We start from the raw sequence: 65,161 nt of genomic DNA, 5'->3' as shown, positions 1-65,161 counted from the left end.
GCCAAGCACTGCTCTATCACTTTACATCCACTGACTCATTTATTCATTCAACACCCCTCCAAGTGATATACCATTACATCATCCTTACTTTAAAGATGACGACATTCACAAAAGTTAAGTAAAAAATCTCCACAGTATTACATATTTTTGCCTAGATTCCCCCAGAAAGGAAAACCAGAGGGAAAGGAAGTGAGGAGAGAAGAACGGAGGGTGTAATTATCACCAAGCTGGTTATGACTAAATGCAGCTGACTGCTTGACCCCATCAGACAGTCCCACAAGAAGCTTTATAAGATGCGACTCATGACTATGCATCTGGTGGCAGGAGGATACGTATGCATAACTGTTGGGTAGAGTCCAGGGAAGCCCCAGGGCTAAAAGACAAGGAGAATCCAAAGTGAATATAAGGTGAGGCATTGTCAGGTGTTGACTGGATGAGGTCAATGGCATCTGTGCACAGTGGACGTTGGAACAAGAGGTAGATGAATTTAGAAAAGCCTGAAGTGGTGCATGGTTGGCTATACTACAAATCTAGGAAGTTGTGGGGCTGGTTAAAATCCACTCTGTGTGAAAGACATGGTTACCACTCCTCATTCGCCATGGGGTAGGAGTAGGAGGGGCATGCATTATAACTTAGTTGTTTTTTCAGTGGAATAGGTTGACACAGATTGATACACATGTTCTCTTCCAGTCCATGATTAATTCCTGTGTTTAAGGATTGGCTCACCCAAGTCAGAGATACAGGTGTTAACCATACACAGCGAAACCAAAACCTTCTGCTCAGGACAGCCATCATGTGGAACCTCCAGGTCCAGTGTCAGTGTGAGGCTTCCTTGAGGAACCATAGCTGGCTCAATGACTGGAGATGTCAATGCGCCCAATTGCACCACCATGGAAGAATAATTCTGCTGCCCCCAACTGGCCCATGGCCTTAGAGGAGCTTCAGGCCACACTTGTGTTTCCAAATCTGGCAAGGAAAAAAACAACAACAAAAAAAACCCTACATACTTTTGTTCTTTAATTATAAAGGCAAAAGTAATACTTGTCCATTAAAAACAAATAAGTGAAAGAGTAACATGCTTATTGTGGAAAATTTGGAGGGATGAATACACTGAGAAGTTTAAGAGGAAAACAATTGTCAACTAAGGTCTTTTTTTCTTATTATTTGTTAAATGCTTATTTCTTTTTGAGAGAGAGGGACAGAGCATGAGCAGGGTGAGAGGGAGATACAGAATCCGAAGCAGGCTCCAGGCTCTGAGCTGTCAGCACAAAGCCTGACGCGGGGCTTGAATTCATGAACCATGAGATCATGACCTGAGCCAAAGTCGGACACTCAACCGGCTGAGCCACCCAGGTACCCCACCTAAGGTCTTTTTTTTTTTCCTCCTCAAGACAACCATCGTTAACATTTTGGTGTATTCCTTTTGGTGGTCATATAAATATAAACTGTATTTTTAAATAAAGTTGAATCAGATGTTATAAGTGTTTTATTACTCTGCTTTGTTCTCTTAACATTTTATGGTAAATATTTTATTGCTGTTAAATACTCTTTAAAAACACCATGTTTATAGCTGAATAATATTTTAGACATTCAGGGTGTTTATAATTTTTAACTATTATATATAGAACTATGATGAACGTCCTTACACACAAGTTTTTGATCACATTTCTGGTTATTTTCTTTAGGAGATACTTAAAAGTGGGATTGTTGTGATGAAGGACATAAATATATTTACAAAACGTCTCACTGCCAAATTGTTTCCAAAAATGTTGTACCAATTTATAGTCCTATCAGCAACATGTTAACACAAAAGCACAGCAAAAACAAGTCAATATTTTTTCATGTTTTTTCCAGATTAATAGGAGGAAATGGTATCTCATTATTTTGATTCATATTTCTTTGATTAATGTTTCTATTGACCAATTCTTAGTTTTGTTGACCATTTGGATTTCTTCTACAAATTGCTTGTTCATTTTCTTTGGTCATTTTTCAGTTGGGTATTTGCATCTTTTTATTGACTTGATAAAGCTGTTTATTCTTTGTCATATTCATTGCAAATACTTCTGCCATTTTCTTCATTTCACTTTTAATTTTTATTATAGAGGGATTTTTTTGAATATGGACAGTTTTGGGTTTTTGTTTGTCTTATGTAGTTAAATCTAACAACCATTTTCTTTGTGATTTATCCCATGCTTATAAAGCTCCGCCATTCCAACACCAGTTGCGATGTTTTCCTTTATTTTCTTTTAGGTAATTAAGAAGATTCATAAAATATATAAAATCACAACATATAAGAATTGGAAACACTGTCAGTGTCCTTCATTTTATAAATGAGAAAATTTGAGCCTAGGAGGTAAAGTAACTCAAATACCAGAGCACACAATAGGTGGCAAAGACTTTATTTTTGATTAAAGTGTAATTAACACACAACTAAATCCATAAATTTAAAGTATTCAATTTGATAAGTTTTGACAGTTGTATGTACTCTTGTAACCACCACCCAAATCAAGATACAGAATCTTTCTACCTCCATCAACAACCACGATCTGATTATCTTTTACTACAGATCATACTTGCCTATATTTGGATTTTATTAAAATGGAATCATAGAGTAAGTACTTTTTAGTAGCTCTCTTTGTTCACTCAGCATAAATTATTTGAGATTCAACCATAATGTTGAGTCTATAAGTAGTTCATTCTTTTTTATTGCTGAGTATGAATATAATACAGTATGTTAATCCATTCTCCTGTTTGTGGGCATTTGGGCTGTTTCCAGTTTGGGGCTATTATGAAAAAGGCTGATATGAATATTCTTGTAGAAGGACTTGTTTAGACATATGATTTCATTTCACTTGGGAATAGAATTGCTGGGTCATTAGATGGATGCATGTTTAAAGCTAGGGTTTACAATCTGACTCTGAAATGCCCTGAGCCATTGGACCACATGGTCCATTGCAGATCCAAGCATTAGGAGGTCAAGCTCAACTTCTAGCTCTTTCATTTCCTTGCTGTGAAAACTTGGGCAAGTTACTTCACCTCTCAGGGTTTGTTTCCTCATCTGCACAAAACCCTCAGGGTGCTGTGAAAATTAAATGAGTTAAAACAAATTAAGTACTTATGATAGGGGCGCGGCACATGGTTAGTTTTTATTACTGTTATCTTAAAGAATGTGTCTACATTTAGTCTGTCAGGTACTAGCTTAGAAAATGGTTCTCTTGAAACCAGCTTGGAAAGTCCTCCCTGTGAAGGTAGGGCCACACTGTAAAGATTATTTATGGAAGAAGACAGTCCCTTCCTACAAATTCAGCTGGGCCTGCCACCAAAATGCCTATGTCCAGACCAGCTAGCTTTGAGCATCCCTGCTGGGTGTGAGTCTCCCACCCTCCATTTCTTGCACCTGCCCTTGTTGGGTTCAGTAAACACAGTTCTCCTGCTCAATGTCCAGCCCCAACCAGGCCCTGAGGACTCACAGCTCTTAAGTCCTCTTTAACATCTGAGCAGGATCCCACACCCAGCTCTACCTCTCCTTCTTGGGCTGCAACCATATTGCCCAAGACTCCATTAGCTTTGGCTCATTACGATGTCCCAGCCTATAGCCAGTATGGTGGTAAGTCTTCAGGAGCAACACATTAGTGGTCTGAGGTAGTAGTGTTGGAAATGAACTGAGGAACACCTTTCCTATCTTGAGTACTTCCTAATTCCTTCTAGAACATCTTCTAATTCTGCCTTTCCTCCATGCCAGTACCTCCTACCAAATGGTAAGCTCCTAAGGGCAGAATCTAGACTATTTCATGCACAATGGCATACTGAGTGCCCAGCAGAGATCCTGGCACATAGTTAGCAAGGCACCCAATAAATATGTTGATGTATTGGGGAAAACATATTTTTCACACAAGTATTCAATGCCTCTTTTCTCCTCTTACCTGCTGAGAAGATTTCTACCTTCCCTCATAGTTCAACTTCTGGGCTTTTATTGTAAAGATCAGAAAAGAGTCGAACAGGAAAGCAGAGCCCAGAGAGGTTTCTTAGAGTTTTTCAAAAAATAGAAGCAAATTATTCATCCATCAATAAGAGCATTTATCAATAAACTATGGCCACACATCTAATACATAGTTTAAATGCACAGTCTAATGTATACTAATCCATAGACTTCATTCATGTACTTATCAACATGGATAATAGTAAAATGTTCAGTTTCTAAAATTTGGAGAATGATATATACATACATGATACGTTTGAGGCCATTTAAATAAAACTTTAAAATACAAAATTATGCTATTATTGTTATGATGGATGGCTATGGATATGTACTATGTAGAAATAGTCCAAAAACATATATAGAGAAGAGTATTAGAGTGGTATACACCCAACTAGCTTAGGGTCACCTAATTTGGAACCAAACTACATGGTATAGAAAAATGCAATTTATCTGTAAAGAATAACTGAAAGTTTTGGAGCTGCAACTGCCATGATCAGAGCTGCAGTTTAAGACGTGACTCTTAACAAGGGAAGGAGGGAAAGATTTAATCACTCAGCATCCATCAAGACACTGTTACAGGCATTTGGAATATATATTAGTGACATCCCCGCTGTCACTTGCATCCTTGTTGTTTTCTAGGCCTGAGGTACAAAAGCCTATCTCATGGCCATCCACATGACAGCTAATGAGGGACTGGAGGTGGAGGGAGACGATGAAAGGGCAAGATGGGAAGTGAGAAGTCACCAGGAAGAATGCATAGCCAGGTTCAGTGTGCAAGGTCCTGGGAGAAGATGGGTGTGTCAAGCATGGAAGGGTGACACGAAGGATGAGGTGTCCCTGAGAGAAGCAGGGAACACAGGACAAGAAAGAATGGGCTCCTGCTCTAGGCCTATCCCTGAGGCAGAGTCAGGTTCTACAGAGATGGATGGCATGTTGCCTGCTCCCAGGGAACTCACAGATTCGTTGTGACAACGATTCATTCAGCAAATACTCTCTGATCAAGTGTGCTGAAATCTACCCTATGTAACTTGTCATCCTAGTAACCTGGCAAGAACTTGATCTACAGCCCCTGAAGCTACAGTTCTGGGGGCTTCATGCAGAGATAAGAGAAACCTGGCTCTGGCCAGGAGTGAACAGGAGAGAGTTACAACGTGCACTTGCCTCTCAACCAACTCAAGTACCTGCACCTCACCTCCCTAAACACTGTTAATTCCCAACATCCCAGTCTCTGGCTGGCTCAGTCCCCAGAAGCAGTGGGCCGTGACCATAAACTTTCCAAACTCAAAACATCCACTCAGGGAAGATAATTTCTGGTTCCAGGAAGACTGTCCAGAAAGGGCTGTTAGAAAGGCACACCCAGGACACTGACTGCTCCAGTGGGCCAAGCATCAGTCACTTGCATGGTGACCTTATGCAATGGCTTAATCTGTCTGGGCTTCAGTTTCTTCATTGTCATGAAAACTTGCTTAGATGTCCTGGGGCCACTCCAGCTAACACAAATGTTATCAGTTTCCCAGGGCTGCCACAGCAAAGTACCACAAACTGGGCAGCTTAAAACAAGAGAAACTGATTGTCTGGAAGTTCTGGAGCCTGGAAGTCCAAGATCAAGGTGTCACAGAGTTGGTTCCCTCTGAAAATATAGGGAAAATCTGTTCCAGGCCTCTCCCTGGCTTCTGGAGTTTGGCTGGCAATCTTTGAGTTTCCTTGACTTGTATACACATCGCCCCAATCTCTGTCTCCATGTTCCATGATGTTCTCCCCATGTGCATGTCGGTCTTTTCACATGGTTTTTATAGGACACCAGTCATATTGAGTTAGGGGCCCGCCCTACTTCAGTATGACCTCATCACACTGGCATTGTACTGACCCCATTTCCAAATAAGTTCACTTTCTGGGGTACTGGAAGTGAGGAGTTCAACATAAATTTTTCAGAGACACAATTCAACCCTTAACAACAATCCTGAATGTCTGATTCTTCCTCCCATGGGCCTCTAGGGTGACCATGAAACTATCATTCAGATCAGAAATTCTGAGAATGAAAAGGATACTAAAACAATTATGACAGACAATGGTGTATCAGGACTGACCAGGCAACCTGGGTCATATGGTCCCCAAAGGGCTTGTAAGATCCAACAGAGGTACCTGACAAAAGGCTGAGAAGCAGGGCTCTGGATGCTGTTTCTGCCTCCTACTGGTCACTCTGTGCCCAGGATGAAAATCCAATCCTATCTCAAAATGAGAAATGGACAGAGAGGGAGAGTGGGAAAAGAAATGAAGAGGTACCTGGGTACCTGAGTACAGAGAGGCTGGGAGAGGCTGGTGCTGGGAATGTTGGTACATGTGGGTGACTGCAAAATGTTATCCCAGTTTCAAAGAGGAGCTCTTTACTGAGATCCAAAAATGGACGCAAGCCCAGGTCAGAACTATAGCGTACATGTGGAGCCACGTGATGTATGTAACACACACCCTCAAAGAGTTTCCAATCCATCCATCCTGGGTGACACTGTTTCACATGAATAGTTAAAGGGAATCTCCATGCTGTGTGAGATGCTATCTATGCTTGGTACTTGTTAGTGCAGCCACGGTTCCAAAAAGGAGTCAGTACAGTCCTCTAAAAAAATTGGAGATTTAGAGGAATGGGAAGGTCACTTGAGAGCAGCAGAGGAAAGGCCAAAAGGTATAAGGGACAGTGGCTAGAACCGCCTAAGTAAAAATGGCTTCAAAAAATGAATTGAGAAGTGTCCCTCCTCCTCTATTTTCCAGATGTGTGTAAGATTCGTATAATTTCTTCCCTAAAGATTTGATAGAATTCTCTGGCAAAGCCACCTGGGCCTGGAGCAGTCATTGTGGGAAGGTTTTAAATGATGAATTCAATTTCTTTCATTACTTTGAGTCTACTTAGGTTTTATTCTCTTCTGAGTCAATTTTGGGTATTGGTGATTTTTATTGCACTGTCCCTTCCATCTAGGATGTCAAAGTTGTTGGCATAAAGTTTTAAAAATAATATCCTTTTATGATGAGTTCAATGCATGTGGCATCTTAGTCTTCTCTTGCATTCTAGATATTGGCAATTTCTGTCTTCTTTCTTTTTTCCTTACCAATCCGGCTGGAGGTCTATCCATTTTATTCCATGCAGAGATCCAGGTTGGAATTCATTCATATTTCACTTTTTTTGTTCTTTCTTTTTCATCAGCTTAGGTTCTTTGCTTTGTTATTTCCTTTTGCTACTTATTTGGGGGCTAATTTGCTCCTCTTTTTCTACATTCTTTTTTCTATTTATTTATTTTCCTCTCTCCTGTCAGGAGCAATCACTTTTGTTTAGTTTAAAGGGTAAGGAAAAGAGATGGAGGCAGAGGGTTGGTGAGATGTATTTCTTGGAAGAGGATTGGTAGCTTATTAAAGTAGATATGGATGTTCTCTGTCCTTCTCCCCATCTCAAGCAAAGGAACACTGGTTGGGACCAGAGCAGAGGTGGGTAGGAAAGTTCTTAGGGGAGAATAAAAAGTGTCCCCTGGAGCTGGAGGTCCAGGATCATGTGTCTGACTCTCAACAGAAGACCTCTGAAGGTAGAAGGTGGGTAGTTATAAGGAAAGGCAGCATTATGAGAAGCTGCACTGGGAGTGGCTTTCTAGGGCCTAACAGGGCCAGACTGTTGGGTTTTTCCACTGGGCCAGAAATGGTGGCTGGGCTGAATCCATCTAAAGAGTATAGTCATGAAAACTCCCTCCAGGGCTCTGACAGACAGCTGTGGGTTGTATTTCTAGAAGTAGGAACTGAGGGGGTTATCATTTAAAGGATAAGGTGCTCCATGGGTAGGAAGAAAGGATTTCCAATAATTCATGAAAAGTCCCCATGAGAGAAAGATCCTAGCACTGAACACGAGTCAAAATAGAGGACATCTATTCCAGACAACTACACATTTGCCAAAGATAATAACTTCACCCATACTTGTCCTCCTTAATCCCACCTGCCACTCCCCAATAACCAAGAAAACTGGTGGGGGAGGAGGCAGGACAAGATGAAGAAGAGACCACCTATCCTTTCTTCGTGGCAAATGTGGGGGGATGGAGGAGGAGGAGTTTCACTTGAATAGGAACTTTAAGCTTTGTAGATGAGTCTGGATTATTTGGTACACGAGAATAAGACTGATCCTTAGTACCAGCAAGGGGACCATAAAGCCATGGTGTCTACATGAGTTCTCAGGATATGGATCCAACTGAACAGGTAGGAAAGGCAATAGTTGGGAAATATAGCATTATTGCATTATTTCAGGCCAAGTCCAGCTCATTCAGTAAACCAGTTACAAATCCTACATATGTGAAAATAGGTTATAGGAAAAGATATGGGACTCCAGAGGTCAGAGACAAAGACCAGGCTGTGGCCAGGTCTCTCCTAAGTCCATATCAGTGGTCTTGCAGTGATAGGACTTGGGGCCAGATCCTCCTCGTTACCTGTGAGTGTGAACCCGCTGGGACGGGGCCCAAAATATCAGCCCCTGCTCTCACAGACACCTTAGACTCGTGTCCCTGCCCCACTATGTGGGACTCCAACAGCACAATGCAGACAGGACATATGCTCTCTGTGCTCTACTGAGAGTGAAGAAAGATTAGTTTCAGACAACAGGCCTCAGAAAAGAGCGTGAGGTGGGAACATGTGCTACCAAGGAAAAATGGAACATTTTTTAGGAAGAATGGCAGGGAGATGCTAAGGTGGATGCTATTCAAACTATGTCATGAAAGACTAGCTGTTTCTTCTTTCTAGGCTGTCATGGAACTACATTGATCCTGACAAATGATCAGGAAAAATTGAATAAAAACAAAGCATGCAAGATACAAGCTCAAAATTTGCATTGGATTCGACAGACACAAAGCTACTCCAATCGATTGCAGTTTCTGCACTCATTTCATTGCGTGTAAGTGGCAGCCAGGCCACGGATGGTGCTGCGTGACACCAGCTGGGCTCAGTTAAATGGGAGCCATTGTGCTTCTATGTAGGTCAGTCCTTAAAACTTGCAGGATTTTGATAGACCCAGGCCAAGAGACCTTTAGTCTCTCCCTGCTGGTCTCTCAGGCTCCCTGGGCCAACTTCTGATGGGGTGAATCTCCAAGCATCAACCTTCTGGGTCCTCCAGCATCAGCTCCATGCCTTAATTCTCTCTCTCAAACATCATGCTACTCCCTCGGCCTGACATACCCTCTTCCTGACTTGGCATGTCCAGCCCTCACTACTCTGTGGGGCCCAGCTTCAGGGCCACCTGCCCCACTTTTCAGATCCTCCTGGATAGCATTGCCCTGAGGTTTCTCAAGGGGGCTGAGCCATACTTGTCTCAAGCATAGTTTATGTCCTGCCAGCACTGTGGTGATTTATGTTCCTATGTTACCTTCCCTAGGAGACTGTAAGATACCTGGGGACAGGACTCATTTCTGCTTTACCTTTGCAAACTTCCTAATAGCCAGGACGGTGGCTACCTAATAAAGTTGGGCTTTTGTCAATGGTTGAAAACAAGACAACCTTCTCCCTCACTCCCGATGGAGCTGGCTGGGCAGAGATAAATAGCCGTTTGTCTGCTCTTCTTACCTCGAGTGCCAGGAAGTTCCAGGCCCTGATGGACCCCAGCCAGAGAACTCCCAACAGCACTGAGGAAAATGGCTGGTTGCTAAGTGGACCCTTTTGAAGGGCTCCGTGCCTCTCTAAGCTCTTCAGAAAATGAGGACACCAGCTGTCCCCTGTCTCAGTCAAGCAGGCGCTTCTTTTCATCTCTCCTAGGCCTCTTATTGCCCAGCGGGGTGTCAGAGCCCAATGGCAGTTGTCCCAAGATGGGGAAGCAGACTTGACAGATGGAAGATAGGTTAGCGTTGTGTGAAGGGAAACCACTTTTGTTTAGACTCCCGTGTGCATGACAGGCACAAGGCTTGATTACAGGGTGATGGGCTGTGGAAGGAATGTGCCGCCCAGCTGGAAAACAATCGTGGGCTGTTTTTGTTCCTGCATCCAAGGGTGCACCGGGACGGATGGCAGCATGCAAGCTCAACGTGCCACATTTCATACCTGTAGGAACCAAACCCACGTCCCTCCAGCCCCTTGGGGAGGCTGTGGTGCCTGCAATTCCCCCACATTGGCCCTGCCATAAATCAGGCGTGGCTACCCCCAAGTCACAGGCAGTCTGGACAAGGCAACTGAGAGATGTGAGGAGCAGGGACAGCCTCCAGACTGGCTTAGTCTGAGCGAAGGAGGCTGCCCAAACTTCTATGGCAGGGACAGGTTCCCTGCCAGGGTCCCTGAGCTAGGCCCTGCTGTGCCACCCCTCCAACAAGAGTGTCTGTGTGGAGAATCATTATCTGGCTGTGAAAGAGAGCTGAGGAAGAGAGAAAGAAGGGGGTAGCTAGGAAAGCAGGTAGGGAGGTTGCAGGGGGCTAGGGCTGGGAGGAACCAGAGGGGAAGATATGAAGAAAGATTTTCTTTAAAAAAAAATGGAAAAGAGAAAAGACAGAAAAGGTGAGCAGGGGAAAAAAAGGAAAATAAGGAAATCTTAAAAGCTAGGGAGAAGAGATGGTAAATAAACATTAGTGGTACAGTTTGGGGGAGCCTAGTAGACTGGTATAAATGTTTCTTGAATGTATTTCCCCTCCAAGGTGGAGTCCTTGATCCCACCAGCAAGGAGCAGGGCTCCCCAGGGAAAGCTATGAGTCTCTCCATGAAGCCTGGAGAAGTCCCTTCCTCTTGCTCCTTGGCCGCCCAACTCCTGGGAGGCCCTGCAAGGTGAGTTTAGGGCTCCACCCCAGCGCAGCACAGAGACCAGAAAACCGTTTCATTTCACGGAAGATGTCTGCTGAGGTGGCTAGAAAAGCCCATGCGTGTATGTGTGTGTGCGCATGTGGGTATACGTGCGTGTGCATGTGCATATGTGTGTATATGTGTATGTATGTGTGTGTGCATATATGGGTATATGGGTATTGCGTGTATGTGTTCATGTGCCTGTATGTGTGTGTGTGTGTGTGTGTATCTGCATGTGTGTGCGCATGTGAATGTGTGTGTGTGTTGAGGGACTGAGGAACTCTCCTGCCAGGGTTGGAAAATCTTGCCGCTGCAAGAGTTCTGATCACCTTTGATTTGGGTGTAGCTGTTTTCCTCTTGTAATCCCCAGTGTGGTGAGCAGAGGAGGTGGAAAAAACACTCCGCCAAGTTTTTTTTCCATTAGGAGGCCACTAAACCGCGTAATTCCAAAATAAGGGTCTGCTGCATATATAGCTGCCAATTTATATATTCCTGGACTTTGGAGAGTTTCTTTTGTCCCAGAATTCCCAAGAGAGAAGGGACAATATTTTTTTAAATTATTTTTGTGATAAATACACATCACAGTTTGCCATACTTACCATTTTCTTAAGTGTACAGTTCAACTGTGTTAAGTATATTCACATTGTTGTGCAACCAGTCTACAGAACTTCTTTCATTGTACAAGCTTGAAACTCTGTACCTATTAATCGAGACCCCAGTCCTGCCCCCCCCCCACCCCAGCCCTTGGCAACCACCAGTCTACTTTCCGTCCCTACAAAGCTGACTGCTCTGGGCACCTCATAGAAGTGGAATCTTCCAGTATTTGTCTTCGTGTGACTGGCTTATTTGACTTCACATAACATCTTCCAGGTTCATTCATGATGCAGCATGTGTTAGAATTTCTTTCCTTTTTAAGACAGAATAATATTCCACTGTGTGTATATCACAACATTTTATTTATCCACTTATCTACATTTCAGCCATTACGAATAATGTTGTTATGAACACAAGTGTACAAACATCTCTTCAAGACCCTGACTTCAGTGCTTTTCAGTATATACCCAGCGGTGGAATTTCTTGATCATATTGGTAATGCTGTATTTTTTTAAGTTTATTTATTTTGAAAGAGAGAGAGAGAATGAGTGTGCAAGGGGCAAAGAGAGAGAGGGGGACAGAAGATCTGAAGTGTGTTCTGTGCTGTCAGCCCAGAGCCCAATGCAGGGCTCGAACTCACAAACTGTGAGATCATGACCTGAGCTGAAGTTGAGCCACCCAGGTACCCCAGTAACTCTCTTTATAATTTTTGAGGAATTACCATATTATTTCCCATAGTGGCCATACTATTTTACATCCCCATGAACAGTGCGCAAGGGTTCCAATTTCTCCACAACCTTGCCAACACTTGTTGTTTTCTGGGATTTAAAAAAAAATTATTTTAGAGAAAGAGAGTGTGAATGGGGGAGATGGGTGAGGGGGGCAGAGAGAGAGAAAGAGAGAGAGAGAGAGAGAGAGAGAGAGAGAGACAGAATCCCAAACAGGCTCCACACTCAGCATAGAGCTCGATGCAGGGCTCTATCCCATGACCCAGGGATCATGACCTGAGCTGAAATCAAGAGTCGGATGCTCAACTGATGAGCCACCCAGGTGCCCCTCTTGAGTTTTTTTGATAGAAGTCATGCTAATGTGTGTGAGATGGTATCTCTTTGTGATTTTGATTTGCATTTTCCTGATGATTAGTGATATTGAGCATCTTATCATGAGCTTATTGGCCATTTGTATGTCTTCTTTGGAGAAATGTCTATTCAGGTCCTTTGTCCAGTTTTTATTCAGGTTGGTTTTTTTTTGTCTGTCTGTCTGTTTTTGACTTGTAGGGATTCTTAATATATTCTGGACATTATATTATCACATATATGATTTACAAATTCTTCCATTCCATGGATTGCCTTTGCCTTTTCACAGTTGACTGTGTCCTTTGATGCACAGAATTTTTGAATTTGGAAGTCATCCAATTTAATCTCTTTTTTTTCTTTTCTTGCCTGGAAGGAACCATATTTTAAGCCAACTTCAATATTACGGCTCTTCTCAAGATGCTGTTAAGTAAAAGAACAAGATAGAACCCCGTCCCAGTGAATGCAAGTGTATGCGCCCCAGTAGCTCAGGCCAGCCCCAGGGAGCAGGCATGGACCAGGTTAGGAGCTAACTTTTCCTTTCTGTTTCTTTTCGTGTCAGAGTTTGTAAATGAGCCTATCAGAAATTCTTTCTTTGGGGCGCCTGAGTGGCTCAGTCAGTCAAGCATTGACTTCAGCTCAGGTCATGAACTCACAGCTCATGAATTCGAGCTTCATATCGGGTGAGCTCGAGCCTTGCTCTGGGCTCTGCACTCTTCCTCCCTCTCTCTCTGCACCTCGTGGGATTTTCTGTCTCTGCCCGTCACTCGCTCGCGTTCTCTCTCTCAAATATAAAGAAGAAAGAAAGAAGAGAAGAAAGAAAGAAAGAAAGAAAGAAAGAAAGAAAGAAAGAAAGAAAGAAAGAAATTTTTTTTTTTTTTAAAAAGAAAGTCTTACTTTGCACACCTATGCTAATTTTAGGGTTTTGTTTTTGGCTTGTGGTTTTTTTTGCTGCTGGTTGGGTCCTACAGCAAGGAATCTTGAACTGTCCACAAAAGATCCAAAATGAACCCCTTATTTAGGAGAAAAGGTCCCAGGTTTTCTGGCCAGCTCAGATCTTCAATATTTGCAGCAGAAGGGAGTAATCCTAAAAAGTCAATAAATGGTCCCAAAGGAAGTGAGCCAACTGCAGACATTTAACTGTTCAGAAAGATAAGGAGTGGAAAGCATCTTATAAGAGGGTGCTCAGCACTCAGGGTCCTGCCTCTATGCTTTATGAGCCCTAATTCAGATCCAGTGTCAGTTCTTGGGTCCTCTGCCAAAGAAATACTGGAAAACCAGCTTTTCCCTAATTTCATTGATTATGTCAGCAACTGATGGACACCATCTGTGAACCCAGACCAACCTTCACACATTCAAATCTGCTGGCATGAGTTCACCATTCTTCTCTCATAATGGGGGTGGGTGGAGCCAGTTTATTGAAGACACTTTCAATCCAATAGTGCCAACAGGGGACAAGAAAAGCCTTCGCGTGCAGAGACAGCAAAGCTGTTGGAATGCTGCCAAGCTCTTCACCCCTTTAGCATAAAGTTCCTTTCTCCTGGAATGCCCAGCATAGGCCACAATCTGCAATGCTGTGATAATCCAGTTGTCTGCATCCATCCCTCTTCCTTCTTAACCATCCAGTCCAAGTGACTTGAGTGCAAGCCTCAACACAGTGCTGAGGGCAAGGGCAGTGATGAAGGGCAGCAAAGAACTGAATTACACATGTATAATACTAGTATAATGCATTGTAATATATAACATGGATTCTAGTAGACTTCAGTATTAATATTAGACTTCATGGTGCCTACAGACAGGTCGAAGTGATTAAAAGATATCCCTGAGGGGTGCTTGGGTGGCTCAGTCGGTTAAGCACCCAACTCTGGATTTTGGCCCAGGTCATGATCTCACAGTTTGTGAGTTTGAGCCATGCATCCGGCTCTGCACTGATGGTGCGAAGCCTGCTTATGATTCTCTCTCTCTCTCTCTCTCTCTCTCTCTCTCCCTCTCTCTCTGCCCTTTCAGTGCTGTCTCTCTCTCTCTCTCTCTCAAAATAAATAAACTTAAAAAAAACATACTTCATAAAAAAAAAGAAAAAAGATGTCCCCAAAACCAGAGTGATCAGTATGAAATGGACTTGGTATCACACAGTTGAACATTCCACAGGACAGCAAGTATGGTGAGTATCACAGAGGAGGGGTCTGTGAGGAAAGGAAATCCCAGTGGCCTCATATTGAAGCCACACACCCCACAGACACCTACAGAAAAGCAAGCACACGTATCCCGAAACCATCACCCATGAGCTCTGACCCTGACAGACACCCACACCCACACACAGATGCCCATCCGTACATATCCACACCTCGAAAGAGATGTGCTCTTCACACACAAGTTCAAGGGTAAATTATTTTTCAGTTCCTCATGAAAGAACTGGGAAATGGACAAATGCCCAGGGCTCCTTAGCGAGGTTTGGTGACCCAAGACAGCACTCACGATTGAACTTATATGTCATCACCCCTTGGCTCCATTCCAAACAGGTTTCGTGTGCACCCCAAAAGAAAATGCACCGTAAGTTCCTGGAAGCATTGGGTCTTTTGAAAGAGTGAATTAGTGTTCGTGGGAGGGGGTTGCTGAAACTTCAGATGAAGAGAAATGGCAAGCATGGACTGTTTATTCCAGAATTCCAAATGTTCTCCATGGACATGCATTTATTTGTGTAAACAGATAATGGTCTTTTAATGTACTCTGGCTCATTTTCAGCACAGGTCAAGTTCAAATGCTTTGTGCTGCCTGGACAGTAACTGGGCCTTGAGGAGATCCAGGTGGTTCTGACCAGATGAGAAGCACGTGACTTGTCCAGTAGAGGACCCACTCAGTTCCAGAGGTCTGTGTTCCTGGACTCCCAGCCACGTTTCATCCCTAGTGGAAGGTTGCATCCTGGTTCAAAGACGAAACCTTTGATTCCTTCCTCCCACCTACCATATTCACAAAAAGTCCTAAGGCGCGAGGGGGAAGCTGGCTTGGACTAGAAGCCCTAGAAGTTTGTTTGAACATCACAGCCCCTTTGTAAATCAACATTTGAATGAGTTAAGTGCACGTGAGTGAGTCTGAAACACAAGGGTCACATTCCCTCTAAAATACTTGGGGTGCAAAATGCACTCCAAATTTAGCCTAATCCCAAATTAGGAGGCAGACCTTGTCAAGTCTCCCTTGCCCTGAAGTTTGGCCCATCAACCAGGAACCCCAGCTGGAAAGGACAGAGCTGGAGTTCCCGGGCCTGAATTCCTGTGGTTGGCTTGTGACAGCCGCCTGACGGCCTTCCCCAGGAGCGGGGCGGGGGGGGGGGGGGGGGGGGGTGGATCCTGCACCCGGACTCCATAATCTGTACCAACAATACCAAAGGCACTGTGATGGGTCTTCCCCAGCAGGCAGAATGTGAGGCAAGCGATAATAAGAACAATGAAAGGGTCTGACATGGAAATTTCAGTAGGAAACAAGCAATTACATGAGAACAAACATTCCCAACGCCACTCACAATCATCAGAACACATAACAGTGATTATAAAAATGATAGCAACAAATTCAGACCCGGAGCAGTTTGTGCTTTAGAAAAGAGAGTCCTCCTGGGGCGGAGCTGTGACCTTCCCTGGCACATGTGGACAGTGTGTGTGTGTGTGTGTGTGTGTGTGTGTGTATGCCTTTTAGAACACATGAATTTCATTTGACTTGATTTAAAGCTGGATCTCTTTCCCCTGCAGTTGAAACCACTTCTCTTGAGCAAACACATTTCCATCCACCAGGCAGGGAGGAAATTGTGAGTCAGAAAAGAGGCCAGGATTTTCTCTGGACCTGCTCTATGTTCAGTCTGAGGATTGCTGGAAAATGTTCAGACTTGGAGAAAAGAACGTTCCCCCACTGTAGAGCTGTGCTCTCCAATCCAGGACTAGAGGTAGGATCACAGTGAGGAGGGTCTAGGATAGAGATATCTTGCTAGGATCCAAACGGACTAGGCCACATCAGCTGTCCTTTTTCAATCACGATTCATGGTGCCATGGATCCAGTGTCTAAGGTTTTAAGGTATGTTCTTTCCTTCCATTGAATGGAAAGCAATGCAAGTCTATAGTTTCTGGCACATATCTAAACTGTCCTGGCTTAGCCTCCATTATGGGATGCCTCTATCACCCATATCTGGCCTCCATATCATAAACAGTCATTGGTCCTGGTATTGCAAAGACGAGGCATCCAAACATAAGGAGGCAGCTTGAGAAAATTACCAGAATATGCTAATGGTTTACTCGTGGTGGCAGTTGGCAAGTTGGGGGCAGACCTAGGAAGGCTTCATGCTGACATTAATTGCAGTTTATGGCTGGTGCTTATTTTTCTTTCTAGCCAACTACAAGCTGCCTCCTCATCCCCTCCCACCCCTGGGGGGGGGGGGGCCCTTGGGGCCTCCTCCAGGCCTGGCCCAGGTCAGGCCCTGATTTACCGTGCTGGAAGGCTATACCACAGAAGTCACCAAGTCACCTGCCAAGCACAGCAGCCAAATTTCGATTCCTGGTAGCCTCGGCTGCCAGCCTTGGGAGGGAGCGCTGACCCCAGAGGAATCCAGTTAATTCTGTGCAACCCACCCTGGCTGTTGTGGGCCACGTTGTGAAATAGGCACTTGGGTTTTGGCATGTGTCGCCTTTATTCCTTCAGATTATAGGCTTAATCTTCTAGGCAAAGAGGCACAACTACTCAGATCTGCATAAACTCTCCAGAGAACTAGATAGCAAAACTGAAAACTAAGGTCCTTACCCCAGCCCCCACCCCCACTCACTCATTCCTGGTACAAATAGTGACAGTGGATGCTGGTGTGAGTTATCAAAATGTGCAAGAAATGAGTTTATGTACAAAGCACTTCAACAGGGGCTCTTCTCTGTACTTCCCTTTTTTGAAAGGAAATCTAAGTTCTGGGTTTTGATTGCTTTATTAATCTTTAAGCTCTGACATCTAAGGAATTGAGATGCTCTGGCCAGGGATCCCACCTGGCTAGCCAATGAACAGGCTTCCTGGGCGTACATGGTTCTAGGGCCCAGGACTCAGGTACTCTGGGGAAGGGGTTGATGTAAAACTGGGTCTCTTTCCCTGTAGTTGAAATTTTGCTAGGATCCAAACTGACTGGGACCCACCCATAATCCTTTTTTTTTTTTTCTTCAAGATTCACAACACCATCAATCCAGTTTTCTAAGTAAGAATTTTTCCTTGGAGCTCACACTGCCCATGGCAGAGCTTAGGTGAAATCCTGAGGACGGGACCATGAGAATTCCAAAGCCTTCACCCCAGTCCCCATCCACCACTTCTGGCACTCAGGTGATGGGAAGGTCATCCTAATTAAAACCACGTGGTTGGGTTTCAGCTGTGGAAAATTGCTGGATCCTTTCTCCTTCCTCCCACCTCCTCTTTCTCTCCTTAAACACACACATGCAACTTTCCCTCCCTTTATTTAAGCAAACAATTCTCTCCATGATTAAATACAGCTCCTTCTTATCTAAATAGTCCACAGATGTATAAAGACACAGGAGCTTTCTGCTCCTATTTGAAGCTCGTTCTGGTACCCATCTTCTCCAAACCTACAAAAAAGGCCCTCGCTGACAGAAATTCCTAACGCCTGTTCCTCAGTAAATCAGCCCTGCTCGGCAGGCTGTCCTCAATTTATCAAAGAGGTGGGATTTCCCTTCCAAATACTTCAGTTTTCCCCTCTTCTTGGCCTCTCCCATAACCTGAGCTTGAAACTGCCCAGATGTGAACAAATGGAACATGAAAAGTCCCAATTCTGTTGTCAGATTCTGGTATGACTTCAGCTGTCGAGGTAAATACCGCCAGTTGGTCAACTTCAACGACCTCTGGTGGTCCAGGCCTGGGAACTAAGGGGATTCCCCGGAGGGCAGAGGCTTGGAGTGTTAATAGATTGCTAAGGAAAAAAAAGAAGGGATCTGTGAGTTTCCAGAGTAAGTGGAGTCTGCGCAAGAAGAATCAACTGTCAAGATCTGGGACAAAAGTGAAATCCAGAGAATGGGTTGGGAGGGTTAGCCCACAGCTTTGGGTTTCTACCTGGAGCTCTCCCACAGTGTGATTTTCTTTCCAACCCGAGGCATGGTTAATATTGAGTCCCATGGAGACGGGCTGTACACAGGGATTCCAGACATGGCATTATTGCGGCAGGAAGCAAAGACCCTGCTGAGCCCTGCAGCCCTTCTCACCTACCCCTTCCAGCCTCAACCTCAAAGTGTGCTTGGCAGACCAGAAGTCAGCCTCTCATCAGGAGAAGCCCATGGGAAATGCAGGACTCAGGCCCCACCCCCTTACCCAATCAGAATATGCATTTTCATACAGTCTCCTGGTGGCTCCTGTGCATATTAAAGTCTGAGAAGCACTACTTGGGAAGCCACATGTAGCCAGCTAAAGGAAATAGGCTCATTCCTGCCCTCGTGTCTCTAACCGACCTCTTTTATTAACTAATACCTAATAAGAATAACTCAGAACTTTAGAAAGGGCTGCAGCAATATGGAGTATGTGGGTGGGGATAAGGGGGAATACCAAAATAATATCCCGCCTGTCATCCCCAGGCCAAAAAAAAATGTCCAAACAAAATATTTTACAAAGTAAGATCCAGCAGATTGCTGGTATGTGGGAAACCTAGAGCACTAGTTCAAAGTTCCAATTCTAGGGCCCTATGGCAAACTTTTGGAATCTGAAATTTCCACGTGTGGATGTCAGAAACTGCTTGTTAGCAGGCTCTCCTGGGTGATCTATGCTAAAAAAATTTTTTTTTCAATAAAATTTTGAGGTTTATCTGTCATCGAAGGTGTGTTACCTTAACTTTCTCTTACACAGGGAAAGAAATTGGAAAATTCCTTCCGGTTCTTTTCTCTCTGAAGGGCATGGATAAATATGTGGGGCTTGGAATGGGCTAGATTCATGGGGAAATAATAAAATGAACCTATATTTGCATTTCTTATATAGTTCTAGGGATCCATGCTAAAATTTAAGACTGGTTCTATTTCCTTTGATTACTATTAGAGGATTGGTACAGATTTCTCTTCCTCAGGAGCAAAAGTGAATTGCTGATACTTCTGGACCCACCGTGGGGAGATGGCCTTAGGAGTAAGAGCAACCTGGGGTGCCTGGGTGACTCAGTCAGTTAAGTGTCTGACTCTTGGTTTTGGCTCAGGTCATGATCTCATGGTTTGTAAGTTTGAGCCCCGCTGTCAGCATGGAGCCTGCTTGGGATTCTCTCTCTCTCTCTCTCTCTCTCTCTCTCTCTCTCTCTCTCTCTCTCTCTCTCCTTCTCTGCCACTCCCGTTTGTGCTCTCAATAAATAAATAAATAAATAAATAAACAAATAAACAAATAAATAAATACTTAAGAAGAGCAACCTAACTTGGATAACATTGTGACCCTTCATCTCTTTCTGCCCGAGTAGGAGAGCACCTGTACAATTCCCTGAAGAGATGTGGATGTTACAGAGTTGAGGTCAAGGCTGCCAATCTTGGTGCTAGCAGCATGTCTTAGGCACAAGGCTCAAGTAGTCCTGACCCTTGGGTACCCCACACTCCAGGGTGACTCCAGCAGCACAAGCCAAGATGCCTTTGTACATACTTGAGCATCTTTTTGCTGATATGTTAAAAAAAAATTCAAAACAGCAGTGGGAAATCATGGGTCACAGTGATGGGGCTTCAGCGGGGTCACAAAGACATGCTACCCAACCTAAAAGAGATTTTCCTTTTCATTAACCACAGGAATACAAAGGAAAAATGCCAATATTGGCCTTGACCTAGCTAGCATATCACTAGTTCACCAGTCATGTACATTCGTATGGGAAGATCTTTAGATCTTCTTATCTATTTAGATCTTCTTAGATCTAGAGCACAACTTTAATGGAATTTTCCTAAGTCCTCCTACCATGCCTGAGAAATGGTGTCTTTGTGCTTAGGTGTGGTTTTGGGTGACCCAGCAGTATTTGCTCACTTCTGGGTAAAATTGCCAGTTGTCTGAGGTTTGGAAGTGCCCTGTTAATCAGGCAATGACATCAAATGAAGTTGTCACCGTAATTGCTTACAGAATTAAAAGTCACCCTGAGGAATCCCTTGGGCAACAGGCATATAACCTAATATGAAACAGCTTGGGCTCAGTAAGTGCCACACTTGGGGTCCAAAGAGAAGCTGGACAGTAACTCAGATGTCATTCCCACATGTCTAGCCCGTAGGAGCCCTGGGTTCTGGTTCTAGCAACACCATTGACCTGGGACCCCCAAACTCCTTATGAAACCCCAGCCATCTTCCCCTATCACCTTCTCCATCTGTATATTAAACAGTTGGACATGGTTCCCTCTAAGATCTCATGTGGGTCTAAGACCCCAGATCGCAGAGAGTTTTCAAATTTTAGTTGGTAATTTTAACCAGAATTAGCTGAAGGGAAAAGGCATCTGAAACCAAAAACATGGAAAAGAACAGCAGCATTGAAAACACAGTCTTTGTAGAACAAGTATTTAACCTTTTCTCTGGTCTGAAACACACGCAGCTGGGAGAAACGCTTCTGGAAGTTATTCACAGGAGCAGATGATCACTGTGGGATGGGGGTGAAGGTATCAGGCAGTGCCTCCCAGGTGCTCCTCCAGCCCACCCAGGCCCAGTTACCATTTGCAAGTTGTAAAACCAGGACGAGAAAACATCACTGAAGAAACTCAAGCAGGGGGATGTATGTGCAGTGAGAGTGAGTGGTCTATCACTGGGGACAGTGGGGGGAAAGACACAACTCACATTATCATTGATTAATTGAGTGATTTTAGTCAAGTGAATATTGATACATGGCAGGAAAAGCATGAAAGTAAAATGAACACATACGGGAATTACTATTAACATAAGTGATAACATCAAAACATCTGGTAAAATGCAGTTAAAACAACAACACAAATGAAATGGAATGTAAAACATTTTCACAGTATTCAAAGCTTTTGTAAAAGATTTAGACTCTATGTGAGGGGACTAGGGGAAACGGGAATTTCACCTGTGCCCTATGTATCCGCTGGTGACAGATCGGAATGGCCACTACGTTATTCTGTGGGAGTTACCCAAAGGTGCACTTCAGAGACAGCTGTGGAGTTGCAACAGAGCAACGATTTAATTGGAGTCTGATGAGAAATATACATTCTAGCTCTGAGCATGGGGGTCTGTAATCAACACATCCAAGTGAAAACTGGAGCTCTGACAGGATTCTGCCTCCAAAAGCCCTTGGTGCTAATGCACCAGGACCAGGAGCCAAGTGTCACACGGGATATTCTAAAGGTGAAGTGTTCTTGGGGTTCTCACTTTCTATCTTCTGAGAGAACTAGTTATCTTTGAAGACTAAATTGAGCTCTGCCATGACTTCACAGGATCCTACCCAGCAGGATTACTTCTCACCTTTACAAATATGACCTTTGAACTAGCAATAGTTATAAATCACATACAGACCTCCTCTTTTAGAAACCGATGACCAAGCCAATAGTCTATACACTGGTTCTGTTCTACCAATGGTTTGTTGTTTCTCAACAAAGGTTTGTGATAAGAAGGCAGTTTTGGGCCCACAGCCTCCTTTTGCATCCTCAAATTGCTGGTGTGTTGTAGACAAAGAGTGTGTATCTCAAATCCACAGTCAAATTCAAAAGTCCTGGGACCATATGGTTGGGGTAAAACGTGCAGCTGCAGTTCACATTTCCAATTTATTTTGAACTCATTCTGAAAATGTCACTTCCTGTCTGAGGATTCCCATGTAGACAGCTGCGCAGCACGGCCACCTAATCTTCCGTACTCTTTCTGCTGTAACAGCTAATACCCCACACAAAACCCTTCCCAAGGCCCAGCTTTGGGCAGACGCCTGTTGCATGATGCTCTGTCAAAATGAGCAGATACATATAAGCAATGAACTCATGAGTTAATCAACCAAAACTAAGGCCCAGATCCATGCACTCATGAAATTGTTCTGAATTTCAGTTAACAATAGTAAAGTAGAATATTTCTAATTAACTAATGTATATACACATTTAAAAGAAAATCATCCAAAATTACAGGCAAATCACTTAAGATCCCCAACACTTTATGATTAAAGGTCAGAGAGAACCAAAAAACAAAAGTGTTAAAATAACAAGATCACTAATGGTGAGAGGTTAATTATATCAGGATCACCCTCAGGTAGGTAATGAGTTGGTATGCTAATTTTCAGACTGGAGCCTTCAGAAGTTAACAGAATCTTCCACTGTTTCTGTGTCAGTCCAGGGCCATGGGGGTGACACTTCCCAGCTTCACTGCAGCTTCTGGATTGGGTATAAACATTCATCCGGAGGGACAACCACTAGTTCACCATCTTCAGGTGTTACAGAGAATTAAGAATCAGGCTTGAGGAACAAATTCACATTAATTGCTTAGAATGACTTCCTATACACTGAACAGGAGGAGTAAAGTTGCTTCTGTGAATGAGCTTATGTACATCACTTATTAAACACAAGGGTTTTAAGAAACATCTTCGGGCACTCAGGGAAACCTGTAGAGATGTGTGTTGTCTTTGAAACTCTCTCCTTAGATGGAGACATTTTTGACTTAACTCTCCCTCTGCAGAAATTTAAAAAAAATTTTTTTTTTTAAGTACAAGGAGGACAGGCAATCTGGCTGTTCTGAATTTCTTTGATCTATAGGCAATCAAGTTTAAGGGAATCCACTTCTTCACAGGAAATAAAGGCATGGGAAGCACTGTGAGTTCTGACCGGCACTGTGTTGGGGCCAGGACAACCCAGAACTCCTCAGGAAAGAGGACCACAAGGTTTGCTCTCAGGCAAATCCACTTCCCACCCCAAATGCCCTGTGAGAGAGCAGCTCTGCTAGAAAGTAGCCTCAAATGCATCGAAAGACCCTCAGCCCAGTACGTCTTTCAAATGTTAATGTTGATTTTTTTTTAAACACTGAAAAGTAAACACAGTTTTTGTTGTTGTTCTCTAAAAAAAAAAAAAAAAAAACAAAACAAATAAAAACAGAAACAAAAGTGAAATGAGCAAACAGATGAAATCAGAACACTAAGCTCTTCAACCAATTACAATTCACACTGACTCGCAATTTGCTGGGCTGTTCCTAATTTTTTTTTCTTTGTTTTCTCTTTAACTATGTTCTTTGAAAACCACTAACCATTGCCTTCTCAGTCTGAAAATCATCGTCTCTCTCATGCCGTGGGTTTGGTGCCCACGGTGTTTCCTTTTCCTCACACAAAGGCAGGCACATGCTGCCCTCCACATGTCTGGAGGCTAGATCACGCACCAAGGCTGATGTTCACTGCCACTTCCATGGCACCTGAGACTAGCTGATTCAGATCAAAAGACAATCACGTGGAGAGGCAGAGCAGACATGACCTCCCTGTGTTTTTACCATTACATACTGTCCTGGTGCTTTTCTTCCCTGCACTTAATTTTCTGGCATTGATCTTCAGTTGTAAGTGTGGTGTGTGTTTGTTTCTGCATAAGGTGGACAGAGACAGAAGTTTCTGGAACTGAAAGCAGCACATCAAAGGCATGGATTAGCTAATAGATCCACAAGCAATTTGTGACCACACAAAGAAAGTTGCAGAACTTACTTTTTTTGCTGCTCTCACTTTTTTCCCAATGCTTTTTGGTTGGGGGTTTTGTTTGTTTTTTACTGGCAAAATTTTCTTTTTTAGTGGCTGTCTCTGGTTGAAATGGTTTGCACCTACTTTTCCTCAGCGATGTGCTGTTCCACACTGTAGATCCTAAAAGACTTCCTAATCTAAATGGTTTTCCTTACCTGGGTATGCGGCTTTAAATACTGGCGGTACTGGGGTCTAGAGCGTGGCTATGGAGGGGAAGGAGTGGGAAAGCTGCCAGAGCAAAGCCAGCTGGATTACAATGTCCTCTACCAACCGAAGGGGCAGTGAGCACAGACCTCCAGGCTCTAGGGTTGTATGCTCAGCCCCGCCCCTCACCCCGACCCACAGCTCCCTCCCCACCCACCCAGGGAGAATCACTTAAAGACTGATTGAAAAGTGGGGCATTCATGATTTTTCATTTTCTTCATGAAGTTTTTGAATTCCTTGTTTTTCTTGTCCCACTTGTGGATTGCCGTCAGCAAGTACTGGCTCTTCACCTTCCGGCCCATGATGAGAAAATGGTGGCTCAGGTTGTCCAGCTGGTGGCAGGGGCAGTCAGCCCCATTCTTCAGGTATAGGACAAGCTTCTTCAGTTCCTTCTTCTTGATGGGTCCCAGCTTCAGAGGCTTCTTCTTCTTGGGGACAATCTTTTTGTCGCCATTTTCTTTTTTCACTTCTTTTATTTTCATCCTCAACGCTAGAGACGGTGCAGGCAAGGTTGGGGAAGAGGAGAGAAGGAGGGAGAAAAAGCATTTTAGAACCCAGCTTTCCATCTGAAACAATAACCCGAACTTATGGCTCAAGGGGGAGATGAAATGAAAGGCAACTGGCAAGTCAACGAAAGAGGCAGTTTTATAGGTAAGAACCAAGGTCTCAGTTAATTTTCATGTTCTGAGTCTGCCCCCTAGTTTTGCGGTGTCTAATGGTAACTCAGTAATTGCCCTGGGACACCATGAGATTCTCAAATAAATTTTCAGAACCAAATGATATTTCTCTTTTTTAAAATTCAGTGACTCAAAATATCCTACACTGCTAAGAGAAGAAAGGAATCATATAATTGAATATAATCCACATAATCTAAAGCTATAGACCTCAGGATTCAAAGAAAAATTTTACCCTGAGGTTGTTTTTTTTTTTAAGAGAACGCCATTAGTTTAGTTTTTTAACATCCACGGGACCTAAAATTCCTCAAAAGTTGGATCCTATAAACAAGACTGACAAAATCTATGTGTGCACATGCGGCAATAGAGAAATTAAACAGCACATCAAATGGTCATGCTTGAGTGCATCAAAAATCAGTGTCCAACTTCTGCATCGGAGAAATCATAGTCCCTACCACTGTGCCTCTAGGGAGTTCTGACAGCAGGTACTGCTGATGTTCTGTCAACCACAAAGCAACTACTAATGGATGCCACTAATGCTTCTTTCCACTGGGTAGACCCACACAGAATCAAACTCTGCTTTGAGCTCTTGACAGATTAGAGCAAGTCCTGGTGAAATCTTGACAGATAAATCCATGTGATGATCTCTTTGAGTCTAATACAGGACAAGGGCTTCCCTTCCTCAGCACCGCTATCTGCAGGAAAGGAAAGAGCCCATCCACCATGTCCGCCTTATCTTTTCCTTGTCTCTACAGACCCTGAGTTAACATTATTTTAATGTGAATGTATGGACAGGAAATTTAGTGAAGATAATTAAATTCGCATGGAGGCATTCTGCACTTGATCTTAGCCAAAAGGCCGAGAAGCGATGCGTGGAGGCATTCTATAAGATGTAAATGCACTAAAACTATGGTGCCACTGTGACACTCAACTCCCCTCTCAGGTTGGCCAGCCCAGATATTTACCAAAGGAGATGAAAGTCATTTTCTAGATGCTAGTCACCAGATAATTTGTACATCCTCTGAATTCTTCTAACTTCAAAATTAGCAAGCCTCCTCTTTTTCATGACTTGAAACTCCCACCCAGGCTCCATGAGGAAAGGCTTGAATGTGAACAGAATAACAGTAGTTAACAATTATGAGAGCATATGGCATGCCAGGAAGTGTGCTAAGTATTTTCCATGAATTTCCTCAATTAAACCTAACAACTCCATGAGGAAGGTATAATTATTTTCCCCATTTAATAGATGAGAAAAGTGTGGTGTAGGGGGTTAAGTTAACTTGGCCAAAGTTTCTAATCCTCAATTTAAACCCATGTCTTAAATGTGCACTTTTAATCACCATGCAGTCCATGCTGACTCTATGGCAGCAAAATTCTTCATAATGAACCCCATATTTAGAGGACCGGCGAAATGGATCAAGAAAATAGGGGAGAAGAGCTCAGACTCACTTCCTGGTTTCACCCACATTTCAAAACGACTTCGTTTACAAAATGGTAAAAGAGTTTCTCCTGGTTTAAAAAGACTGCTGTAGCAAAGGCTTTATTATTCAGTATTACTTGATTAAAAAACACACCCTTGGCTAACCCAAGAATAAGAAGGAGAGGGGAAAATCCTACGAACAAACCTTTAATGAATGTGTCAAAGTCAGTAAATTAAACCCACTCCCACTGCTTTCTTTTCTTTACAAAAGGAGTTCCAGATTTTGCAGTCTACTTAACCTCATATAATACCCTAGGCCTGGTATCCCTTAAGAAACGCCTCACTCCCAAGGGCAGCAGAAGGTTCAGGAACTGGGCACTAAGCAGCAGAAGACTCTTGCTGAGGATTAACCTTGACCTTTCAGGCAGGTCCAGGCTTCCCAGCACACATGGAAGTGAGTTGAGCACAGCTTCCCAATGAGTTCCTTTCTTTAAGCTCTCCCTGACCCAAACCGGCCACTGCCCAGTGCTTCTGATTATGCTTTATTCCTACCCCCACTGCAGACAAAGTGTATGGGGACCAGCAGGCAGGAGTGTGGCAAACAGAAAGCATAGAAACTACCTGTCCAGGGCTTCACCCCAGACATGCCCACACAGGCCTACACTTGGGTTAGTTTGTTGGCTTACAAACTTTGTGCCTGATGGTTCACTTGGGAAAAGACTTCAACTGTTCTGGTCTGTGGCTTGCTGCAGGAGGAAGGTTCTCAGTGGAGTTCAAGAAGGAACCAGCAGGAGGAGACTCACTGCCCAGGCCTAGGGAAAGTCAAGTTTCCATCTTGGCCTCCCCTCTGCAAAACAGAGAAAACAGGACTGGGGGAAACCACTCATCAAAGAAAGGAATAGTACAGGAGGGGAAGGCAGTAAGAACAATTCTGCTCCTTTCACGAGACCCTCTAAATAAGGTGGCCCCAAGGTATTAGGTGAATCCCAAGCTACTTCCCAAAACCTAAGGCTGGCAACCAAGCATTGCTGTAGAAGCGCTGGAATGCATCAACAGCAGATATGAGTGCATGCCCCAGCTGACAGTGTGGCACCTTCTTTTCTGCAGAGAAGTGAGCCATCATTTTTTGAGTGCCGCACTCCACAGATGAGCACAGGGTAGGCTGCTTATGTGCAGCGCCTTATTTCATGCTCACAGCACTCATGCTAAGAAGGCATCATTATTATTTATCACAATCAAGGAGAAGGACTCAGGTCAAGTAATGACAACACGAAGCCACAGTATGTAAGAGAGATAGAATCAGAATTAAAACCCACACTTAACCCCAAAGACCACACTCTTTCCTACTATACCATGACTGGGTTTAAAATGATATTGCTTCAGTGGAAACTATTTCACTCTTTTGATTGTGTTGCTTTTAATCACAACTCAAATCAAAAATTAATGTTCCTTTGCCATGACCGTGTAAAGGAATTTAGTTTACATAGGTGGGGGGACAACGAGGGGAGAGGGGAAATCAAATGATGGAAATGTGTTATGCATTAGACTCTTTATTTCTTGCCATTTGGCTCAGTTTCTTTTTTGAGGTGGGGAGAGTAAGGAAGGAGGAGGCACATATGGCCAGAAATTACTAACATCTTTCCATCTTTTAAGGGTTTATTTTAGGGATGCAGATTACCAACAATGTTTGGATAGGCGATTAGCCGGCCAAGGTTGATTTCCCTGTGCCTTGTGGATATACGCACAGCCCCCCACCATACCACATCCAGGGGCTTCTGACACAGGGGTGGGTGCTGGCCCAGGAGCAGCCTGGAACGATCACCACTTCCTCTTCCCCTACCCGGCCTCCACTACACAGAGGGTGCCTGAGCCCCAGAGATTCACCCATAGACTGTGTTCACAGTTTGCAATGCAAATGGTGGTGTGGGCAAGGAGGAGAAGCCAAAGAGGCATTAGCTGGGGCACTAGACAGAGTACTGGGTCCTGGGTTCTAACTGTGTGACCACAAAATCTGGTTTCTGCTCTCTGAATCTCAGTTTTCCATCTGTAAAGCATACGGTGCTGACTGCTGACCTTGCAGCACTACCATCCAGAGGGCCCATGTGGGTCAATGCTGGGGGTCTAGCCAACCTCATCTCTAGGATTCCCCATGCTGTGCACAGTCTTCTCTTGCTTCATTGTGTGCCCTTCTCACCCTGGGGGAAAATGCTACAACTACCTCCGGCCCTTGATCTCGGCTACCTGTAACACCTGGACCCCAAACTAAAACAAAACAAATAAACAAAACACCTTAGTGTTTTTTAGCAACAACTTCACATCTTCTGAGAGTAGAATATTACTCCTACCTCTCACCTTGCTGGTTGGTCACTGCCAGCAAGAATTCAGAGACCCAGAAACTTGGAAAACCCCAGGTAAGGTTGCCACTAGGGTTCATCTGGGTCTTTCTGATCAATATTAAAATAAATAACCCCTTATGTTCAGGTAGACATTTAAATTTCATCCCACTTTTAGTCACCTGAAACCCTATTTTTTGCTCCCAAATGATACTTCTTTGGTAGCTTCCCCATGAAGCTTGGCCATATTTCTGAGGCTAAAATGAGAATAGGAAACTTATTACATCCATTGCAAACCAACACTCTCTTCAAAACCACCTCTCTGTCCTGGCCCTCTAATGCTAATGGTGCCACCATTAGTCCAATTACCTCAACAGGGTGCTGGGGTGTATGGCAACCCTTGGCTGAGAGCCAGCCATTCATACAACCAATAACGTGGAATTGCTGCTGGAGTGCAAGGAGGATTTGATGCAAAAACTGGAAAAGGGGCTGAGTTAGGAACCAGATCTGTGACTCAGCTGATTACAATGAAGGGAAAAGAGAGAAGGAGGGCCCTCAGCGAGCACCATCATTAGGGAGAGAGGACGTGTTATTGTAAAAGTAATCAGAGGCGCAGATGGAAAACCAGGCGGCCAAGTGTCTCAGAAGGCACAGGGGGAGGGCATTTCAAATAGAGGACATGCTCCTCCATCCCAAATGCTGCAGTTTAAGCATGAGTGTGAGGTGAGATCACTCAACTTGGTGACTTGGGGTCACTGGTGGCCTATCGAAGGCACAGATCCTGATCGAAGGGGTGGGCGTGAATTCCAAAGAGCTAAAAACCACTGGGAAGTGAAAAGGAAAGGTATGCCATACTGGCAACCACCATGCTTCTGGAATGTTTGTGAAGAGTTACCACTGGCTACTTCTAGCCAAACATATTAGATTGAGCACACACAATCATTTCCATTCCATTCTGAAGTCAGTTTAAAATTAAAGTAAAAAAAAGTTATAAACACATGCAAGAAAACAAGAACATATCAGCATGCACTATAATGGAAAGCAAATGGATGGTGAAACCTGGCTTGACAGGGAGAAGAAAAACTGAAGCTTAGCAGCTTACAGATAGGGGTGCCAGTAACAAACAAGCCAGTCCACACTGCAAGACCCAGAAATGCTCATGAATTGGGGCCACTGGGTATTTCTGACCTCAGAAATACAGTTTAAAAAACTGTATTAAATATAAGAATTGGTTGTCTGTAGAAGGACACTCAGGTCCACTAGGCTTGGGCCATAAATCTGGTAATAGCCCCTCACCAACTCCAGCAACAGCCAAAAGGTTGATTCTAATAGAATGTGTGAACCAGAAGACTCTGGGCTTAGGCATACCAGACACAAGGGAAGGGCAAGGCGGCGAGGCACTGCACTGAGTCCAAAGGAGTAAGTGAAGTCTGCACAATAAATGGTGAGTCCCTCAGGTCTTAGAACCCTGCATTTATATCCTCCAGAGAGGAGTGAAGGGTTTCTATCTAAAGAAACTAGTAGCCCTAAAGAAAAGACCTACAGTGCTCCTACCAACAAAACTCTCAAACGAGGCCCAACAAATCACAGGTCATACATGCACACACAGAGCTTCCAATGTAATGCTTCACTCTTTGAATGGCCAGCCAAGGGTCAGCAAGCATTAAGCAAAGTCTCTAAGGGCGAACAATAGAGACCAAAACATACAAACTAAACAAGAAAAAGAGAATTCAGAGACAACAGAGACCACTTAGGGAACACAAGAAAACCTTTTACAAAGATAATATTAGGTAAGACATTGTATTCATAAAAGCAGAACACAAAATTTTTAGAAGAAACATTCAGAGGGGTGCCTGTGTGGCTCAGTCGGTTGGGCATCTGACTTCGGCTCCAGTCATGATCTCAGTTTGTGAGTTCAAGCCTCACGTCGGGCTCTGTGCTGACAGCTCGGAGCCTGGAGCCTGCTTCAGATTCTGTGTCTCCCTCTCTCCGCCCACCCCACCCCCCAACTCATGCTCTGTCTCTCTCTATCTCTCAAATATAAATAAACATTAAAAAAATTTAAATAAAAGAAAGAAACTAAGAAACATTCAGAGAACAAAAAGAGTATTAGGAAATTTAAAACATAACAATGCTATACAAGTGCTTTAAGACATGGTTGAAAACAGTTTCCAGGGAAGCCAAACAAAATGACAAAGAGTTGGGAAATAGGAGACAGGAAGATGACACAGAACAAGAGAGAACCAAGAAAACAGATGAGAGAAATACCAAAGAAATCATACACAAAAATTTCCAGAAATAAACATGAGTTCTCAGATTAACAGTTACCCAGCTCAACAAATCATGACATTTAGAAACACCAACATAAAGAGAATGTTTACAGTCCTCTAGAGAAAAAGAGATTATACATCAAATACAAAGGATCCAGCAATCAGAATGGCATTGGATTTATCAACAGCAACCCTAGAAGCTGGAGGATAACGGATCAATGCCTTTAGAATTCCCCAATTCAACACTGAGCCAAGCTATCAATCAGTGTATGCGTGCAGAATAAAGACATCTTCAGAAGTTCGATCGTTAGAACAAAGTTGTCTTCCAGAGATCTTTTCTTGGGAAAGTACTCCATGATGCATTCTACAAAAGTGCAGAACAAGACACGGGATTCAGGAAACCAAAGATCTAACATCTGATAAAAGCAATAGAAGTCTTAAAATGATTTTTCCAGAATGACCATGTGGCAGGCCTGAAGCTCAATCAGTCCACACTGAAACAGGGGGAAAGAGGGCTCAGGCAAACTACCTGCAGAAAAGTTCGAGGCTGAATTCATACTATAAACATTAAGAACTGGGAAAATAAAATGAGACAATTGCTATCTCAAAGGAAAAAAAAAGGTACAAAAGAAAGGAAATACAAATGCAGTATAGTACATGGCTCAGCTGTGGATCATATTTATTTATTGTAATAAATTAATCATTGAGTATTAATTTAACTGAAAATGTGATATAATTCTACCATAAAAATGGGGAGAAGTCGAGATATAAGACAGATAAATCTTTATCTTCAATAATAACACAGTATCAATAATTATTCAATAATACAAAATCAAAAAATAATGTCTAAAAATTAAAGTTCAGAAATGATGTCTGAAAAATAAAATTAAAATTCAGAAATAAAAGTAAGACACATAAATCTTTGTCTTCAATAAAAAAAGATCAGTAATAACTAAAAATTAAAATGAAAAATTATTTACTGACCCCATTTTGCTAAATATCAAAAGAAGTAGCTAAATTAGTTGGAAAATATTCCCTTTGGGTTGTAAGAATTAGTGGTTGGAAAGGCATCAGGCAGAGGTTTTGTTAGAAACATTTCAATACCATGACTTTTTAAATTGCATTTATTTTGACTCAAAAAAACTTAAGCTTTAAAAAGGCTTATAGTCTAGTAAAGAGCTTAAATGTATATAAACTCTAAATCGATCCCAAAACTGTGAGATCTTAAAAGAAATGCAAAGATTACATTTCTAGGTCCTCTACTTTCCATTCAGCCGAGGGAGCTTGGCATTAGTTAGGGCTTCTCAAGGGCTTTGTTTGAATAAGAGCTCTGCTCCTTGCCTCTCCACCCAGAGCTCTCTGCTGTATTCCACAGTTCCTCTGAACAGGAAGTAAGAAAGCAAAGGGGGTGCATGGGGTCCTGGCACATTCTAGGGGCAGTTGGGCAATGACAAATCATCCTGGGGCAGGTAACAGACCACACACCCTGACTCCTTAGTAACTCGCTTTTTGTCCTCGGTTACTTTCTCCTGTGGAGAGGGCTGAAGATCCCAGTAGATGGTTTGAGGAGCAGGGGTTAATACTGGAAAACTGTTTACAACATGACCTGTTACCAGCCTCTCGAATCGGGAAGGCCCACAGATGGGCACCCCATGTAGCAGCCCGGTGGGCTTGGCTTACACCCCTCCTCTAAATGGAAAAGCCTGTTCAGACAGCAAGACTTCACTAAGCAGTAATGACAGAAAGGACCTGATTTCTACTTCCCAGCCCCATTTTCACAAATATCTCGGGTGGACGACCCTAAGGCAGCAAGTGCAATAGTGCAGATGAGATTTGTTAATGGCACTGGGTAAGGGATTGGCTGTGAGAAACCACAGCCTCCTTCCAACATGCAGTAGAGGGTCTGGGCACCAGGGCAAGCTGACCCAATGAGTCCTACTGACAAAGACCCTGCAATGGAGGCTTAACAGACCTCTCTGTTTCCTGCAGGAGCCGGTGTTTGGCATCATTAATTCATTTAGCAAAGAAAGAGGCTTGCACTCGGTCACAACAACTCAGACTCTGTCCCCTGACCACAAACCACACTGAACACTTACATGCATTTTCTAACTATAGGACATACATTACCAAACACAATGATTGAAAGCAGCTTTCTTTTTCTCTCATTACAAGAAAATAACAGATGTAGAAAATGCTCCTGAGTGACTTCTTTGAGGCAAATTATTTACTTGAATTTGTCCTGGTTTTTGGACCCCAAACGTCTTGGGGAGGTTGGGAGTGGAGGCAGCAGACAGGAGAGAAGAGTCTGCAGCTTTCGGGACCCTCCTCATCACCCACACAGAAACACACACACAGCACACCAGCACCCATGTCAGCTATCCGGAATCCTTCTACCTAATTGCTTGATTTCATGGATTGTGTTAAATCCCCACTGATTTAAGCTAATGGTACAAAATGAAAACCCCACTTTGAGAGCAAAGAGTTGCCTGGTGGGGTTTTATTTGGGGAGACGTGTGCACTGGCAGCTGTGGCAGCAGGGACAAGGGCCTCAGAGTGGGACAAAGAGGGGCTTTGGCCCTTCTCCTTCCCAGTAAGCCCTGTAGCCCTCCTCCCCATCCCCAGGCAGAGGGCAGAGGAGAATGGGAGAATTGCTTAAATGCAGTCAATCATTAGGATTGATTGAATCTTGGCTCCAAGTCCATGCAAACCTGCCAAGGCAAACAGTTTTTCCTGCCGCAAGGTCACTGGGTTTCCATTCCTCTCCATTCCAGCCTGCCGTGTTTGCCTAAATGGCAAGTTGGAGTATGGAATGGTATCTTGGAATAAAAAAGATGGGGAGTGGGTCTGAAAAGCCATGAGCTTTTCCCAGCTCTGAGAGATATTTAAGAGAAAGCTCCTCAAACTTTAGTGTCACCAGAATCACAGAGGACTTGTTAAAAATGCAGATTGCTAGGGGCCCCTGGGTGGCTCAGTGGGTTACGTGGCCAACTCTTGACTTCGGCTCTAGTCACAATCTTGCAGTTTCATGGGTTCGAGCCCCACATTGGGCTCTGTGTTGACAGTGCGGAGCTTGCTTGGAATCTTTGCTCTCTGCTCCTCCCCCACTCATGCTGTCTGTGTCTCTCTCAAAATAAATAAACTTTAAAAAAAGTTTTTTTTAAAAAAACTCTGCAGATTGCAGAGCCAGTTTCTGATTTAGTAGCAATAGGATGGGGCCCAAGAATCTGTATTCCTGAAAAGTTCCCAAGTGATGTTGATGCTTCTGGTCTGAAAGGATTCAAGGGTAAGGATAGGGTGGGGTCTTTGGTTTGTCACCTTGGTTGTTCACAGCGGTGCATTCTGAGGATTCTTTCTTGGCTGGTGTTTGCATATCCTGGAGGCTCAACATACTCTATCCCCTCCAAACTCACGGAAGTTCTGGCTGAGGTCAACAAGTTCAACATGGATATGTCCGAGACCCAGCTGACCTTGAGCAAACTGATCCAGCACCATTTTCAGAATCACCAAGGTCTTTGGGGCCCTGATCTTCAGAGGTGAGTCTTGCAAACACAAAGGCTTTGGTAGCAAGAGACAGCACATCTCAGTGGAAAGGACTCTAGCTTCTGGTTCAGACTCCATCACTAACTTTTTGTATAAACTTGTGTAAATCACTTTACTTCTCTGGGTCTTCATGAGGCCACCTGGACCAATTAACCTCAATTTCCTTTTAGCACTGGCAATCTTTCTAAGTCATCATACTTCCTTTCTCTGTCTTGAAAGCCAATATAGAAACACCAATCTATCAAGGAAAAGTACCTTCTATCTCAACATGGTAACCACTGCCCTCACCTGCTTACATCACCTGGGGACCTCGCTTCAATTGACAGTAGTCCAGGCCCACAGTGAACACATTGGCTTGAGAGTCCAGCCCTCGTTGTGAAGTTGTCTAAACTGAAAGATAGCCCCAGGATACAGCAGAAGGAATATAGTCCATGACAGTGTAATAGCACTGTATGGTGACAGATGGTAGCTACACTTGTGGTGAGCATAGCATAACATATAGAGAAGCTGTGCCACTCTGTTGTATGCCCAAAACTAATATAACGCTGTGTGTCTACTATACGCAAATAATTTTTTTTTTAAAGATGGCTCCAGAAAATCTGACACATTCCAAGCATGGTGGCTGACAGGTCTTCATGCTATCCCATCTCACAGACGGGAGAAGAGACCTAGGGTGTACCCTGACCCCATGGCTGCCCCTGGACACTTGGTTGGGATATCTCTGAAGAAGGTGTGAGTCCAGTGCCTGTGGCAACTGGGGCAGGCCCACCTTAGCTCTTATCCCTTTACTGTTCTCTCAGCTGATCTCTCTAAAGGCAGGAGGTGTACTTGAAGCAAAATTCATGCTTTTTCTACCCATCCTTCTGGCCAAGCTACAGTCCATCTTCTCCCTGAAGCCTCCCCATCCCGGTCCAGCTTTGACCTTCATGGCCCTCCCTGTGTGAACCATGATTCAGCATAGCATGATAATTACCCATGAGTGTGCCTTACCTGCCCATATCCCCACTATGAATGCGTGCAGCACAAGGACCACATTCATCTCTGTTCATTGACTAGTGTCATGCCTAACACATCAGAGAGCTCAAGCTAACATTTACTGGATATACGAATGAATAAAGAGACGTCAACAGCACACTCACTGCCCTGAAGTTCACAGCCTCACTAGAGAGACTGGAATTATTTGCACAAACCTCTGCTTTAGCACTAGTAACAAGAGCCGCCACCAACAGTTATTGAACACTTGTCTGAGCCAGGCACTGGTCTAGGTGATTCTACACACATTAACTCCATGAAGCCTCTAACGACCCTATGAGGTAAATATTCTAATTAGAAGCAGTTTGCTGATTGGGAGGCAGAATGGTTAACGGGTCAATGGCAGAACCAGAATTTAATCCCAGGGAGTCTAGCTCAAATATGAGTGTATGTGAATAATACCAGAGGGGAAACTAACTCTGCCAGAAGGGGTGGAGGCAAGGTCATTGTTGTGCAACGCCTTCGGCACAGGTGGTGCTCAGAAAAGGTCCCTGTGCACAAGCAGACCTCGAGTGAGGCCTGAGCAGGCAACCACAGCCCTCTGGGTCTATTTCTTCTCTTTAACATGCAGAGAATGTTCTCCAACAAGTTCATCCCGAACACTGTCCCTAAGAAATCCTAACAGAGAGGTGCCTTTGAAACTCTTGAATGGTACCAGTAATTAAGATGATATTAATTTGATATAGTGAAACAGTAAGTAAGAGTCTCCACTTTTAAAGGGCCTAGAATGGGGAAAACTACGAAGTAATTTTCGGAATGGAAAATACCTACAATCAAGAATTAACTGGAAAGAAGTCACTACGCACAATTGTGCACATCAATGATGCAGGGGAGAGAAACATCCCAAATGTTAACAGTAGCTGTCTCTGGGTGGTGAGGAGATAGGTGATGTCAAACCTCTTTATATGCTTTTCACTATTTTCCAAGTTTCATGCAATAAATATGTATTTTATAATCAGAAAAAAAAAGTTTCTCCAAAAAAGAAGTAAGTCATATCAGGAAAAGATTTGGTCAAATAACATGTTTAAAATCTACAGTTCGTGACTCTGGCTCATAGACAGGTGTTCAGAGGTTACTCTCTGTTCCTTGTAAGAGGTTTTGCTGCCTCAGGAGGGGAAGCAGATTTTCACAGAAATCCCAGGAACCACCAAATTCAATGTCTATTAATCCTGTGTGCATTTGACCAGGATTTCCCATCCAAAAAAATTGTTAATTCCTTGCTATGCCATGAAGTTTCAATGGGTGGTCACCACAGAGATGCCCTGGTCATGGGGTGGAGGACCAACTATGTAAGTGAGCTTCCAAACCAGGACATTTTTGAGACAGAAAGAAGGTAATTGATCATTATGCCAGGACAACAGGAATAAACCAGGACCATCCTGGGCAAACTAGAATGTTTGGCCATCCTAGCAAGAAACTAGCCCGTATGTAAAGAGTGCATGCATGTTTTAAAGATGTGACTGACAGGATGCCTGCCTGGCTCAGTCAGAAAGGCATGTGACTCTAGATCTTGGGGTCATGAGTTCAAGCCCCACATTGGGTGTAGAGATTACTTGAATAAATAAAACTTAAAAAATGAAGATGTGACTGGCATGGAGCTGGTGGTGAGGAGTCTGGTGAACAGGAGGTGACAGATCCCCACCTTCTCCCTCTCTGGACTCCCCAAACCACCCAGCAGGTGCACAGGTCAGAGAATAAGGCATACTTTATCTAGCCCAGGAGCTCCCAACCCTTCCAAAGTGGTGAAAGAGACAGCCCTGGCTGGGGGAAAACAGAGTCCAGTAGATACAGAACCATTCAGCTGGTAAAAACCTTTGACACAGCCATGAGTCCTAAGCCATTCCCTCAGTTTAGGGAGGAGACCAATGCCCAGTCAGTGATTTGAGGCACAAAGCTATTTGAGGTATAATATGCAGAACAGAAGACCCCTGTCCTGAGGTATCTTCCCTTCACTGTGGCAAGCTGCTTTTCAGGTCTGAGGTGAGGGAATGTTCTCACTCTGGACTCATTGTACCCCCTTTTCCCTCTCAAGGGCATGCTAGTAACAAAAGGACTCAGAGTGGGAAACACCCCTCTGACCCATCACAGTCTTCTCCAAAGTACCAAGCTAAGGAAGCTCAAAAGACAGAGGCCAGTGTCCGAAATCCTTCATTCTGACCGTCATATGGTTTTGCTCTGAGGCAGAAACAGAAGTCTCATCTCAAGACCTGATCCCACCCCTCCATTGATATTACATGCACTTACTCATTTACATTTCTGATCCTGCATATCTACCCAACTTTCTGCACTTCAATTTTCTGTTTCTTTTTTTCCCCACCATTCTAGTCTTTGTGTAAACAGCAGGGATACTCTGAAGACCTAGTCACCCTAGCAACCTGCCCAACGGTGGCCCTTCACAGGTACCAAGGTCCAGCCCAAACCTACGCCCCTGGCACACACCTTCCCCATCCATGGGATCCGGAGCCTAAGAGGAGCCCAGGGTGCCAGGGAAATAAAGGCAGTGGGGATGCGTATGCCTCTCTGCCCCCAACTAAACTCCCTGCTGTTTCTTCAGGATTGACACTTACATGGCTGTGAAAGCTGTGGTCCTCTGGGGCAGCAGAGAAGGGACAAATAACCCCAGGCCCAAAGGAGACCCACACGAAGTCTGGTGGATAGGCAAAGACTCTGGGTACTGCAGAGACAGAACATTGCAAGTGCATTCCTACCCTTCAGGTGGCAAATGCCTTCTGGGTATTTACCAAGTTCTGGGCAAGGTCTTTCAATGTGCCCAAGTACTCTCCACATAGATGCATCCCTTCCTACTGAGAACAATCAAAGTCCCAGGGGTTAGGGGCAATGACTCTGGCTCCAAAGCCCCTTTGGACAGTCCTGTGATCACCCAGTTCCCCTAATAGGTGTGCCCAGTACAGAGAAAGGGTCAGTAGAGTCCCCCTCTCCCCGCTCCCACCAAAAACACACTCACTTTGCCTAGTTCCTTTCTCTGGTTCTCAGTGCACCACCCAGAGAGCTAGGGGGAGGCCTCTGGGATTGTGCCCCAAGGGCATTCATCACACTACCCCCATCCCTACCCCCAATCATCCTCCCACACACACACTTACCCCCCCAACTCACATACAAACATAGAGCGCTTGCAGTCACTTCAGAACACAAAATGTTTAAGTTCATGGCTACCATCCAAAGATTTCAGATAAGTCAGTAAGTGGGAATGCATCTTGTCAACTGTGGGGTGCTATACAAGCACCAATACCAGTTTATATCTTTTGTGGACAGATGTGTACAGAGAGACACCATATAAACAAGAGCCACAGTGCCAATCCATAAAAAGTTGAGGATTTGCTGAGAAACTATTCTTAATATGGCATGCACGCTAGAGCTGATTATGATCAGTAGCCTGAGGGGCTGTGGGCAGTGGTCAGAGGAGCCGACACACCCGGTGGTATGAAGAATTGCATAAAGATGCAGGCTCAAGATCTAGGATCCCTGTGCAAAGCTGCTGACTGTTTTCTCGTGCTCAAGTCTACCCTGATCATGGTTCCTCCAGCAAAAGGCACATACTGTGCCTACCGTTCAACCAATCTTTATTTTACTGAGCTGCTGGAGCAACTCATTAGAGAGCTTCTGAGCACTCAGTGCTGGGGCACTGCTTCCCAAGCACCTTCTGGGGAGCTGACTGCCCTCCATGTCTGCATCTGACTCTCCCAGGCTGGCTGCATGCAGATGTCCTCTGACCTCAGGTGTAGAACAATGTACCTCGTGGCTCTTGGTTTTCTGTGGCTCCACTCACAAGCATGCCTGTCACGTTAGAAAGTGGGTCTCATGACACCCCTGTCTCCAGCAGCTACACATCAGAGCCACTGGCTATTATGCCAAGCTGCTCCCTGCCTCCCAGTAACTACCAGGAGCCAGGCCGCAGCATGTGGGACGCAGCATCCCTTGGGTTACCATCTCATGCCTAGAATTTCCTCTATCAAGTCATGCACTCCAGACTGACAATGCTTTCTTCACTGGAAACCCTTTCCAAGATTCACACATCAATAACCCACTGCGTGAAGCTGGCTTTGCTTCGTGTGGTTGCGAGTCCATAACACCTCTGACAACCACTCTGTACTGTCATCTACCAAGTTTGCCTCAGGGACCCCTGGTACTAACTGTCAAGTGCCAGGCACTGTTCTTTTTTTTTTTTTTTTTTTTTTTAATTTTTTTTTCAACGTTTTTAATTTATTTTTGGGACAGAGAGAGACAGAGCATGAACGGGGGAGGGGCAGAGAGAGAGGGAGACACAGAATCGGAAACAGGCTCCAGGCTCCGAGCCATCAGCCCAGAGCCTGACGCGGGGCTCGAACTCACGGACCGCGAGATCGTGACCTGGCTGAAGTCGGACGCTTAACCGACTGCGCCACCCAGGCGCCCCGCCAGGCACTGTTCTAAGGGTCCTATCGTTCATCTTCCCAGCAACCTAATGAACGAGGTACTATTATTATCCACCTTTTAAGACAAGTGGATTTAGGCATATAATTTCCCAAAAGACACCAGCTAGTAAATGACCTAGAGCCAGGATTCAATCTCAGGAAAGTTGGCTCTAGAACCCTGTAGTGAGTTGAATAGTGTTCCCCCAAAATTCATGTCCAACTGGAACCTTAGAATGTGGTTTTGAAATGTAGTCTTTTGGGATGTGATCAGTTACACATGATTGTAACCTGATACCGGCCCAGGCTGCCCTGTTTGACTTCCAACTCTGCTGTGTGACCTTGGGCAAGTCACTTAAACTTTGGAGCTTCATCTTCCTCCACCTAAAAGGAGGGATAATAATATTTTCCATACATCACAGGGTCACTGGTAGGCTCAATATAAAAATAAGTTCAGGGCGCCTGGGTGGCTCAGTTGGTTAAGCGTCTGACTTCGGCTCAGGTCATGATCTCGCAGTCCGTGGGTTCAAGCCCGGCGTCAGGCTCTGTGCTGACAGCTTGGAGCCTGGAGCCTGTTTCAGATTCTGTGTCTCCCTCTCTCTCTGACCCTCTCCCATTCAAGCTCTGTCTCTCTCTGTCTCAAAAATAAATAAACATCAAAAAAAAATTTTTTTTTAAATAAATAAGCTCATGTATGAGAAAGCAAACTGTTCCTGTTACTTTTAAATCTCTACTGTTTGGAACATTTTTTTTTAATTTTTTTTTAACGTTTATTTATTTTTGAGACAGAGAGAGGCAGAGCATGAACAGGGGAGGGGCAGAGAGAGAGGGAGACACAGAATCTGAAACAGGCTCCGGGCTCCAAGCTATCAGCACAGAGCCCAACGCGGGGCTTGAACTCGGACCGTGAGATCATGACCTGAGCCGAAGTCGGACGCTTAACCGACCGAGCCACCCAGGTACCCTGGAACATTTTTATTTTATACCAGGTGAATATATTGCCATTTCAAAACTGAATTACATAATCAAAAATAAATTGTACATTTAATTTATATATTCTGTAATTAAGCATGTGTGTATAAATTAATGGCTTATACTTTAGTCATTCATTTGAACTTCTCAATTTTAAGCACCCCTCTGACTTTAGGAGAAGTAGAGTGGTGTAAATATAGTTTTCTACTGTGCTTAGGCCAAATTAACCCTAGCTGTACAATTTTGATTCATTCCCCTACAGTCTTTCAAGAAGCTCTCCGTAACTATGCACAATCTCATTCTTCTTCATCCCACTCCCAAAGACTAAAGACTCCAATGACTCCACAGATAAGAGCCCTGCTAAATTTAAATCCTTGCTTTCTATGATGTGACCTTTGACAACATGGATCCCCTGCCCTGCCCTCCCTCTCTTTCTGCCATTTATATTTCCATATCTTGATTTCTTGAATTCCAGGACACAGCCACATCTTTGCTACAATGAAAAGTATTTCCTGATGTGTTGGAATTAGAGAGCCTCCTGGAGGACTATCACATTTCTCTCCCCCTCTGTGTCCCCTAAAAAGTTTGTGGGTTCTCCACTTGAAATGGGAACAGAATGATCTTGAAGGCCCTCTCCTGGCAATATGTCAAGTCTTCCCTGTCAGACAGACCGGGTAGCTGGATGGGAAACTGAGGGAAACCATCCTTAGAAAGACGACATGCAGGCACCAGATGGTTTTTTTTCAGCCACTCTCAAGATTTGCTTAAAGACATTCCAATGGAAGGAATCAGAAAGTCAGATCAAAATCAGTAGCTGAGCTTGTAAAAACTTCCCAGATCAATACAACTTCTAGATGGAGGAAAAAATGCATTCCTCCAATTTTCTTGTATCTATTGATTAGCTCAACTAATGCACAGAGTTGATTAGCACCTGTTTCTTTGCTCCATCCAGCCTATCACTGTACACAGGTGTCCCAGCAGGGCCAGAACACAAGTGGTAGCTGTGTTCACCATCCTCCAACCCCACCACCATTACCCGTTCGCAATTAACTTGTTACATGAGTGCATGGAATTTTTTGGAGAAAATAAAACCCTAAGATCCTTAGTGGAACCCATACATAAACAGGCACATCTAGGGGAACTGCCAGGAGCCACATCACTGAGTGAAGATATGACGCCACTAGAGACGTCCAGGAGGAGTGAGCGTGGCTCATTAGCCCTGACTCAGAAGCCGGACCTAAGGTAAGGAGGGAAGTGTGGCTCCAGGTATGGCCGTTGTGTGGATCAGCCACACTGTGGAGAAAACATGCCTTGTAAACACATCAAAGAGCTGCTCCACGAGAAGCTGTGACACCTTAGGGCCCAGGCACCCTTGCTGTAGGGCCTTTGGACATCTGGTCTCCAAGAGCTGGGAGCCTTGGCCTGACAGTGGAGCTTGCAATGCCCAGGGATCACCAGCTCAGCCAGCAGCAGCAGGGACAGGTGGCCCGAGCCTGTGGGGACACACTCCAGGAGCCCTGCAATGGCAGCACAGGGAGGAGAGTCCCTGCAGAGCCTACCCCCAAAGTCTTTGGTGGGCAGGTGGAGACCACCAGTAAGTGCAGGCTAGCAGGTTAGCACAGTTTGGATGGAACTGTCACCATCTGTACTGAGAGGCTGCTAGGCCAGGGCACATCGGGTAAAGTCCCCGATGGTCCATCCAGGAAGAAAGTAGAGCATGAGTGTCTCATTGGATAATCCCAACCCTTCATCCCTGAGGTCAGACACCCTGTCCCAGATCCCGGGAACTTCATAACAGTGTGCGTGTCCCACGTGCCCCAGGAATTTGTAGTGGCCAAGCCAGTCCCCTCCAGGTCCCCTTCTCTTTCAGCCCAGCAGCCTGTGTTGACCAGTTTTCTATAATGAAGTTCACTGTAAGGCTTCCTATGAGGGGAAAGTTCTGCTCCATGGCCTGTGTGTGTGTTTAAAGAACACTAACCTGGGACATAGAAGAACAAATTCTTAGAGTGGACAGGGACCAAAGAGGCCGTCCAGCCACAATCTCATCACAGAGTCTGGGAGGAATGAGAACTGTGGTCTCAGCTGTCAGCAGCTGGTCAGGTACTGGAACCAGGGCCACCAACTGCCTGTGGCCCACGTCTCCCATCCCCTAGTTTCCCAACACTTGTCCTTGTCGTTTCTGTCTCTTTGCACCCACCCTCTTTCAGAAAGATGACCCCCAGCTCCTCTGGTTCCAGCACACGGGACCATGCAGCCTCCCTTCCCACCTCCAAATGCAACCAACCCTCCTCTCACTATTTCAACGCCAGGATAAAATGCCAAACACTGGAAAACTGAGCTCCATCCGGGCTGAAGAAGTGCAACCCCAGCTCAATATCAGATAAGTCGTTTCCTGCAAGAAATGTGACTGAGCTGAAGGAGGAAAGCAGGGACCAGAGGCCCCTCCCCCAGTGCCCCACACTCTTCGGGGAGAAGCGAAGGGAGCTAGGCCTGGTCCTCATTCTGGCCCAGGGCTGCCGATCAGATAAAACAGCAGGCTGCAGCCTCAACTCCATCCCTCAACTCAGGAAACTTACTGAGCAATCTCGGGGCCTGTCCAGGTGAGCCCCTGACCTGCCTGCCTGTGAGGAGCATTTGGAGATGAGGCAGGGACTAAGACAGATGGACGGGCTCCCATGAGTTCCCTTGTCAGAGAGCATGCCATCAGATCACACCCAGAGTGGGTGTCAATGATCCCCCCGACCCCAGCCACTTCCAATGTAGCCGTCCACTGATGTCCAGTGCCAGAGTTCCTTGGGACATGGGCCCAGCAGGACTGTCTGTGCCACGGGCTCCATAGAAGGAACAGGAAGCTTTTCTAGTGCAAGCTGTGTTTCTCATTCTAAGAGACGTGGAGGGCAAGGAAGAAGCACAGAGAGTTTGCAGCTGGCCCAGACTAGATTCCGCTTCACCAACCGACCCCCGAGGAGCATCGGGAAAGGGGGAGAAGGTGGAAATGATGAGCAAAAGAAAAGCGCCGAGTTCTTTGCTAGGCTTGCCTGCTCGCTACTTCAGGTAATCATTCAAAACAAGGAAATCTGCCAGAAGACACATTAAGTCTGTAAGAAAAGAAGGCTCCAGGCAAAGAGCTGTCAGTCACAGAGAAAAATCAACACAATCTATTGATTCTCCTTTCCCAGTGAAGGGGCAGCTTCGTGCTCAACCTTCTCCCTGCCCTCCCCCATCATGCACAGTTACTGTGAAGGCAAAAAAGGATTTTTTAAGAAGTCACCAGGAAAACTGATACCAGGGAGTGGGGGTGGACCAGATGGCTCTGCTGGTATGAAGGCAAGGGCAGGAGAGGGAGGCAGGAGAAGAGGGAGGCCCAGCCCGGGGTCTGCACTTCATTCCCAGTCTGCTGGACCTCCCTTCTGGCAATGGGAGGACCGCTCCCCAAGAGCCATGGCCACCCGAAGGCTCCAAGCCATCTGGGCTTCACCACAGGCACATACATCGGAATGACATCAGGATTGATTCTGCACACCTAGCAGTGTCCTTTTCCTTGCTGAAAAAGGGGGTCTACCCATGACTGAATAGAAACACATTTCCAAGGTGCTTTTTTCCATGTTGCTGGGTGATCTAATGAGCTGGGGCTGCAGTTTCATCCTCCACCTTCCTCAGGAAAATCATCTGACATGAGATGAGGAGAGTTCACCCACCGCGGTAAGACGCCATTCAGCCTTTGAACAGCTCCTGTGGTTGAGACCCCACTACCTTGTTGATCAAAGTTTTGTTTCCTCAACAAGCCAGGTTCTATCAGAGCTATGCAGAACACATCTTCCATTTGCTGGACCAGACAACCTCAGCTGTATCTCCTCTACTTTCTTCCTGATACTTGTAGTCAAGAGGTGGACATCTTTAAACACACAGACTCGTCCATTTGAAAGAGGATCTGGGAAGAGAACTACCAGGCCCCTTGGAGAGTGGGAAGCATCCAACCTGACCCCACAACACCTAGGTGCAATGGCCCGGCAGCTCACTTTCCCCCCACTTCACATCCCCTATCTGCAAAAAATATCTACCATCGCATCCTGGACCAAAGGTGTGCTGAACCCTCAGTCTGAATGCTGGCATCGGTGCAGGGGAACAGCATAGAGACTACCAATAAAAGTCACTCTCGACTGAAGGATAGAGGGTCCTAGATATGCCACATCTGCACCAGGGCCTGGCGTGGCCATTGTCCCCTCTTTGGGGGCCAGGCTGGCATGAAGTTTCAAGCCTAGATTTTCCAAGTGTCCTCTCCCACCCAGTGCTTTGGATTTCAGTCTTCAGTTAAGATTTGCTCCCCAGGAGCCCAAAAATGGGCTACATAAGCCTATACTTTAAATAGCCCCCAAAACATACGGTGCCTGGGTGGCTCAGTCAGTTAAGCATCCTACTCTTGATTTCAGCTCAGGTCATGATCCCAGGGTCTTGAGATCAAGCCCCACATCAGGCTCTGCGCTGCTTGGGATTCCCTCTCTCCTTCTCTCTCTCTGCCCCTCCCCCACATGTGCATGCACACTCTGTCTCAAAAATAAATAAACATTTTCAAAAATTTTTAAAAATTAAAACAAACTTCCAAATCTCTAAAACTTCTCTGAGAAAAAATATTACCATTACCATCCTGGTTCAGATTTGATATATCTGCAAATCACATCCGTCCTTCATTTTTTTTTCTTTTTTAAGGAAAGCCAAATGTGGCTTTCTGTTACGAGTGCTTTAGGGAAAATATGGCTATGCCGGACATGCTGACAGCCCCTACTTGAACCAAAAGCCTGCCCTGGGGACACCATGCAGAAATGTAAGATGGCACCTGTGACCAGCTGCCACAGAGTGAGTAACAGGCTGGGTGTGAATTTGCACTTGTCATTTCCAGGACAGTCAATGCTTCAATACAGTCTCATGGGGTCTACACACCAGTTCTGACAAGTGTGCATAATTATCCCTGTTCGGCAAATGAGAAAATAACAGGACTTGGCCAATGCCTCATGGTAAATTCTGGAGCTGGAATTAGAATGCAGTTCTGAGGTCTAGAAAGCACGTGCATCAGGCTTCCAAGCTGCTTCCCCATCAGGCTCTCCTTTCCTGTGCAGGCGAGGAAGTTCCCATGCCCTCCATTCCTGGGTTTCTGAGAAGACCCCAGGAAGAACAAGAGCCCTGGGAACATGTGCAGGAGAGGGATCTCCATGTGGGACCAGTCCCCTCAGGAGAGGCACTGAGGTCAGGACGCTCAGCGGCCACCCAGGCCCTGCTGGGGAATGCTGATCCACAGTGCAACAATGCATTGCCCTCTGCAGTAGGCCTGTAGCCCCAACTCAACTCTGCAGTTAGGGCATCCAACTCACTTTCCCTCTGCTGTGCACTCTTAGATGCAGGCTTTGCTTCTGCAGGTGCCAAAGATGAGGGCCCAGGGCTCCCAGTGAACATTCCTGGAGAGTGGGGAGGCGCCAATAAAGACAACCAATCAGGAAACCACGTCAGAGTGTTTGAGGGGAAAAATGGTACAATTTCAGAGCTAGAAGAAGCATTAGAGATCATGTCAGGTGATCCTTTGGATTTGCTTAAGGAAACGGGTCCAGAGACTTTAATGAACTGGCACGAGTCACAGAGCTATTTAGTGTCAGTTTTGGAATTAGATCCCAGGACTCTGGAAGTTGTTTTCTATCACATGACAGATTATCTCCTGCACAGAGTTTTTATTTTTGCTTTTTGGCAGCTGGGGAAACTAAGTCTCAGAGAGGTTGAGTGGCTTACCTGGGCAGACACAGTAGGTGGTAGAACGTAGAACGAGACCTCGGATTCAGGTCTGTACGACTCTTAAGGATATGCACGCTCCTGCCAATACACTTTCAAAATTCTTGAGATTGCACCCTGCCCTTTATGACACCCCTGCCGACCATTGGACTCTGCTAAGGAAGTAGCTCCTGCCCACAGAACCAGCATTCTAAATGGACTTCTAGCAAACACTAGCACCTCAACAAAACAGGCCTCACTGGCATTTGAGGTAACAAACAAAACACCAAGACCACAGGGGTGTTCCCCAAGCTTACAAAATGGTCCTGGATTTGCACAAAGACGTGCTGTGGAGAAATCCCTCATGGACTGCCCTAAAGCCTTCCTGAAGTGTGGGACATCCTCTGCCTGTTCTCAAAGGCCTCCCTCCAAAGTGCCAGTGGGGAGAGGAAACTAAGTCTCCAGTGGAGACTTAGCACCTGGAGAAGCCAGAGTGGCTGTAAGAGGCCAGCTTCTCTCAGCTGGGCAAGGGGCTGACTGGCATGGCCAAGCCCACCAGGTAGACACACAGTGCACACGCAGACATGCACACAGCTTGTACCCCATGGCCACACACATGCATCTACACCCACACCTCAGATTAAGCCTTACACATGCAGACATGAGCGTGCGCGTGCACGTACACACAAACACACACACACACACACACACACCACACGCGCCCCATCTGTGGCTTCTCCCCTTGTGCTTTGTTGTAGCCCCTCTCACCTCCCTCTTCTAGAAAGCTCCAGACGCCTGAGCTGACCCAGCCCCTCAGGCCCTGGGTAATGCTGTTACCAGTCCAACCATTACGGGGTTGGCTCCAGAAGCACCACATTTGCTGCCCGCCTGGGCCACTAACAAGGTCTGGAGAGAAAAGTCAGGGCAGTTTATGACAGCTCCTAATGATGACTGCTCTTGGTAATGACCAGCTCAGCAGCAACCCGAGCACGAGCTGATTACGGGCTCTGGCTCCTGCTCTGCACTCCCAGAACAAAGGCTTCCTGGGGGCTCTGACCGCAGCACATGGCCCCTTCCCTGGCTGCCCGGGCCACGTGCTGACCTCATCAGGCCGGCCTTCGGGGGCTCCTTCAACTGGGTGGCCCAGAGCTGGCCCAGGTCCTGTGCCCTCTCTTAAAGGAGGTGATTTGAGGGCCTCTTCTCTCACCCCTCCTCACCCTTACCCAACAGACCCCCTCTCCAAAATAACTCACTCTCTGATGCCTGAAGTTCTGCCATTAGCACTTCATTGCTTTGGATTACCGAGTACCTTCTCTTTCTGTCTCCTTCCCTACCCAAGATCTTCTTTTAAGATGTAAGTAAATGTAACATTTTAAAATAGGCTCCTGATGCCTCTCTATTGCCAATAAGACAAATGTTCCATTCTTTAGCATGGCATTCAAGGCCCTTCACAAGCTGACTCTTGCCTACTTTGTCAATCTCATTTCTAAATGTTTGCCTCCACCTACCTTATAAGCTAATGGCAAAAAGACTCACTGCTCTGCAATATGCAGATAATGTCCTACCTCCATGTCTGGATCTCCGCTAGGCCCTCTACATAGAGTGTTCTTCCTAAGCCCATCTCTTCAGCCTGGCAAACTCCTACCAATTCCATGGAGGACAACAAAAGGTATCTCCTTTCTGGAGCTTTCTCTGACACCTCCCCAGGAAGATCCACTCCCTCCTGTGCTCCCACAGCCCCCTAGCTATTACAGAAACTTCAGCATATCATGACATGTGTATCTTTGTTTCCCTCTGTGTCTCCTCAGAAGGTAAGCCCTCTGAGGGCAGCCACCACATCCTAATCATCCCACCCAACCATTCTCAAGTGCACTAACCAGTGCCAAGGCTGACATACAATACTTCCTCAATCCAGGCATTTATTAAACCTCTAACACTAACATGTCATTAGTTCACTGATGCACCTCAAAGGCAGGAAATACCACATGGAGTAGCACAAAAGTGCTGGGTGCCAGGCCTGGGAGGCAGAACAGAAGCACCTTTGGGAATCCCATGGCGAACTTGAAGCTTTGGCCTCAAGGTGGCCCCAGGAATGGGGAGGGTGAGGTGCCCCAGTCTCCCATGAGCTCACCCACGGATATACCCCCACCTCCACCTCCAAAACTCACCAGCTCCTATTCAGTCAAATAGAGGCATGATAGAGGTAGGCTGTTCTTACCTCATCTGGTGACTCTATGCAGGGCTTCTCACTTAGAATCCAGTGTAAAAGGTACCACAGGATAGAAGTGGGCCTACAACAAATCTCCCCTTGCCTGTACTTATCTGCACAGGTATGAGCTCTCTTCTGGCCAGCTACCTTTCTTGCCAAGAGATCACCTCAGAGTTCAGAAAACCTATGGGGAGGAAAAGGTGGTCTCTTTGGCTTTGACTACGGGACTCTCCTCTTCCCAGGCCCTGGGAAGAAATGATACAAACACTTGTGTGTGCCACTGGAATCTCCCTGCGTGTCAATCCCAAAATCAGCATACGCAGTACAAAGCATTAGCAAGGCCATGTACTCACTAGAAGCTCAACCACTGTGTGTTGAATTTAATCTGTGCAAGAGTGCATACCTTCTGCAGAAAATTTGATTTGTGAAACACACACACACACACACACACACACACACCCCATACACCTGTTTTTAAATGAAGACGGTTAAGAGTAAAGACAGTAACCTTGCAGACATCTGAGTTCCTTTGCACCCCTGCATCTTAGAAAAAAGGCGGTAACCCTTTCCATGGGTTCCACCCTCTGGCAGAAGCAGTAACGGCTTACATGGAAGTTAGAGGCTGCCCTCTTCAGCTGCCTCACTTTCCATGTCTCAGCACCTTGCCCACAGCAGACAGCAATACTTAACGACTGATCTCCTTTCCTCCTGTAGCTGACCCCCACCTGGGGGGGTCCCATGGGCCCATGGCCACACTGAATGGGTAACCACCATAACACACCAGCTCATTCTAACTGCAGCTCCCTGAGGAGCAGGCCCAGTGCTGGGGACCCCCCACCTTCCCAGTGGAGTACACAGGCATCCCAAAAGCCAACTCCTCCCATCACACCTCAGCGAAGCCTTTGCGTCTCCAAGTCTCTGGCTAGGGCTGTCCTAACACAGGATGCCGACTTAATTGCTAGAGCTGACAAATGATATTCTCTACTCATATTTGTTTACCTGAATTAGGTTCTGTCATTTAAGAATTACTATTTGTCTGGGGTCTTGACTCCTTCCCTGGCCCTTGTCTCCTGACACTAGGAATCCCTGTCTTTACTTTCTCCATTAATCTTGTCTGAAGTTAGAATACTCATCTCCTCTCATAAAGTTCCCTGAATTTCTCCAGCCCCAACAGAAGACCCTTCCTCCTCAAGCCTGAGAGTTGAAACTGCACATGAGAGCATCTGAAGTTACCAGAGAACACGGACAAACAAGCATGGCCAAGGAAGGGCCTGCCTCGTTCACCAGATTCCTATATTTGTTGAAGACAAAACATCAGGTCCTTGGCCTAAAGTTAAGACTGAAGGAAGCCCCGAAGGACCACAGACAAGTCCCTGGGGCCAGGAGGTAAGCGTGGTGGACTGGAGCCACTGCCGCACAGGGGGTGCTACCAGAGGGGACTCACTCTCCAGGTGCCAGCTGTCTCTGCATGTGTTGCCACCACAGACACAGAGCTAGGGGGTTCCTTCCACCATAAAGCCATTTCTGAAAACTGAATGGATCTGTTTTGGAAGACACACCGGTGTGAAGTGATTTTCAAAGGGCTCACAAAGACAAGACATCCGAGGTTCTTCCAGAGGGAGATGTCCTGGGAAGCACACTGACGGACACTCTGTCAAGAGAGAGCCCGAGAAAGCCGCCTTCGTCATCCTGCCTGAGTGACACCAGTGTAGGGAAGCGGGTTCCTCGTTTTCCCTACTGCCAAAGCACTACTTTGTAATCTCTTTACAACTCACAGACACCCTTTCAGAATTTGTAAATGACTTCCCTTAATTCCTGCCCTGAAGAAATACTCCATTATTCCCCTAAATAAATTCCCCTAAATGCAAGCCAGTAAGCATCTTCTACCTGCACCCCAATCCCCAGAGAGCTGGCCCCACACACACACACACCCGCCCCTCTCACCCGGAAAAACCAACACCAGTCACTCTCAAGATTTAAACACAAGGGTGGATGCTCTCTCTGCACGTGACCCCAGACCTCAACCCCAAATGTCCTCACAAATGACACAAACGTCACCTCTTCTCCTGGGTCCTTGCTTCCTCTCCCTGACCCACCAAGGAAGTTAGAATAAGACCTCAGTCTCAGGATCTAAGTCACAGGATGTGCCTAGGAACACCTGTAAATGCAGTCCTGCAATAAGGACCCTGCCCAAGGCCAGGGTGATCTAGAAGCTCCAGACTCTGGGATCAGGACAGTCAGAGAACGAGCTGTTTATCATTCAGTAGTCCCTCCCTGAAGAGCCACTATAAACAATTACCACAATAGCTTCCTTTGAAAGACCTAGAAGGCTTTATTTCATCTCCTTTCTTTTCACTACCATTAGCTTATTCATTCAACCTTTCACTCAAACATGTCGTGGGCACTTACTACCACGGCACCTACAGGGCCAGCTCTGCCCTCTCTATTCCAGACGGATCTCTCACCAGCGAGTAAAGCCAGAGGCCCTGGGGACACATCCGCAGCACTTTTTGCCACTACAATTCAAGCTCAGCAGAATTCACAAGGTGATTCCGCCCCCTGCCACCGCATCCTGGCCCCGGCTCCCAAATCATTCAACAGGCCCCCGCCCCCTGCCAATTTGGTACAACAAATGCCTCTTTTCCAAGAAACCTAAGCTGGCTGCTTCAGGTTCACCTCCCTTGTAACACATCACAGGCTGTTTGTGTGATGCTGATGGAAGCCATCCTGAGGCTTGCCCTCTCTGAACCAGGAAGCCCCCAGTGCCAGCGCTAAGTGGCACTGCAGTCCAGGGAGGCCCACACATGGGCCCTCCCAGTTCTTGCTCCAGGTCCTCAGGGCCATGGCGGGAGTGACAGTGCCAGTGACAGGCTGGGCCTCTTACACAGCAAAGCTATAGCTCAAATATTTATTGTATGTGTCTGGCTTTCACACGGAATTTGCAACCTGCCAGTTACCAGTGTTTACCTTGGTAGAAATTCACGGGAAATTTTCGTCTGAACAGGCCCAGAGTTTATTTTACTGCCAGATAAACAACTTTCTTTGATAAATCATCCGTGTGACAGTGTTCCTGAAAGACTAAACAAAGATTTCAAACGTAATCTATAGGCCTTTGAGAAGCCTTCCAAAGCTAATGCATGTTTAATTGGCTGCTCGAAGTAGGCTAGGGCAAGGCAAGGGCCTGACATTTCTTTGGCCATTTGTTCTCCTTTAAAAAAAAAAAAAAAACAGATTGGAGCTCCTGGCTCATTTCTGCAAAACTGGACGGAATTCACCAATATTTAAATGCTCACTCACTTCTCTGAACACCGCCTGTTTTTTGGCTGGAGTGGGTACATCTCACAAATATCAGAAGGCAAAGCAGCATTGGCTGTCCTGGAGATACAGCCTGAGAAAAAGAGAAGTGCGGAGGGCATCACAACACACAAGGGCTTTAAAACCTTTCCTAAACGGAACCCAACAAATTATGAATAGAAAAACTCACACCAGGAATAAGATGAATAAGATTTCTAAAAGTCACACACACACACACACACACACACACACACACACACACACAAATAACCTCGGGAGCCGTGTCCTGGAGCTGCAAACAGTCAGCCCCAGCTCCCTGAGTTCTGCCGTCACAAGTGTCAGGTACTCCCCCTTTGATGGTGCCTCAAGGCTATCATCAGACTAAAACCCAGATTTAACCTCCGGTATGCACAAGGTTGGGGGTTTTTTGTTTGTTTGGTTTCATTTGGTTTTGGTTTGCTTTGGTTCGGTTTGGTTAACTCTAGCACCTTGAAGCTGCATAAAGCTTTTAAAGTTTTTCCAAATGGGCTTCTTAAAAGGCTCCTTCAGTTTAATCCTCTGTTAACCAGAGAATTAACCAGAAAGTTCCATTCCATTTCCTAAAACATCTTTTGCCAAACAAGCTGATTTCATCCGTGCCAGAATCCTCCCACCTAGGCTAATTTCCATCCTGCAACAATTCTTTCCAATAAGAAGAGATAATAATTATTATGGATTGAGCAGCAGCCATGTTCCAGGAACTGCACACACCTGATTGACTCAAGTCTCCCTACAACACAGTAACACAGGAATCACCACTCACGTTTTGCAGGTGAGGAGACACGCTCAGGGAGGTTAAGAGACTTTCTCGTGGTCGGTCAGTTTATAGGGTTGGGATTTAATCCAAGTCTGTCTGGCCCAAAGCCTATGCTCTTTCTACTGTACTACCTGCCTCTCCACAAAGAAAGCAAGCAATGACTGCTGAGCTCTTTCCACAGTGCAAGCACACATATCAGTCCATTTATATCCACAGGCTCTGAAAGCAGTGAAGCAGCACCCAAGGCCCCCTTCCCAGGGAGTTTCCCCAGCACTCCTGGCAGGACAGGAATGTGACAGGCACAGGAGTAGTACATGAAGGAGGAAGGGTATGAAGTCTGGACTGGCTGCCCAGGTGAGTGCTGGTGGGAACAGAAGCTGTAATGGATGCCAAGCAGAGCAGCCTTGGGCAATCAAAAGACTAACTCCTTTATCTGAGACTTATTTTTCTCAGTCCGTAAGATGAGCCCCGGACTGGCTGATCTCTGAGATTCCGTCCAGCTCAGCATGTCTTTACAATGGCAAAGGGATACGAACGAGCAATGCAGCACCCAAAGGAATGGGCCACACGTGCAGGCTGTGAATAGCCCCCTTATGTTATCTCATCCCTTCCCCCACCTTTCTTCACCCATGCCCAGAAAAGCTTCAGAGACCAGAGGTGAAGTGAAAGGTCAGTCCTCCTTGCTCCCCTTCTCCATGACAGTTTATACATATATCAAATGATAAGGAGGACATTTTGCTAAGTGAAACAAGCCAGACACAAAAGGACAAATGTTGTGGGATTCCACTTATATGAAGTACCCAGAATGGTCAAATTCATAGAGACACAGGCTGCGGGCCATGAGCGACACTTCCCATGGACCTAAAGCACCGAGTGGGTTTTCCCGCACGTGAAATGCCTTAACAATCCCTTCCAAGTATTTACAGATCGGTATATGGGATATGTATTTTAGAGATCTTCAATGACAATAAAAAGCAGTTGTTTTCAGCCCGCTGACTCCACCCCGGGGGTAACAGTGCCCTTTCCCCATGTCTATTTAATTTTACTTTAAACGAACTAGATTTCTGGATGTGAGTGCTTTTTTTTTTTTTTTAACATACACACATATACACTCACTCACCTAAAACAGGGTGTGTAGCTTTCCTTGAAATCAACTAACCTGTGGTACACAGTCACTTGGAAAGGAGTTTTCTCCTTTTACAAAAAAAGGAGTCCAGTTTCCATATCCCTGCCATCCTGTCATTCAAATACTCATCTGACAAACTTGCATCTCATGCCGACCGTGGAGAAGAAGACACTTTTCCAGGAACTATTTAAGTACAAACAGGCCTTGTTTTGTTCATTCTAAGACACGGATTATCTTCCCATTTTAACATGAGGTATATTTCCTTTGTCAGTGGTACAAAATGAATAGCGCATCTCATAATTAATGGGCATCTTACATTAGGTAAAATAAGGTACAGGACACAGACTCTGCTCTCAAGCAGCTTACAGATGTTGCAATTACTGTGCTGGCAGCCTGCTTTCCTCACCTGCAGGAGGAAACCCAAGGTTTAGTTTGGAAAGGCTGAACTTTTTGCAAGAGATCAAATTACCCTTGGGAGTAAAACACTGTGCCTCCAAACAGCAGCACAGCCAAGACACCTTGAAAGAAGAGGAAGGCAGAGCAAGAACAAATTAGTGAAGGTTCAGGAACCTCTGAAAATATTTCTTTTCTAGGAAATACTCCCAAATGCTAACAGTGAGCACTGATTTCTTTTCTTTCCTATCTGACTCATTTTGGTGTTACAAAGTATGGTTTTACTCTTTATGAGGAAACACATAAATGGAAAAAAAAATCCTTCCAGAAGGCAAGGAAAATTTCTGGGGGCAAAGAAATTTTTTTCCACAGCAAAAAAATACTGGGGTAAAGGACGCTGCCCCTGAACTCTCAAGCTCAAAAAAGTGGAGGAGCCAGTCCATGAGGAAGGTCTGAACGATCTTGGCAGAAGTATAGCACCATGCACATTTCTACCATAAAAGCTTAAGGGTGTTTACAGATACTGGAGAAGCTAGAGAGACTGGCCAGAGGTGAGGCCCTAACCTCACAGCAATTATAAATCAGATCCTCACACCCCTTGGATAAGCTAACATGAAGGAAAGATGGCTATGAGTTGTTAACAGCAAGATAACTAGTGTGGCAGCTTGCAAATACTATATTGGCCTGTTTAAGAGAACGGAGCAGCAGCACCCTCTTGTCACATAGCAGGAAAAGCAGAGAGAACAAAAGGCAGAGCAGTGCATCCTGATTTAAGCGCGGCAGGCAGGCTGCCACCATGTTGAATTCAGAGACTCTGCACCATCTAACTTTTGGCTTTCCCACATCTGCTACTTGATCCAGGCTGATCCAGCTGCATTCCTGAGTATCAGCACACAGGTGTTTCTACTGATGCTTTTTCCCTGTTGGGGGAAAAAAATGCGCTCTGAACTGAGGGGGTACAGTGCAGAGGTGGAGAGACTAGTGGCCAAGCAGACCCGCCAGAGATTTAAAAATGCACTGCCTGGGAAAGAGGTGACGGGTTGTGCACGCCCATCTCCACGGAGGCCGCAGGAGTCTGAGGACGCATTAGCAGGAGGGCGAGTGTGTGTGCTGACCCAGAAGGAATGCACCCCCTTCCTCCTAGAGCTCACAGAGAGCCTTCCAACAACCTGATGCCTTCCCATCAGGGATGTCAGGGCCACTTAATGCAAAGTTTGATCCCTGGAGTAGGGAGTAAAACATTCTTTTTCTTCTCTGTTGTGTGTCAGCTTGCATTGCTGAATTTCTTTGTTTCCTAACTGAATCCCATCAGCGTGGCTGACTGCCTCACTTACTTGAAATGAACTGAGCTAAGAAACAAGTTTCTCAACAAGGCTGCATTCTCCAGGATGCTGAGAAGGGCAGAGCTAAGCTCAGCTCCTGCAGAGTGAAAAAAAAAAAAAGATCCTATTTATTGCCTTATAAGAACATTACAAACAAAAACACCCAAAAAGTCTCTCTTGCATCCAGTTCAAAGGAGCCTGGCATACACCATACCCACCATGCTGAGGGGTTAAAGGCCTCCGTGGCAAAGCCCAATGGCTGTTCTTCTCCTAAATGAGGAAGGCAGCATTACACAGAGTAAAAGAACTCCAGGTGGGAAAGTCAGACTCCTTATTTATGAAATAAGTGGATGTGATATGATGACCTATGGGGTCCAGGAAGACCTCAAAAATTCTCTGAACCTGAGAAGAAAATTATTTCAGGGAAAAATGAACAATCCCAAACAACCAATCATTCAGATCTGCCAAGACCTGATTGGTTATTAAAATAAGATCTACCCCTCCCTCCCATAGGCAGTAAGCAGGTGGCTTGCTGACTCAGCAGGCAGCTACTACAGTGGGGAAAAGGATATCCATCCCCAGGTGAGGAACCTGACACCCTTGAGAGCCCTACCCTACACGGCAAGGTCAACCTTCCACATTCAAATTCCTCCCCAAAGCTTGCCTCTTTGGCCCACTTCTAGAGAATGTCTCTAGTTTGACTGGTTGCCACAAAGCCCCTAATCACCAGAATTGTGGTGAGCAAGTGGGAATGGAGGGAGGAGACCTGATGACAAGCTGGTAAGTTCTAGACAAAGACTCTGGGCATGAAGACATGGGTTCTCTTCCGACACCTCCTTAACATTAACTTGGCCTTGAGTTCCCACAGCCCCCTCCTCAGTTGGTGAGTTATGTCATGACTCCATGATTCTCTAGAGAATCACTGATTAGTGCTTGGTCAGTGTTTAAGAAAAAAATGTTTAATTAAATTCTAATTTATTCTAAGTTAAGTATTTTTGCACATGGTATCTAGCACAGTGTTTTGTACTCAAGAAATATGAATGGAGGGATACATGAATCAATGAATGATCAGATACATTGAATTTGAGTTCCTGAACAGGAAGGCATAGTCAGTCAATCACCTGCACACACACACAGAGTTCCAGAGTTTGCCATCACTTGTCCCTCAGGAGGTGAGCCCAACAGAAGTCATATGAGCACAAAACATCATCTGATATATTACCTTTCAGAGTTTACTCTAATACGGTGCCCTGGATTTGCTGGAATATCAGGGGGCCAACTCCTAAAAGTGAGTGTGCTGATATATAATATCTGAAGAGGACCCATGAAATCGAAATGTGGCCCCTTAGGTATCCCTTGTAAGGATTCCTTGGGATCACAGCCATATCTCAACAGATTCTTTCTGCCCCAGCCATGCAGCAAAAGGCTTCTCGTCAGGGTTTACGAGAGAGTTTTCCTCTATGTCCACATGCATCTTTGGGAAGGAATCTCAGCTCCATTTGTGGAAGAAAAACTTGTTGCTAATGCAGTATGGGGCTGTGCACCCACAGACTCTACAGTAGGAGACGTACCAGGCTAGACTGGGCTTTCACCACCCTCTGATAAAGCAAGGGGGTGAGCATCAAGGAGCAAATATAACTACCAGTAGGTGGAAGGGTAACCAGGGTCTGCACACATCACTGCAGGCACACTCTACAATTTCATCTGGCTACATTTAAAATGACAAAAACAGGGGCACCTGGGTGGCTCAGTCGGTTAAGCGCCCAACTCTGATTTCAGCTTTGGTCATGATCTCACGGTTCCTGAGATAGAGCCCTGAGTCGGGCTCCACGCTGTTAGCACAGAACCTGCTTAGGATTCTCTCTCCCTCTCTCTCTGCCCCTCCCCTGCTCACTCATGCACACATGCACGCTTGCTCTCTCTCTCACAAAGCATATAAATAAATAAACTTTAAAAAATAAATAAATAAAATGGCAATAAGAAAAAAGGATGTGATTCAAAGACAGGAGGGAAAATGCACACCAGATTAATCTTCTTAGAGGTCCTGCGGTCCTCCAAGAACAAAGGAGGCAGAGACACCTAGTGCAGAAATAAAGCACGCAAGACATTTTCATCCTCAAGAAGCTCTCTGCAGCAAAGGATCTGAATTCTCCCACCTGGGGTCTTCAGTCATGATGACAATCCTGAGAATGTATGCGTCACTTATATGATTTCCTTCAACTTGCATGTGTAGGCCCTATTTGTGTGACTCAGGCCCAGCACTTTGCCAGAACAAGTCCCTTTCATACCCTTCATTATGTTTAGTTAATGAAAACATGGAGTTGGCAGCCCCAAATGGACAAAGACTCACATTACCTACCGTTCTGTTTCTCCTGCTAAGGAACCTTGAGAAATGCACTTTCAGTGTCAGGCTGAACCTTCCTTCAGCAAAGTGGGCCTGGCCTGAGCCGAGCCACTTTTCACCATCCATATAAAATAGAAGAAGTCGGCCCTCCAAATGGATGTAGTTGACAGCTACCTTTCCCAGAGAAGATAGTCTCGGGGTGTCAGGTCTCCTATGAGGCAGACTACAAGGAACCATCCCTGAAAGTGCCTCTGAGATCTGCTCCCCAGGCCACATACAGCACTTCCCCCTGGGGCTGCAGGTGCTGATCTAGAAGCCCCTTTTAACGCACAGTGACTTGGGAAGAAGGGAAGACAATTCCCACTACTGGAGGAATGTCAATTGTCTGTGTCAGGAAGGAGTTGATCATGGCCCTCAGCATTGGACAACACCCTCCCTGGGTGGACACTCCCTCCCTGGGAGGACACCCCGTGTAGTCATTTCAGAGTGTGGGCAGGGTGGTGCTGACACCTAGGGGTGGATAGAGAAAGAGCCTGTGTGGAGGGAAGGCCGAGCTGTGGGCAGGACCTCCTGGGTGCACCTCCTGGAGGCATCCAAGGAGTGGTGTTGTCACCTAACTCTTCTCCGTCTGCCCACAAGTCTACCTCCCTCCACTCCCAGAGAAGGTCCCCAAAAGTTGTCCAGTGATCCCTCACACAGAAGGGCCAAAGCTAAGTCTGACTTTAATAAAAACTAGCCAGCCCTCCACCCTGTCTAGATTTCCACGGGCCCGAGAACAGCAACCATTCGGGGAGAATGGACGGAGAGAATATAAAGGTCCAAAAAGATGTGTCACCGGGCTCTCTGTTCACCAGGGACGCAGATCAGGAAGAACCAGGCAATGCCAAACCTCCTAGAGGCAGCCAGGGATGATTTCTTACCAAACTCGCTCGCACAGAGATGTTCAATTATGGCTTCAGATTTCAACTCGTTGTCACATGGAGGACACACGGTTGTGCCTAGGAAAGGAAAAGAAGAGAAAGAGGAGCTGTGAGTTCCAGGGGTAGGGGGTTCTGGAAGGAGCTGCCCCTGGGGAAGAGGTCGGCCCCAGGGCCAGGCTGAAAGTAGTTAAAGGTCTCCTGGAATTTCTGAAGGGCAACTGGAGAATAAGAGAAGAGTCCTGAAGCCCTGGACCTAAAGCCAAACAGACAGAGCTTCTTGAAAACCTGTTGAATATGGTACAACCATTTAACCCAAACTTATCCAGGGCTAGGCAGGGCGGGTCTCTGAACTCCGGTTTGATGAGGTGTGGTGGTCCCTGGGAAACACATCTATTCCAGTTGTTTCCGGTTCTTTCTCCCCTCTCCCTTAAACATCCCTCTCTGAATCCTGCCCCCTTCCCATTCCCAAACTCCCAATAGGACAGCAGATCAATCTGAACCCCTCTCTAGGAGCCAAGAAGGAAACTCAGCCAGACTCACAAACTCCAGCCGCAGGCCCCGAACACCCCTTCCAAAAAGGCTATTGCAGTGCGAGTTCCTGCCTGCCAGGTGAGGGCTGGGGATGGGGGGGGGGGGGGGGGGCCGGTGGTGGCTGGGGACCAGGGTAGCAAGAGCTGCCAAATGGGAGAGCCGGGGGGGTGGGCAGACGGGGGACCCTCTGAAGGCGTTTTCACAATACGGTGAAGGGCTTTGAAGAGGAGGTGTGTGTGTGGCAGGCATGAGGGCCACTGCCAGGCATTAGGCACAGGGGGAGGAGACTTCTGAGGCCAGGGCCGGAGGTCTCCGAGCCAAAATACTGCTGGAGGGGATCCCTTGAAAGTAAAGTGCCTCTGTGGGAGGACAGGCAGAAAGTAGGCAGTGGAATCCCCAGAAGGGCGAGGCAGCTGCTCACCATCACCCCCACCCCCCACCATCACCTATCAAACTCTAGGAGTGGAACCCACAATCTAGGAAAGCATTTTACACATTCTAAAGGCACTACACCTTGGCCAACCACCGGAGGCCAAGCCCGGCTGGAGCTGAGGAGCCCAGGAAAGCCACCCCAAGGCAAAATGGTAAGAGGTGAGGCCCTTGGTCCTCCTCCTCCCCATCCTCTCCTCTCCTGTAGCTTCCATGGCTTCTGTGGCTTCCGTGGCAGCATCTCCTGCCTGGGAGTTCCCCTGCGGCTCAGTGAAATGGGCAAAGCTTCCCCCGATACTGACGCTGTGGAAGTTGCTGCCAAGCCCTGCCAGGCCAGGGCTGCCCCCAGGATATACCTAGTGCACAGCCGGTCACCCCCACTTCCAAGCAGGGTTCCCTCATGGCCCAGCAGAGGCCACACCCCTCCACCTTCACACTATACCCAGGGCCAGACACCATCCATGCCCTCAAGGCAGCAAGAATCACAGCTACACTCCAAGCAGAAGACTATGACTGTCTTTGGGCCCAGAATTTGGAAATTTGCTTTTCAGTCAGAACTTGCAATGGGGTTCTGGAGGTGGTGTTTCTGACAAAAGGAAAAACTTACCCAGAATTTTGCATTATGGTTCTTGCTTCCATGGGGGAAAAACAGGGAAAGGAGGTCCTACGTGTTACCTATACTAGGAGTGTGAACTGTGCTTTGGGGTTTTCTTTGTTTTATTATTATCTTTTTTTAAGTGTAAGTTATCATACTAAAAGTGCCTGTGAATATAGTGTTCACCGAGCAAGCAGCTGTGAGAATATAAAACACCATCACCCTGGCACACCCCCATCATCTCCTCTGGACCCTCTGAGTTTCCTGATCTGACTGGCAGCTGAGGGCTCCGGAGCCAACAGGGACATTTTCTCAGTCTCATCAATTAATGTTTGACCTTCAGCGCCACTCAAGGTGGAAAGAGCTCTTGGGGTGAGCTCTGTGTGCTCTCCACAGGGCTAACCCCCATCTCAACTTTTCTTATGGCACTCTGCAGCAGCCTGATCCGGGAAGGGAGGAATGTGTAATGCAATATTAATCTGCGCCCCCTCTGGCGTGTCCTCAGGGCCCTGCAGGCTGTCTCAGTAGGAGAAATCCACCATCCATCTGAGAAGGAGAACTAAATCACTGTTGGAAGGTATACTTAAAATAACGTTTAAAGCAAAGGAACCAAAAACTGAAAGGTTTTGTGGCTCATTAATATTTTAGGGGGAGTAGAGGAGAAAGTCCACAACACTGGAATTAAGATTAAGTGATTTTTCAAAAATCAATGCACACACGCACACAGCTTGCTTGCACTCTCTCTCACACACACACCGATACATACACAAACACATGCACACAATTACACACAAACACACACTCTCTCTCTCTTTCACACACACACACACACACACACACACACACACACACACACACACAGCAGTTCTTCCCTGACCAGCTCCTTGATACATGGAGAAAGGACCCTAAGAAAGGCTCTCGAGACACAAGGGCACCATGACCTCTGCAATCTGCAACTAAAACAGCCAGGCTGATTTAATGCACAACAGGTCTAAACAGCAAAAACTAAAACTAAAACGATGTGCTCCCTCATAGAACTTAAATCAGTGAAACCTAAGCGGGAAGGAGGAACAACAGTTTATCGGCCTGGGAACGTACAGGTCTCACGTTAAGTGCAAGATTTAGAAACGACGTTCCTGGAAAGTTTATACAGTTATGCCTCTTCCGATAACAGATGTGGGTGTCACTGGGGCATCAGCCTTTTGGAGGGAAAAGCATCTTTTCATTCATCTCTCATTGTCAAGTTTATCTTTAATAACACATGGCTGCAAAAGCCTGCCCAATACCCCAAAACATGACCAATTACATGAACAGAAACCAGCCTAGAGCATGCAGAGATACGCATTGCTTTGAAAATTTGGTTTTAATTTCAGAGAATCAGAAGAAAGAATAAAAGTCACGCATCTGTATTTATTCTCACCCAAAAGTACCGGTTCCATTCTGGAGCCACTAGCCATGTGGCAGTTTGGTCTGTGTCAGCCTACCCCTACACACACACACACAGCTCTCCCAGACCCACCTCAGCTGACAGTGGCCAGGCATCCTGGGGGGGGTGGGGGGAAGTCCTGTGGGACTCCCTCCACCGAAGGGCTGCAGCACTGGAGAGGTGCCCTCTCCGGGCAGGGCCTCTCACCATAAACACTGAGGGGAGAACCAGTCCCCAAGCCCCACACCTGACTGGTCCTCCATAGCCTGTCTCCCTTGGGCAGCTGGCCTTGGGAGGGCGACTGCCTAGGCACTACTGGGACAGAGCGGAGGGGAGAGAAGCATGGGACCGAGGCCCCTGAGGAGATAGCAGACAAGTGAAAAGAGCAGCCAAGGAGTCAAAGGCAAGACAACAATTATTCGGTATTCCTGTACTTCCACCACAGCCTTTTGAGGGGTTCGGTTAGGAGGATTCTTCCCCCTTTATAAGCAGTCCCCATCTTCCCCTCTGAAGGTGCTCCCCCAATGGGCCCCCACCTCACGTGCCTGGGCTGTCCCAGAAACAGACAACCGGGAGTGGAGCAGAGGCTGCTGGGGCAGAGCTGGGCTAATCTCCTGGCCTGTGAGGAAGGGGAGAAGGAAAATCCTGCGGGCTGCAGGGGATGGCTCCACACCCGCAGAACACAAAGTGCTTTGTTTGCTCTAGGTAATTGCTCAGCTCTTGCTCCCAAAGGGCCGCACTTCCCCGAAGGTTAACCCTGTGCAGACACCCAGGAGGTGGGGAGCAGAGGTGCCCTGGCCACTGCAGCCAGACAGCCAGGTTTCCCACCCAGCAGGGGTCCATGCCACCCAATGCCCATCACTTTGGACCGATTTCCTCCCTCCCTAGAAAAAGCAGGAGCATTCAAGTTTGGGGCCCCCTATCCCCATGCTACCCCTTCACTCTGGAAGAGTAAGCCCTTCAGAGGACACTTCTCTCTCAGGCATCCTTGGAGATGAGCTAAGCCAGCAAGCAGGCAGTCCCCCACCCTAAACCCCTCCTCAGCAAACCCGCAGGACACGTGCCCTGGTGCTGAGGGCACCTAGGGGCCCCCGTCCCAGACTATATGCACATCTTTCAGCCTCAACTCTGCTTCTGAAGAATTCGCTCCTATAAAAGGCCACTGCGCTGCATTTTTTGCTTGTTTATTTTGATTTTTTTTTTTTTTTTTTTTTTTTTTTTTTGCCTCTCCGGGATCTTTTTCCCTCCCACTCAAAAGCTGCCCTTTAAGTGGGAGGGGTTCTGAGAGGAAGCTCAGGCCCCTCCAGGGACTGTTAGGAAAGTCTCCAATTTGCGGAGCCCCACTCCCCAAGGAGAGATGAACAATGAGCTAATTACATTTTTATCTTTCTAATTACCTGAGGATTTGTGTAAATGGGAGAAGCAGGGGGTATGCAAGAATGGGAGAACCAGCTTTCCAGCCCCAACCCTCCCCAAGCAGACCACCTGAAAAGGGTGGAGAAACAAATCCTCAGCTTCTAAACTTTTTTTTTTTTTTTTTCTCAGCCAGTTCTCAGCCCTCCCGGAGTTCCTAGGCCCAGTGACTAGCTCAGGAAAGCTGGAGGGAAGCGAGAGGTGTTTGGTTTTTGGGTTTTTTAATCCTCGTCGAACCTATGAAAGTAAACGAAGCTGCGCCTTAGCATTTTCTCGGCCTTTCTAGGCTTCCTACACTGTGGGTTTGGGTGTTTTCCTCCTGGGGCATCCCGTCTCGGGTGTGAAAAACTTCGATGGGGACTCGGTTCCCTCCCAGAGAGAGAAGGGCTCTCCTTTCCTGTGGAGCATAAGGCTTTGTCTCAGGTGTGGAAACAGCGACCCTGGATCCCAGGAAGCGACGCCCGGGGCACCGCTCGGAGCTCGCTTGGGGCTCAGGCGCGGCCACCGCTGCCGGCCAAGCCCGCCGTGCACCTGGGCTGGTAGAGGTGCTAAGCGACACCTCGGACTTTTTAAAACTCATTGCACAGCTTGAGAGCAACCTCCAGGGAGCACGTCCGAACTCCAGGGAGGAGCAGCGGGGCAGGGTGGGGGGAGGGGGCGGATCAGCGTGGCAGCGGCATCCCCGCGGCGGGTCCGCGGGTGCCCCGCCGGCCCGGGTCAGGGGACTCGCGCGCGTGGGACGGGGCGGCCTGACCTTGGGGCTTGGAGGCTTCCGTGGCATTGGGCGGGGTCATGGCGATGCAGACGTCGCCCTCGGGGAACTTGTCACACTTGAGCATCTCAGGCCAGTAGAAGCCGAAGAACTGCATGACGGGCTCGCACGAGTCGCGCACGGCTTCGCAGAGCCAGCGGCACGGGTAGATGGGCCGGTCGAGGCAGACGGGCGCGAAGAGCGAGCAGAGGAAGACCTGGGTGCCGATGTGGCAGTTCTTGTTGAGCAGGGGCACCCAGCTGCTGGCCTGCTGCTTCACCTCGGCCATGGTCTCGTGCTCCAGCAGGTTGGGCAGCACCATCTTCTTGTAGCCCACGTTGTGGCACAGCCGCAGGTCCACCGGGATGTCCACGCACTGCGGCGGCTTGGTGTAGAAGCGCCCGCTCTGGTAGGAGCCGATGTCCGACTGGAAGCTCACGTAGTCGTACTCGCTGGCGGAGCCCGCGGCCAGGAGCCCGGCGGCCAGCGCCAGCAGCACGCCCGGGGCGGCCCAGCGGCGGCCCCCAGCGCCGCGCCCGCTGCCCATGCTGGCTCGGCGCACTGGCTCCCGCGACGTCGGGGCTGCCTCGGCCGCCTCCCCGCGCGCGTCCCGCCGCAAACTTCCAGGGACCTCCAGGGACAAAAGGCGCCGGCCCCAGCGCTGCCCGGCTCGGCGGCCGCGCGCTCCTGCCCGGTCCTCGGCGGGTGGCGGCCCTCGGCCTGCGGCGGGCGCCGCGGCGGGAGCTCGCACGGGGAAGGGGAGCGCGCGCGGCGGGCCGAGTGCTGCTGCCCCGGCTCCCGGACGCGCGGCGGGCTGGCTGGCTGGCGGGCGGGCGGGCGCGCGGCACTTACTCGGGAGGCTGCAGGATTCGAGTGCCCGGTGCTCCTGTTGCAAAGCCCTCGGAGACTCCCTGCGCAGCCAATCAGCTCCC

General features: G+C 46.4%; 1 protein-coding gene across 1 annotated transcript; it reads right to left on the bottom strand.

The window, feature by feature from the left end:
- Positions 1 to 21,210: 21,210 nt before the first annotated feature.
- SFRP1 (secreted frizzled related protein 1) lies at positions 21,211 to 64,932 on the bottom strand. Its single transcript, XM_058720582.1, has 3 exons — positions 64,233 to 64,932; positions 59,085 to 59,162; positions 21,211 to 24,766 (listed from the first exon to the last, which is right to left on the bottom strand). The coding sequence occupies exons 1-3, from the start codon at positions 64,774 to 64,776 to the stop codon at positions 24,444 to 24,446; spliced, it is 945 nt and encodes a 314-aa protein (XP_058576565.1). The 5' UTR covers positions 64,777 to 64,932; the 3' UTR covers positions 21,211 to 24,443.
- Positions 64,933 to 65,161: the final 229 nt, after the last annotated feature.

This window comes from Neofelis nebulosa, chromosome 3 (genome assembly GCF_028018385.1).
Source record: "Neofelis nebulosa isolate mNeoNeb1 chromosome 3, mNeoNeb1.pri, whole genome shotgun sequence".
Taxonomy (NCBI): Eukaryota; Metazoa; Chordata; class Mammalia; order Carnivora; family Felidae; genus Neofelis; species Neofelis nebulosa.
Note: the sequence above shows the minus strand (reverse complement) of the source record. Positions and strands in the feature narration are given on the sequence as shown.

Excerpts from the sequence above, each read along its gene's own strand:
- SFRP1 (XM_058720582.1), bottom strand. The coding sequence starts at position 64,776 with ATGGGCAGCGGGCGCGGCGCTGGGGGCCGCCGCTGGGCCGCCCCGGGC. Across the intron at positions 59,163-64,232 it reads GGAAGCCTCCAAGCCCCAAG|GCACAACCGTGTGTCCTCCA; the intron begins GTCAGGCCGCCC and ends TTCCTTTCCTAG. Across the intron at positions 24,767-59,084 it reads TCTCTGTGCGAGCGAGTTTG|CGTTGAGGATGAAAATAAAA; the intron begins GTAAGAAATCAT and ends CACCGTCTCTAG.